Source organism: Theobroma umbraticum, unplaced genomic scaffold (genome assembly GCF_002168275.2).
Source record: "Theobroma umbraticum cultivar Fairchild unplaced genomic scaffold, ASM216827v3 scaffold_302.0, whole genome shotgun sequence".
Taxonomy (NCBI): Eukaryota; Viridiplantae; Streptophyta; class Magnoliopsida; order Malvales; family Malvaceae; genus Theobroma; species Theobroma umbraticum.
The window spans coordinates 311,080-366,102 of record NW_018397287.1 but is presented as its reverse complement, the minus strand read 5'-3'; the positions used below and the strand labels follow the sequence as shown (position 1 = coordinate 366,102).

The window sequence follows — 55,023 nt, the reverse complement described above, 5'->3', positions numbered from 1 at the left end:
ATAGCACTTAATATTTTTTACCGTATTGCTTCTCATTAAGATTTTTGTTATTATATTTGTTAATCTTTGTTTGTTGTTAAAGTTTATCTAGGAATTGAGATTATTGTCCTTATTAAATTATTTATGATTATAGTAGTTAATTATTTTAAGTAAATTATAATGATTGATTCATTTGAATAATTAAAAAACTTTTGAATTATGAAAATAGACAAATGGTTATGAGTAAGGGATAGAATATAGGTACGTGTGACGAGAGCAAGGTGGAGAGTAAGATTGAAAGTAAGGCAAAGGAAGAGCTCTGTAAGAGAGAGCTTGAGAGCAATTATCCTAGAGAGGGAATTTGTTGAGTTTCCGAGCGTTACAAATGGAGTAGACCTTGTTTTAATTTGTGTTGCATTTAAGGAGTTTTTGTACTCTGGTTCCAGGACAAACATTGCGTTGTAAACATCTTATCATGCTTAGCCATATTTGCTGGATTGCCGAAATTAGTAATGGTAGTCAGGCTTATTTGTACCTTGCATTGGTACTTAATAAAAAGCATTGATTGAGCATGGGGTAGAACCCTAAATATCCAAGCAGCTAGTACTTGTTCTTAAAGAAAAAGACGAAAAAAAAAGGAAAATCAATTGTACTTTAAAAAATTAAAAAAGAAAAATTGTTTAACTAACTTCACATCTGAACTATTAGTAATAAGTTAAACTTGTTAAAACGTTTCAAGGGTGAAACTTACTGGCAAACCTTGCCACCCATCTTGAGCTACTTTCATTATTATTATGGTCAAAGTTATTAAATCATAGATATATATCATGTATTAAAAATTTATTTTCAAGTATCTCATATCGAGTATTGTATTGTATTATAAGATATGGTATAATTTTTTTAAAATTAATTATGAATAATATATATAAATTTAAAATAAAAATTTTTAAAAAATGTTATAAAAAATATATAACATAAATTGAAAAGATCATTTCTTTTTAATTTAAATTCTCAAAATACTCTTTAAAAGTAAATATTTTAAAATAAGACATGTATTTTCCATAATAATTTACTAATTAAAAGCAAAAAATATTTAATATTTTCAATATATATTACTCTTAAAATAAAAAGTTAAAATACTCGTTTCCAAATAGCTTAGAGAGTACAAAGTTTAGAACTGACAATGGCTTTGGATTTTGATGATGAAAGAGACACACGGATAGAAAAAGAAATTAGCCCACAGGTGAATCTTTAGTTTTTACTATTGATTAATTATTTTTTGGCCTCAAGTTTTGAAGTTGTAAAAGATTTCTAGAAGCCTAAAAGCATAGAGCAGTTTATGACTTTTCATACTTTAAGGTTCGGCCCATAACGACAAGAAATAATGGTGCAGTGATATATACTTCATATCTATCATATAATATGTAAGATTCAAAAATTATCAATTAATATGTTTTCAATAATTGATGAATAGTGATACATTCGTCGATATGTATTACGTATGGTATAATGTTAAGAATTATGATCACGTTTTAATTGTTGTTTGCTTTCTTTACAATGATATACTCTTATGAAATAATTTTACGTAATATAATATATAATAAGATAGATAATATATTAATAATAAAAAATTGAGCATTCAAGTCAAAAGTTTTTCACTTTAGTTTTTTTTAATAAGAGTCTGTAGTAAAACAATCCTTAATTTAAGCAATTTAACAGAAATTGCAGGCTAAGGCGACCCTTGTTAATTTGTTTTCCTTCCTCATTCAAGCAAACGGAATTAGTATAATAACAATATCATAAATTTCCAAAAATTGCGCTTAAGGTAGAATTTATTTTGTGTCAATACAAAGCCATAACTACAGCAACTAATCAAGCCTCGATTTCTGCCAAACATATGAAAAAATAAAAAAAGAAAGAAATTCCCTTTGAAATTGTGAGGTAGGTTAATTTCAAAGGCAATGAAATTAAGGTATATAGTAAAATTAAAAGTGTGGTACAACTAAGCTATGAAATTTCAACGCGTGTTAAAGTGCCAATCATCTCAGGGACCCAATCACACAGGATGTATTTGTCGGTTCATGACACGATTTCAGGCTTTTCGATGGAAAGTCTTTGGTCCCAAATGTCAAATCTGCTTTTAGTGAAAAGACCATGTTAAGTCGGACAAAACACACGACAGACATACATAAGATCATAATCCATATGACGATGGTGCTGAAATGTTTCTTCTACGTTTTTCCTTGCTTTTTTTCATTACCGCGGCGTAAAGCTCCTGCTAAGCTTTGTTCTGGTTATCTAACTGAGTCAAATTAGTTCGCGGCCATTGCTTGCAAGCTACCCATTTTACCATGTCATAAATGTGACATTAAGTTAGTTGGCATTCCTTTTCTTCTTGGCTTCTATCTTGTTCTCTTCTTTATTTTGTTTTTCCCTCTAAAGCTGATTATTAAAATATAGATTCAATATTCTTCACCCTAATCCATTTGAGAAGCACCTCAATGATTCAAATTTGGAGTTCAATATCTAATTTGTCACTGTATTATGACTGTGACACAACATTAACTTGTGACTTTACATTTCAATGAAGTTGATTTTTCATTGTATTTTTATTTTGAGGTAAATTTTAACAAAGTTATTGGAATAGATGTGATTGTTATTTTGGATATTTTTTATAAGCCGACAATAAAGAAATTGAAGAGAAAATAACTTGGTGATAAAACAAATGATGTGGCAACAATTACTTCAACGTGTGTTAAATTCCACATTATAATTTTATTTTTTAAAAAATTTATTTAAACTATGTAATTTATTATTATTTTACAAATTATTCGATCACCGTTCATACTTAAAGCTCAACGTATTGAAATTCAATGACAAAGTTCTTTAGAATTTGATATTTATTCCTTAGATTTTGCAAAGTTAACTTCAATGTTTCAAATTAATTTGAATCTTGGAACCAAGGAGTGGACTTAATGGGATTGGACCACATTAACTCAGTTGTATAACCTAAAGCATAATGAGTTTAATGAAAAAAAAATGGGTGCACTTCATTATTTATTATACCTAAATATGCAATTTCTAAATATTTTTTCACAATACTACTCCTTTCCCCCCCCAAAAAAAGGTCAATATATAACTTTTGATGGTAATCTATTTTCATTTTAACTTAAATTATTTTAGATATTTTAATTTAGTTAAAAATTTTAAAATATATAATTAAAAATAACTTCTTCCAAAAGTTTGTAAAAAAATAAATTTTTTCATTTTAATCGATAATAGATTTAAAATAAAAGAGGTCAAATTTTGAAACAAATTTGACTTAAAAAATAGAAGTAAAAAGGTTATAATTCTTCTGAATCGAATGAGAAAGCATTTTGAATTCAAACCTTGTGTCTTTGTTTCTTGTCTCATTTTCTGTCTCAACTTTTACAAATCATCATATGTTTGATCTTAATTTTTTTTCCCCTCTTTTGCTATCATAGTTTCCCCCTCTTTTGCTATCATAGTTTCCCCCTCTTTCTCTCACCACATCTCCGTACCGACACTTTTGCTGGAAGGGAGAGTTAGAGGTGGTGAATGGTTAACGCTACCATTCGCAATTGGTTTAAATGATGAGTGAACCCTGTCCATCATGATAGGCGAGAAAGATTAATTAAAATCAAACATATATTAATTAAACAATAAAAAATAAAATGTGACAATTTGTGAAAATTAAGACAGGGAATAGGATAAGAAATAATGGGGAAGATGATTAGGGTTCACTTATTGTTATACCTAAATTTGCTTTCCAAAATAGTATAAATAAAGATTACACTAAGCCTTGAAAATTATTTGTTGTATTTTATTGCTTGCATAGCGGTTTTTGGTTAATTAATACTTTTACACTTTGGAAAATGTTAAGCATTAAATAAGGTTAATTTAATTCGTTAAATAAAAGTTAATCACACGTGTTTTTACCGAACAGTTGTTGCCTAAATTATTTTTTTGGTGACTGAAATACCTTTCAATCAATTTAGTTTGACTTTTCTTTTTCTATTTCTATATAAATTAATTTAATTTTTATAAATTATTAATTGTACACATACATACATACATATGTAAGTATACATATATAAAACTTAACGCACTATCTGTTTTGTTTATGGTTGTTATAAGAAGCTGTGATATCCAAATTACATGATGTTAACATCTAAAGAACAAAACCAGTGGACGTGCTTCAACTTGGATTTGAATATAATTATAGTGGTCAAGGATTACGTAGGTGATCACATAAACAAAACAATGAAATCAACCACTGGATTAGAAGTAACTTGAGCTGCGAAGGTAAAACACGCGAGACTGATGAGATTATGGGAAGAAATTAAAGAAAACTTGCTGCTTATTATATACTTTCGTACTAACATACGCCTCGGTAAACCATTGGAGAGGATACTTACATGCTCACGTAGGATACTTCCTTTGAATCTTTCTTAAAGTTTTATCCTCAATTAGTCAGAGAATTCATTCCGTGATTTTTAGGGAATTTGATTCTTTTTTATTAGTCTCTACTACCCATGTTATCATGTTTTCACAATTTCGTTTGAGTGGAGTTTACCATGAATATAGCTGGATCCTTCCTATAGGATAAGAGTTTTGTTATAATATATCCATCTATTGACATATTTTATATCTTATAGTGATGAATTTGAAAATGACACAAAAAGAAAGTGCAGTTTAATTAAGAAATTGAGAATGATGAATGTAAGTCAAATTATACAATTAGTTTTTACATATCGTTAAATTAGTAATAGATTTCGATATTCAAGACTTATTATGACATGAAAACTTTGAAAATTAATAAAATTTCTGTTTTTAAAAATAAAAAATAAAAAATTTAAGTTTTATATAATAATTTATAAAAATTGAATTTATATATTTTTTTAAAAATGATAATATCAATACCGGAAAGGATTTAAGCATATTATTTTGATGGCTCAGCCTTCATGCCCAAAAGTTAATGAGGAAAGCAAATGACCCATCACAATTTAGTCTTAAAAGAAAATAGAAAAGCAAGGGAAGAGCATGCAGTACAGGAGCTTGTACTTCAGTTTATGTACTGCAAGAACAAATCTTAACTATAAATTCATGTAAGCTTGCATAGCAAAAACAATAAAACATTCATCTAAGCTTCTCAGCACCTGATTTCTCACAGGTTTCCGTCTCACTGATTTGCTAATTAAATTAGCTCTTCTTTGTTTCTTTTTCCTCTGCTGTGTCTTCTTACAAATGAAGGAAGAAATTCTCTCCTGTGTTCTCTGTCTCATTAAACTCATAATGAAATCAAATCAAGTTTATTTGTTTAGTAGTTACTAAGACTTCCTTTGGTTTGGTTGATATTTTTATTTTATTTTTTAATTTTTACTATTTATCTTTTATTTTTATTCTTTTTTATATTTTATTTTTTGTTGCATTCATTTTTATGCAAAACAATAATAATAATCAAATGAAACTCAATTTATTTAAAATTTAGTTTTTAAAAGTTTTTGGATAAGCGATGGGTTTCAACTTTCAAACCTCTCATAACAAGTAGAAGATCAACAACTTAGAAAGAAAAGTAATAGCCGTCTTAAGTCAATTGCATAATCAATTTCTTCCTTTCCCTTGAGAATTTAGCTTGGGTGATAAAGTTTCTATGAACAGATAGATGAGAGCCTTTTTGTTACCTTTCTTCGTGTCAAAAAATAAATAAATAAATAAAATTTGACATAAATTTGTGGTGTATATAGTTTGGAAGAGAAGTCCATCAAATGAGCTGTATGTAATATTTTCTTTGTTGGGCCAATAATGATTATTATTATTATTATTATCATTACTGTTTAAGTTTAGGGTTTAGGGTGCTTTAACTTATTCTGTGGGTTAACTGATTTGTGCACGCTATTTATTGGATAGTATTGGATTTAAAAAGGAAAAATAGGCACAAAGATAATGAATTTCTGTTACAATCATTTTTATATCTTAACGTTTGAGAGTCATGTTTTGATTATTTATTTTTTTGATATTTTTTATTCTGTTCTGATCGTTTGTTTTTTCGTTATGCATAAAATAGAAGTGAGATTTCAATTTTCAACTTTATTGCAATATCTTAAACAATAAAATCTTTTAAAACAAAATTTAAGATCTTGTCGAGTGAGAGCTTGATCAATTTTATATTGAAAATTTTCATTAGATCAAGGATTAATTTAATTTTTCTCTTGCGTTATCAATGCTATTTTATGAGTTGTAAAGCAATTCCATCAACATATGGGAGCATTTCAAAGTTGTCAATCAAAACGAACATTACAACTCCTCTGGTTTGAGGAAAGTGGTAAAATTGTATGTGCTTATCTCTGCTGCCTGTCGTGGACCCCAAAAAATAAAGGGGAACTTTTCTTCGTAGGTTTAATTGCATTTTTGTTTAGTAGGTCTCATTATACTTTTATTACTAGCTTGTCTTCCTTAATGGGATTTGATGATATAAAGAAGTTATGGTGGTCAAATTGGAGAGATCTCGAAAATAATTTTGAGATCGGGATGTGCGACATAGTTTTTATCCATTCCCATAAATTATTAGATTATATAAGGTATAATAAGCTTTTATTTTCGTAAAATTGAAATTTATGTACATCAAGATAGGATGAGTTATACCCTATTCAATCTTTTACTTACAATTTAAAAATTAGAGACTTAATAGTCATTTTCACTATAAATTAATCTTGATTAATCAATTACTACAAAATACAATCCTTTTAAGAAAAGAAAAAGTTAACATTGAAATTTCAGATTTAATTTAATTTGAACGAGGTTTATTAAATGATTTTTAATAAAGTAATTTGATAGTTTATATTTTATATTGAGAAAGCACTAGGAGAGATGTTTATATGCATTATTGCACGTTCAAGTTAAGTCATTGTCATTGTACTAATCTCTGCTGGGGGCCAGCCAATGCGTAGGAGATATTGGTCATAGAAGAAAAAGAAGTGGAGACTAATTCTCCTCACATGGCTATGATAGCAACATTTAATCGAGATTGATTAATTAAAAAAAGTAATTTATAGAGAGGACCCAAGCTTCCGAACAAATTTATTGATTAATATTTAGGAACAAATTCGATTTAATTTTGTTAATTCGTGAACTTCATATGGAATAAAAACGCTGGCTCTAGATGAAATTTCGTGATGCAATCTTGGAAAGATTATTAAGATAGGATGGGATTGGCTGAAACGAGATTGCGAGGACATGGAAGAGATAAGCTCATATGAAACAAATTTGTTAAGTGTATGAAAAGCCCAACTCAGAATAGAAAGAACGAAGGCTACTCTTATCAGTCGCCATGACAACGCAAATAAGAGAAAGTGAACAGATTCTATCTTCTCTGTGGTTCTAGTACACTATACATATCAATGATGCGTGTACGTAGGTATAATAGACAAACGATGTCACGTGTTGGTAACAACGTGATGGGTCTCTATTTTTCCAGCTCCTCCATCGACGTTTCTTCGTGGCTAAGCCCAGGTAAGAAAGCTGCTCGAATCTGCTTAACATAGCCTAGGTTCTGAGGTTGTAACTCTCACTTTCTTTATATTATTCCTACGTCTCCTAGTAGAAAGAAGAACAAAACTAACACTATCGAGAAGGTGAAAATTTATTAAAAAGATTAAAATATCCATTTAATAACGTATGGTGGCCTATACACCACGTTACATGTCTACTTCCAATGATTTGTGCAACACGTTCACGTTTCGGAGACTTGGCAAACTGATATGCAGAATAAGTTTCCTGTCCGACTAGCAGTAGCATCGGAAACCTCATTGCTATGTTTAAAAGATAAAATAGTTTTTTCAACTTACATATATGTCTTTTGCTTTTGCCTTTTTATCTTTTGAGTTAAAAATATTGATTGTGATAAGTAGTATAAGAATTTACTTAATTATTTATTTTTTAAAAAAAATTATAAGAAATATTTCATTAATAAAAAAAAAAGAAAGACAACTGAAAGAGGGCATACTCTCTTTTTGTACAAGGCTGCAGTGGACAAAAACGATGCAGCATCAAGGAACCCAAGCTCAGAATTAGGTGATGGATCGGAGGCAGAGAATACCTCCTGCAGTAGAAGTAAATATAAAAAAGCTGGCACCATGGCCGAAGTAAATACTCAACTCTTTATTAATGGGTGACGTATGATGAGAAAAATCAAAATTGAAGTAAATTCAGATTAAACTCGTCTTGTTTTTCTATGAATGAAAGAACTAATATAATGTTGAAGTAAGTTTAGATCAAGATGGGATTTTTTTTTTTTATGAGTGAAAAAGTTAATGTAATAAGAATGTTATACAATTGATGGAGAAAAATTTTACAAATTTTAATTATAAATAAAATTATAATAACTAAAGATTAAAGTTATTTTTGTTTGACTCAGAAAAAAGTGAAAGCGGATATTCAATTTTCGAAAAGAGGGAAGTAGTGAATTTTTAATGAGAAATATATTTTGAGTGGCATTAATTTGTATTACATTTATTATGGCGGCATTGTGTCCAATAATTATTTTTTATTTACTCAAACACAATATTAGATAATAAATATTGTCTATTTTAATATTATATATATATATATTATAGTATATTTTTTTTTGAATAAAAAACGCCCTCCAATATTTGTTTTAATGATAGGATTGTACATATATCTTCTAATTAAATAACTTAAATTTGAATTTCTCATTTTTTGATTGAAAAAATTGAAAGAAAGACATTTACAAATCCATGGAGAGATAATGATGAAACCTAAGACAAAGGTTAATGACAGCTCGCTATAGACAATATGTTGTGATGGAATATACTTGATCGTCTCTTCTTCCTTAACTAAATACCAAAATATAAATACAAAAAGACATCAATTGGTAATAGTGCAGTTTCCATCACGATCCTTTTCAAAAATAAGGTTGATATTCAAACGTTGTACTAAATACTGATTCGAGTTTGCTATCATTAACGATCAACTGAAGACTCGTAGGTGCATTACAGTGACATCAGCCTATAGATTCTCTATATATTTAACTAAAAATTCTTGAAAAAACATCTTTGTCAAAAGCATGGTTTTTGATTTAAATATAAGAATTTCCATTATATTATAGTTCAATATTGAATTTTTTCATTATATATACATTCAATATTGTTGATTTTTGGACCAAAAAATAACTAAATGAAAATAGTTTATAGAATATTTTGTTAATGCAATTTGCAAAATAAAAGAAAACTTAGTCTAAGCTAACTTAATGAACAAGTAACTTAAATAATATACTCCTATATCATTCTCTCTAGATTGGAGAAAAATTACCTTTAAGATCCATGCATTCTTTGTCTTTTCCATAATAAGGAGAGAGATCAGCTACATTGAAGGTAAAAACCTTTGTAGTCTTCAGGAGTTCGATTTTGTAAGCATTCTCATTGATATATTTCAAGACTCAAAATAGTCCATTAGTTCGAGCAAATAATTTTCTACGAGACTTAGGAAAATGTTCTTTCCTTAAGTGAATCCACATTGAGTCTCCTTTTTTAAAACTAACAGGCTTTTTGTGCTTGTTGGCTTGTTTTTGGTGTCTGCTAATTTGACGAATAATCTTCTCTCAAACTTCTTCATGGAGCTTTTTCATTTGCTTAGCTCACTCTTCAGCATCAGCACTAAATTCACCAGTAGTTGGTAACGCAAGAAGGCCTAAAGGACTAAAAATGTGTTTTCCATACACTACTTCGAATAGACATCTTCCAGTGGTTTGGCTCACAAAATTATTGTAAGAGAATTCTACTTGTTCTAACACAAAATCCCATTGGGAAATATGTTTGCCTACAAAGTTTCTCAATAAGTTTCCTAAACTTTTGTTGACCATCCGTTTGAGGGTGACTTGCTGAACTAAATTGCAAATGAGTTCCTATTTTCCTCTAGAGAGTTCGTAAAAAATGGCTCATGAACTTCATATCTTGATCGAAAGTTATGGTTTTTAGGATTCCATGAAGATGTACAATTTCTTTGAAATACAAATTAGTTATGTGAGAAGCATCATCTGTTTTATGGCATGGCACAAAATGAGCCATTTTGGAAAATCTATCGACGACCACCATTATAGAGTCATTTTGCCTTTGAGTTCTTGGCAAACCCAAAATAAAATCCATACTCACATCTATCCGAGGAGCTTCAAGAATGGGTTATGGTTTATATATACCAGTGTTTTGATTTCCAAGCTTGGTAGTGTGGCAAGTTTGAGACCTTTGAATATGTTGGATGACATCTCGTTCTAGCTTGGGCCAATAAAATTTTTCTTTCACAAGAGACAATGTTTTGTCTCTCCTAAAATCTCCAACTAATCCTCCATTATGAGCTTCCCAAATAATAGATTGGCGTAGAGAACATTTAAGGATGCACAATTGGTTACCTTTGAAAAAATACCCTTTTTATTGGTAAAATTGTTGGGAAGAATGTTGAGAACTGGACTTCCATATCTCACTAAATTCTGGATTTTTCTCATACAATTTTTTCACAACTTTAAAATCAACAACCTTTAATTGTAAGGTAAAGAGAAGAGTAAGGTGATGACTTAAAGCATCAGCTACCTTGTTTTGCGCATTTGACTTTTATTGGAGAGGAATTGGAAAGCCTTGTAAAAACTTATTCCAAGCTACATGTTGGTGATGAAACTTGTGTTGAGAGTTGAGATGTTTGAGAGCTTCATGGTCAGAGTATAAAATGAATTCCTTTGATAACAAATAGTGGCTCCAATGGTCTAGGGCTCGAATAACGGCATAAAACTCTTTATCATAAGTTGAGTATTTCAACTTTGCCTTATTGAGTTTTTCATTAAATAAGACAATTGGTCACCCCTCTTGAGATAGAACAGCACCAATACCTACATTGGAGGTATTACAATCAACTTTCAATTCCTTAAAGCTATGTTATGTTTAATACTTCATATAAGACTACCTTGCTTGAGGTATTTTGTTAGTGGAGTAGCAATTAAACTAAAATTTTTGATGAAACGCAAGTAAAAAAAGGTTAATCCAAAAAATCTTTGAACGTCATGAAGTGACTTTGTAACTGACCAGTTGATAATAACATCAACGTTACTTTGGTCCTCTTCAATTCCTTGGTTTGGCACAACATGTCCCAATAAGATAACTTTGTATGTCATAAACTCGTATTTCTTTAAGTTAACAAAAAGCTTTTGCTCTCGAAGTACTTCAAGATCTGTCATAAATGTGCAAAATGCTTTTTTTGATTTTGACTATATACCAAAATATCATCAAAATAAACAGCAACAAACTTCCCAATAAAAGGACAAAATACTTGATTTATTAGGCGCATGAAGGTGTTAGGTGCATTAGACAGGCCAAGTGGCAAACTTATTCATTCATATAACCCATCATGAGTTTTAAATGTAGTTTTCCATTTATTTCTAAGTCGTATTAGAATTTGATGATAACCATATGTAGATCAATCTTGGAGAAAATAATAGCACCATGCAATTAAACTAACAAATCATCAAGCCTAGAAATGGGAAAACGATACTTGATGGTGATTTTGTTCATGGCACGACAATCAATGTACATATGCTATGTTCTATCTTTTTTTGGAACTAATAAAGTAGGAAAAGCACAGGGGTTACCACTTTCTCTTGCTAGGCTTTTCTCCAAAAGTTATTTGACTTGACGTTGTAACTCTTTATAATGTTATGGACTCATGCGATAAGCAAGCCTATTTGGAATTACATATCCAAAAATGAGATCGATGGCATGTTGGATATCTTGCTTTGGTGGTAGTCCTTGGGGTATCTCATCAGGTATAACATCATAGAACTCCTCAATTATAAGCTTGACATCCTAGGGTAAGGATGACGATACTTCATTATTTTCACAAACTAATAAGAGATACAAGAGGTTTAACTCACGATGAGCTTTGTTTGGGCCAAGCACGAAGATGAGTGCTTAAACTTCCTCTTATCTTTTTGGTTGGTTTTCAGGCTTTAGTGGAGTCAACATAATTTTTATTTGATCCTTGATGAAGTAATAAGTATTCTTGTATTTGTCATGGTGAGCTTGACAATCATATTGCCATGGGCGTCCCAACAACAGCTAGCATGCATCCATTGGGATAAAATCACACCAAACTTCATCTTGATACTTATTTTCAATAGAGAATTGAACAAAGCAACGCTTCGTTACCTTAACTTCGTTTCCTTTTCTCAGCCATTGTAGCTTGTAAGGATGAGGGTGTGTCTTAATTAGAAGCTTTAACTTTTCCACCATGTAGTTGGCAACAACATTGTCACAGTTTCCACTATCAATAATGACATTGCAAACCTTCCCTTAGGATGTGTACCTTGTATAAAAGATGTTATGGTGAAGCTAACTTTTATTTTCAACCATTATAGTAGTGTTAAGGTTTCGACGAACAACAAGAACTTCTCCATGGTCAACAAGAATTTTTTCTGTCTTATTTTCATTGAATATTTCTAGATCATTCTCTACCTTTTCCATGATAGGTTTTTCCATAACTTCTTTTTCTACTAAGGACATAATTCTTTGATTTGTACAATAAAAAGCAATATGCCTAAATCCTTGACATTTGAAGCATTTCTTATTGATATTAGAAACAAGAGTAGAAGCAGTTTCTTTATTATTATTGTTTGCAGTTTTAGAAGAGGTTACCTTTAGAGGCGGGATGGTTACCGAACTTTATCTCTCACAATTTGAGGTAAAATTTTTTTGTCTAGATGAACTCACTAAGCTTTTCTGTGATCGTTATTTCTCAACCTTTAATACTAATTTGATGACATCATTTAAGTTTAACATGGTTGTAGTTGAACAACATTTGCAAGTTCATCATTGAGACCTCCAAGATAATGAGCTATAGTTTGCTTTTCAAGTTCTTGGACATTGTACTTCATTTGAAGTTGCTCAAACTCCATTGCATATTCTTCCACCGACATTGTTCTCTGTCTCAAGTTGTGAAATTTAATAAAAATTTCTTGTCGATAGTGCTTAAGAAGCAACTTACACTTAAGTTCCCAATGCATCTTATCCTATGTTCTGATCTTGTTACGGTCTTTCCTTTTTCGTTGCTGTTTGAGATTTTTCACCTGATAGAGGCGTGCTTCTTTAATTCAATTGCAACAAACTTCACACGTTTTTCATCAGGAATATCTTTGAGCTCGAAAACTCTTTCCACTTTGTGAAGCCAATCAAGAAAATCATTAAGGTGAAGCCTTCGTTCAAACTCAGGAATGTCTACCTTGATTCCTAAATCTCTATTAGCAGTAATTCTTAGACGACGTATAAGTACTTCTTCATTAGAAGACGATTCTTAATGGAAAGGATTGGAATTATCCTCTTCATCATTGAAGCTACTATGGTTGATTTGAGTAATATCACGTCTTGCGAGTTGCTTTTATAATTCTTGAACTTGGTAACATAATTCTTCTACCTCGATCTCATGAGCATCTCTTTGAAAATTTTGGTGTCTTCGTGATATTTTATTGTATGGTGATGACGATGTGGTGATGCAGAAAAAAATATGATAAAACTATAAAATAATAAAAAAAAACAAAATTACCCGAAAAAGGGGAGTCGAAACTTGAACTATGCAACCAACAGTGATTCTCCTGCTTTTATACCAAACTGATGTTGGAGCATTGTGAAGACACTTGGACGTTGTAAAGACACTTGGATGTTGTGAAATACATTAATCGTGGTAAGGTTAGAAACTACTAAGGTGAACACCAATTTTGGCAAGGTTAGAAAATCTCACTAAGGTGAGTAATGGCCAAAATCTCACTTTGATTGGTCAAATCAAAGATACTAAAATTTCTTACTTTTCTAAAAAGAGCTAGAAAAAATAAATACTCTTGCTTACTAAAGAAAATATTCTTTATTAATTCTCAATTTCAATGTGTCTAACAATTAAGCGAAGAGGGTTTTATATAACTATTTTTATCGAAAAGAGTCTTTTAACTTTCTCAAGTACGATTATTACAATTCTTAAATAAATAAATAAATAAGAAAATAACTTAACTTAAATTTAAAGTAAAAGATAATTTAGTCTAACCTAACTTAATGCGCAAGTAACCTAAATAATATACTCCTGTACCAACAATTCATCAATCATTAATAATAATGACTTATTTGACTCAAAAGAAAAGTATAAATGTTTTATTAAATGTAATAAAAGAATATATGTTTATTTAAATTTTCATGAAATAGCTCAGAGACTTTTATAACTATTATGCATTTTTTTTAATATTGGAGAAAAGAGATTTGAATTTTACTTTTTAGACAAGGAGATTATGTATCAACCAATGAACTAAATGCTCGGATGTAAGTCTTTACCACCACAACCAAGACCTTATTGATAAAAGCAAGTATCAATGATTCATCAATCATTAGTTATTTGTTTTTGTTTTTGAATTTTTAATCAAATATATTATTTTGTTTTTTCATTTTACACTTTTGTTTTTTTATATTTTTTAAAAAATAAAAGCAAATAACGAAATTAACAATTAAATGACTGACTGTTGTCAGTGGGTGAGAAAAAAAGAGAAACAATTAATGAGGCCGATTATATTTGATGTGGAAAGTATAAGTAATGAAAGTAAAATTAGCTCAACGAATTCATTAAATATCTCAATATGCCTTAGTTGTTAAGAAAGAGAGGAGACGCGATTAATGCCATCTCCCAAGCTTGTTAGTGCTTTTTGTTGCACTTTTTTTTACATTTGCTTTTCATTCTTAAAAATATTGGTATAAAATAAAAGTAAAACATAAAAAGAAATATCATAATCAATTTGGAATAGATAAATAATTAAAATGTAATTAACATCAATTACAATATAATTAATCTATATAAAAATAGAATCATGCGGTTTGTCTTCTAAAAAAATTTCATTTCTTTCAAAAAAAAAGTATTTTACTTTTGTATCTAAGCAGGGTTTTTATTTTTTAAAAGTAAAAAATAAATAGCAAAAACTTCGATCCAATAGAATTATTTTGACGTTCAAATTTCACGAATAGAAGTAAAGTTCATATGGAAAAATAAATAATTTCTCATTCTAAAATTTAACACTCAATAAGTTTTCTTATGAAAAAGAAATAAGTATTCATATGTTAAAAAAGAAAAAAGCTAATGCAATTTTCAAGTTATCAAGTGGCAATAGGTGAAAGTTCAAATCACAATGCTATTTTTATGATGAACAAAGGATTCAGATAGGTGGGGGAATTAATTTTATAGAAGGGATTCAGCATCTTGACAGGAATCTGAGCTGAATGACTTGTCTTTCACCTCACACAAGAAGTGACTTAGAATAACAGTTATTTGCTTGGGTTGACTGGCAGGCACAACAAGTCTCCTCCAGAAGTTCACACAATGGAAGCATTAACAAAGAAATTAATTTCTTTTCAGGTATTGTCCAATGAAACTAGAGCGGTGGACTTTCTCTTAAACCTCGCAGGAAGCAAACTTCGAACAGCCGTGCTGAAGCGAACTTGTTATGCAGAGAGCTTCCTGGTTTCCTGCTTAAGTTCACACCAGAAAATGTGGCCTTCAACACGGTTTGGAATTTAAAATGATGGACAGACTAGTTAAATACTTGTTGGACCCTCTTTTTGACAATTGGTCTCATTTAATGTCAAAGTTTCGGGGTCCCAATGTCGAACTCAGTTAAAACTCAGTGCCCTACAATGAGCCATACAAAAAATTACCGATAGTTATCAAAGCATGTTCCCTTATTTCACAAATACCTTCGAGACCACGTTTTCCATGATATTTTGTTTTGTGGGGAAGATACGATTACTATGGTGTTTCGCCAGCCCCAACTAAAAAAAATATTATAATAAGCATCAAGCTTGTCAAGCTTTCTCTATAAGTAGCTCATTCGGGTAAACTGGAGAACACAAACCGTCCTTCACAGTGGAGAGTTTTTCATTTGCTCACCAAAGATGGGATTAATCTCGGGGTTTTTAGGGTTTATGATCCTTGGTTCTCTGCTTTTCAGCAAGGCTGAGGGTGCTACTCATAACTATCTATGGGTTGTAAGTATATAGCTACTCAATATGCAGAATAGTCCTAGAATCTAATAAAATGTTGGGTTTGATAATCTTTCCGGGAATAATACTTGCAGGTGAAGGAGACTAATTTTACAAAGCTGTGTCACACATCCACAATTCTTACCGTGAACGATAGCTTTCCAGGGCCAGAGATTCATGCCAACAAAGGCGATACTGTTTTTGTCACTGTTCAGAATGATGGCCCATATGGTATCACTATTCATTGGTATGTTGATATTTTCACTCAAACAATCTCTGATGTTTAAATTCAAGAAGCAAAAAAAGGAGCACCAGATTGAGAAAATTTTGATATCTGCAGGCATGGAGTTAGAATGCCGAGGAATCCATGGTCAGATGGTCCGGAGTACATTACACAATGCCCAATAGAATCTGGAGGAAATTTCACGCAGGAGATCAATTTGTCGACGGAGGAAGGAACACTCTGGTGGCATGCCCACAGTGACTGGTCTCGAGCCACGGTTCATGGTGCAATCAAAGTTTTTCCGGCCAACGGAACCAGTTATCCGTACGATGAGCCTGATGGAGACCAAACAATTGTATTCGGTAGGTGGAACACTGATGATCAGCATGATTCAGAGCCCGCTGATAAGTTTAAATGAAAAGTTTTTCCCTATCAATTCTGTTTTCGTTGACAGCGTGATGTGTGTTACTAACTGTTATTCTTGGTGGCAGCCTCATGGTACAAATCGAATGTGATGGACGTATTAAATGAATCTCTGCAAACCGGCGGTGATCCAAACGTTTCAGATGCTTACACCATCAACGGTGAACCTGGAGACTTATATGCCTGCTCTAATGGTATATATATAAATCATAGCAACCCAAACATGGAGAATCCTATCGTTTGCCTTCTTATATCCATGATTTTTCTTTCAGGATTATCTCTGCTTTTGAGTCCATACAAATAAATACTAGTATAACTTTAAACATGAAAGTACTCTTGTCAGATAATAGCGAATTAGGGAGGAACACAGAGACTCTAGGACCTAGAATTCTGTAGACTGTACCGACCACAACTGGCTGGTTATTGCTAAGCTAATGGGTGGTTGGCTCATGCACTCTTGAATTTTTCATAAAATGCATTTGACTAGAAAAAAATCAGATTACTTACAGCAGGGTCCATCTACTTTTAAAATCTCCTGTTTTGGTAGTATAGTAGTGATCGAACTATCCAATTATAATCCTTTTGGCGTGAGATTGATAACTTTTGGTCAAGATAGATTGATAATTTAATTATCTGGTTTATCCTATCAAGATTTTGATTTCTAGACGTTAATTCAAGGTCAAAAGGGCACTACCTAACATTCAACTTGATGCATAACGTAGTTCATTTTATAAAATTTGAATTTGGCTCAAATTAGTAGTGCCAATGTGGTTCGTCTCTGGTTGCAGAAACAATGTACAGTTTGTTGGTTGAGAAAGGCAAGACTTATCTCCTCCGCATTGTCAACTCTATCCTGAATGAAGAAATGTTCTTCGCGATTGCAAACCACAACATGACCGTTGTCGGATCCGATGGAGCATATGTCAAACCCTTTTCCACTGATTATTTGTTCATAACCCCAGGCCAAACAATGGACGTTCTGCTTACAGCAAACCAAACAGCAAGTTACTACTACATGGTTCTTACTCCTTTTCTTGATACTGACTCTTCGTATGACGACACCACCTCTAGGGCACTCATCAAATATAGTGGAAATTATACAACGCCAAGCACAATTCCTACTCCGACGTTTCCTAATATCAGTGACTCAATATCTGCACAACTCTTCGTTGTTCGCTTGAAGAGTTTAGCAGATGCAGCTCACCCAATCAGTGTCCCCAAAAACATCACTAGACAAATCTTCATGACAGTATCTGTGAATCTGTTTGCTTGCCCCAACTCAACAGGTTGTACCGTTGATGGCGATAATAAGCTGGCAGCAAGCTTAAACAACAATAGCTTTATGACGCCGTCAACCTCTCTACTACAAGAATATTATGACAGTAACTATAATTTGAACGATCTTGTTGCTGAATTACCGAATAAGCCGCCCACTCCTTTTAACTACACAACAGTGGTGAACATGTCTGCATATACAGAGGAAGGAAGGCGGGTGATAACATTGAATTATGGTGATGAAGTGGAAATTGTGTTCCAAGGGACGAATATAGGAGCGACGCAGAATCATCCCATGCATCTTCATGGCTACAGCTTTTACTTGGTTGGAACAGGTGCCGGAGATTTTGACAATGGCACTGACCCTGGCCGGTTTAATTTGGTTGATCCACCAGAAGTCAACACCATTGCCGTCCCTAGAAAAGGATGGTCTGCTATTAGATTTAAAGCTGAGAATCCTGGTATATATTTCTTGTCTTCTCTCTTCCTACTAATATACTTACATAACATAACATATCTGATTCATGCACTAACCCCCATGTTTATTAATTTTCCTTTTGTATCAGGGGTTTGGTTCATGCACTGCCATTTCGAGCGGCATACCATTTGGGGAATGAGCACTGCTGTTATAGTGAAGAATGGAGCCACCAACGAAACAAGCATGCGTCCACCACCTTCTTTTATGCCTCCTTGTTCTTAATTTTTCATCACTTGAGTGCGTCGTATTGTTAACTTCGAGCGTGTGGTGCATGAGAGACCCTCAAGCTCCCCTGCACTTGCTTGTGTCTCTTATTTTCATAGTGACGTGCAGCCTATGCATGCACATACAAGATGTATGCCTTCTGCAGTGTGTTAGATATAGCAGAAGAGTTAATAATGTTGTGTTTGAATCATGCATTGAAGTGTTTATTGCTTATTAAGTAGTGTACAAACTCTTTTAATTAATGAAAATTCTGAGTGTTAGTTCCCTTCCTCCAAGTTCTTCTCTCTGTTTCTCTGTTAGCTTATTGCCTTTAAACCTTCACAACAAACCAATGTTCATTCTTTGAATTTTTTCTTTTTTTTTTTTTGCTTAAGTCATTGAGAAGCTTTCGTTAATGAAATGTAAAAGTAGAGCCAGCCTATTGACTAAACTAAGGAGATGATGGTAGCCATGTGTGGTACAGGAGGCACATGACCAGGGTCAAAGTGCCCACAATATGTGATTGCGCGCATGTTTTTGAAATTACCATGTAAATGTACATGTCATTACCAAGTAATATAATAGTAAATAGAGTATTGAATCTCACAAAGAATTATATTAATTTTTGCTAAATATTAAAATTATCACAAACCATTCTAATTCAAACAACTGAAACAAAATGATTAACTAAAAGCAAATCTAACATTAAACAATAGCTAAATTGAATCTAAAAATTGATGACAAATATTAACTAGCAAAATTAATTAATAAATAAGTTTAGGATTACAGTATCTCTCGACACTCTATTTGAACTTTGTCATTCTCTTGACTTACTAAATGGATTGAGTTGCTAATCTAGAGTTTTCAAATTATTTCTAAGTCTCTTTCGATGTTCTTATAAAAGTATTTATTTTAACCAATGCATTATATTCTTATGAGAATTGAATTAAAGACACTCATTAAGCTTATGCTCTAATTTTGTCTATATAAGACATATAGGTATATTTCTATCGTATAAGTAAATCAAATTACCCAATCAACTAAGTGAATTTGAACTTATGCTATTCCATCCATGGCCTATTCTAAACTCCTTTTACCATGTTGCATTTAGATTTTTAGATTAATCTAATTGGTAATTAAGCAATTAAAAGCATTAAACACATGACTAGAATGAACTACATGTTGAGTTTAATTGTAATCCTAGATAAAGAAAATTAGTTCATGATGAATAATAAAAATACAATCCAAAGAAATTTAACCATAGTAACAATTCAATAAAATCAAAGAAACAAAGAAGAAAAGAAAACTAAAGATTGTCAAGTCTTCGATCTTCCATCTTTTAAGTTTTTCTTTGTTTTCTTGAGTGCTTGACAACTCTTTTACTTTAGAGAAAAAAAACCTTTTTTTTATAAGTCAAAGTCTATAAATTGCCTCAAAGGTGCCTTTAAATTAGCTTAAAAAAATCTAATTTTTATAAAGTTTGAAAAAACCTCGACGCCACACTTGTTGTCTCCATTATACACTCTGTTGCACTTAATCAATTTGTGATGCAGATTTCTTCTGGATCTAGGCTGAACTAAGCAATGTGGTAATACAAAAGTTGTAGTCTTATCTCTTAACTTTTCAATGATTTAAGAATCAATTCAATTGAACATCGAGAATGAGAATTATGCTCAAAATACTCAACATGTATGAGAGAAGCACTGACCATCAATGCATTCTTCTTCACCAATTGAAGCCGTTTCATTTGTACACCTACAAACGCATAAGACTAAATCAATACTAACTAAACTAAAATCAATTTAACATAAAACTAAAATAAAACAACTTAACGTGATTTAAACTAAACTAAGAAAAATAACTAAAAACACCTAATTCCAAACCTATATTTCAACAACTTAGCCAATTTAATGCCTAAAATGTAATTAAATAACTCCATGAAATAGAGTTATTACCGCATTGTCAGTGGCTATATGCATTGAATGACTTTAGATAGCTGGGCTATCATGTTCTCCTAGGGTCAGAGTACCCTCAGATTGTTATTGTGATCTTCTTGAGTAGGCTCCACAAATGAAAATGTTTGAAACGTGATTGAACTTAGAATTTGTTTTTATCTGTCTTGTGTAATGATTTGGAAAAATATAAGTTTGGGAATGTAGATTGACATGATTTGTGATTAAACTTTGACTATTTTGAATGAGAGATGTTTAATCCTCTTGCCAGAGTTAAAAATATGAAAATTTACAAGTTTGGGAGCCTCCTCGAACACAAAGATTGATCCCTTAAGCATTAAGGTTGCTACAGCACCAATCGAAAGAAGAATCTGGTCACGTCTTCGTGACACTAGTGGTTGGATAGCTATCTCTTCTCGAATTTACCACGTAAGTGCATATATAGTTAATAAGTAATATAATAAAAAATAAAGTATCATTCCTACTAGGAATTACACAAAAATTTTACTAATCACTAAAATTAACACAACTTAATCTCATTCAAACAACTAAATTTAAAATTACTAAAAACTAAAGCAACACAAACTAATAACAAGAATTATAATTTAAAATTATAAAAATTAATTAAACAAAGTTTAGAACCACAATATTCCCTTAACATTTCATTTTAATTTCTTTTACTTTCTCTTTACTTACTCTTTACTCACTAGGTAATTGTGTTGTTAACCTAGAACTCTAATGTATTTATAAGTCTTTTCTGATGTTCTTATAAAAATATCTATCTTAACCAATCTATTATATTCCTATGCAAATTGCAATTAAGAAAGACTGATTAAGCTTAGACTTTAATTATGGCTATGTATGACATGTAACTATATTCCTATCCTACATGTGTTGTCGATTTTGCACATGCAAGTTTATGTATTGAACAAGTAATATAGACAGCAAGACTAAATTATCATTCCCACAAATATTTGTTTCTAGAGTTCACTAAGTATTAAAATTATATAATAAATTAACCTTATTTAAATTAATCGAAAATTGAAAAGCTAAGCAAAGACAAAATTAAAAATACACGATAAATTAACTAACAAAAACTAAATATGTTGAGAAAAGCATAAGATTAAAGACCTAGGATCATGGGTTCATTTAGCATTTCACCTGATACTAGCTTTTCTTGTTATTTATTTTTCATGGGTGATTTTACTAACCTAGAATCCAAAGCCAAGGACAAGTCTCCGACAAGATACTTATACAAATACCTAACTTAATTAGTTCACTATATGTCTATAGGAATCAATTAAATTAAGTTCATTAGGTAAGTGTCCTAATTTTGCTATGTATGGTAATTGGCGTATATCCATTCGAATCGCTAATCAGATTACCTCAGTGACGTAAACATACACTACTCAAACCTTATTTTAATATAAAATCTATTTGTCGAGTCTCAATTAGATTCACAAATCAATTAATTATTGATCAGGTAATTAAAGGCATGAAAAACATATTTGAATAAGTAAAACGATACCCATTCATGATAAATAACCAAATAAAAAAATTCAGACTACATGTTGAAATCTACCATAATCCTAGATAAATAAATTAGTTCATAATATATATACAAAACACTATCCAAGGAACTTTAGCCATGAATTCAAAACAAGAAAAATAAAAATAGCATAAAAGGAGAGAAATAAACTAATGTCATAGCTTGGTTGATTGTTAATCTCTCTCAATTGCTCTTGAATTCTTGATTGATTTGTAGCTCCAATTTCCTAAAAATGCTACTGCTATCTCTTCTTTCTGAATGCTTTAAAAAAGGCTCTTAAATATTTGCAAGATGCCCTACTTTCCAATTTTCTATCAAAATTTTAATTTTGGAAACTAAAGTGGTGCCGTGACAAGTTTTGATAATGTCGCGGTACTCCTTTTTTGGCACTGTGGTACCATGTTCTTGCCCTCTAGTATGATGCACTCATCAAGCTCAACACTGTGACCATGATTCTCTAGCACTGCAACGGTGGTCCCATCAGCTCCACTGCCTTGAGTGACTCAACGTCGCGGCTTCAATCACCATGCTACCTTGTTTGCAGTCTGTATCTATTTATAATCTTTGGATGCAATTTTTACCTTAATCTAGTTTGAACTGGATGAAGTAGTAAACACAAAAGTTGTATTACATTCTCTTAGCTGTTAAATGAATTAAAAATCACATCACTTGGACTTTTGCGATACAAATTGTCTTTAAATTATTGCAGCATGTGTGAGTGACATTTTCACCATACTAAATCTATCATAACTCAATTTCACCTTGCCCATCACATATCCTACACAAAACCATAAGAGAAATTGACATAAACTTTTCTTAAAGTAAATTAAAATAAAATAAAATAAAACTAAAATAACTTAATTTAACTAATCAACAAGTAATCTAACTTAAATTAGACAAACACCTAAAATACTAAAATCTGAACCTAAAACTCAAAGGCCTAGCAACTAAAGTCCCAAAAATATGTTTAAAATAGCTCTATATAACATAGTTATCAACACACGAATCAAATCAATCATCTCATGAAATTGATATTGAACGTATGCTATTTCATCCAAGGCTTACACTAAGCTCTCTCTTCTAGTTCTATTTAGGTTACCCTATCTGTCTCATTAGTGATTCAGCAACCCAATGCATTAAGCATAGGATTGAAATAAATAACTTAAACACTATCTATCTAGTTCTGGAAATGCTTCCCACTTTTTGGCACCTATCACAATGCAACACAAAATTATGAGCATCTTGGAACAATGATGGCCAATACAATCCTGATTGAATCACTTTGGCCATTGTTTTGTCCCTTCTAAAATAACCTTCATATTCTGAAGAATGACACTATCTCAACATGTTTTCAACTTCTTCCTCTAGAGCGCACCTTCTTATAATTCTGTCAGCACCTTGCTTAAACAAAAATGGTTTATCCCTCATGTGATATTTAACATCACGAAAAAGTTTCTTTTTTTTGTTAAAAAGTTAAATTTGGAGGTAAAATTTTATTCACAATGAAGTTAACATAGTCAGCATATCATGCTAGTTTCTTATGACGAACATGCAACAGTTGTTCATTAGGGAAAGCTTCATTGATCAAAGTCATATCCTTACCTCAGCTGTTATGCTCTAGCCTTGACAAATGGTCAGCTACTTGGTTTTCTGAGCCATTCCTATCTCTGATTTCCAAATCAAATCCTTATTGTAGCAAAACCCATCGTATTAACCTTGGCTTGGCATCTTTTTTGCAATTAAATACTTGATTGCAAAATGATCAATATAAACAATAACTTTAGGGCCAATCAAGTATGAACAAAATTTGTCAAATGCATACACAACAACTAATAACTTTTTCTTAGTGGTAGTGTAGTGTATCTAGGGTTCAATTATAGTTTTGCTTGCATAATATATAGAATGAAAAGTTTCATTCTTTCTCTATCTTAACACTATGCCTACTGCATGATCACTAGCATCACACATAAGTTCAAATGGGAGTGACCAATTAGGAACTACAATAATGGGTGCAATTGTCAACTTCTTTTTTAATTCTATAAATGCAGCATGACATGCATCATCAAATTTACATGGGATGTCTTTTTCCTAAAGATTGCACAAGGGTTTAGCAATTTTGGAGAAATCTTTCATGAATCGCAAATAAAAACTAGCATGACCAAGGAAACTTCTAATACCTTTTACCGAAGTTGGTGGTGGAAGCTTCTCAACGATCTCAATTTTGGCTTTGTCTATATCCGATCCTTTACTTGACACCTTGTGACCCAGAACAATGGATTCTTGTACCATAAAATGGCATTTTTCTCACTTCAGTATCAGGTTTGTCTCCTCACATCATTGCAATACCTTGTCAAGATTGAGCAAACATTCATCAAAATTATTACCAAACACAGAGAAATCATCCATAAATACCTCCATGGTTTTCTCCACCATAGCTGAGAAGATAGACATCATGCACTATTGGAATGTAACTAGAGCATTACATAACCCAAATGTCATTTGTCTACATGCGAAAGCGCCATAGGGACAAGTGAAGGTCATTTTCTCTTGATCTTCTGGTGCTATAGCAAGCTGATTATAGCTTGAGTATCCATCCAAGAAACAATAGTATTTTTTTCTAGTTAATCTGTCCAACATCTAGCCAATGAAAAGTAAAGGAAAATGATCTTTCCTTGTGGCTTTGTTTAGCTTTCTGTAATCCATGTATACTCTCCATCCAGTAACTGTCCATGTGTGGGAATGAGCTCATTATTTTCATTTGCCACCACTATCGTCCCTCTTTTTTTCGGTACATATTAGACCGAGCTTACCCACTCATTGTCTGAAATAGGATAAATGATGCTCGCATCGAGCGATTTGATTATTTCCTTCTTAAGGTGTTAAAGTTGCAAATTAGCTCAAAGTATTCAAAGATCATCAAGGTTATCTTAAGCCAAGAAGTTCATTCTCAAGCTAAGAAGTTCATTCTTAACTCAACACTTGATAAAAAAAAGATGTAAGGAAGAAGTAGTTGAAGTTAAATGCCAAAATGTCAAGGAATCTTGAAGAAACAAATCTTCAATCAATCTTAGAGCAAGGCAGATTGATCCTATAGCAAACTGGGCAAGAACTGACAAGGAAACTTGAAAATTACAATGCAATAATCGACCCTATAACTCGTATAGTCAACCGTAACAAGTCAAAAGCATGAAAAACTTGACTTTACATCAACATAGTCGACTATAGAAAAGGCATAGTCGACTACACCAAGCTAGACTTCAAAAATACGAGCTTTTTGGAAGTGGATCAACTAGAGAACTTCTATACTCAACTATAGATGATCATTAGACATAAAATTCAAAAGGAAAATAGCTAGTTTCTTGTTTTAATCACCTCCAACGGCTCCAAGACTTCTTCAACTATAAAAAGAACCAATTGGAAGCATTTCAAAGTGAGGAAGAAAAAAGAAAAATGTCGAATTCTTAAATCAAAGTCTTGAAAGAAAATGAGAGAACCCAAGCCTTCTTTAATTAAAATTACTTTGTGCTTTCACTCCCATCTTTATATCCTATCTTCATATCCAATGTTCAGCATTCTTACTCGATTGTACACATTTAGCAAAATTTACCTTTTAGAGGCACTTTTGCTATTCTTGTAAAGGTTCTAACTTAGCCTTGAAAAGTTAATGTAAGGGTTATAGTTAATCTCAAAAAAAGCCATTATATAGGTTTGTGGTTGAGCCCATTAAAAACTATGGTTTATCACTTGATCTTGTGAAAAAGCCATTAGGTTATGATTGATCTTGAAAAAGGCCATTATATGGGTTTATAGTTGAGCTCATTAAAAACCAAGGGTTATCGCTTGATCCCATGAAAAAGCCATTGTGAGGGTTACCACTTCATCCCGTTAAAAAGTAAGAATCATTTTTAGTGGATTGGAAATTCCTTGGTTGCCAAGGAAGTGGATGTAGGCATTTGAGAAAGCCAAACCACTATAAAATCTTTGTGTCTTGATTTACTTTTATGCTTTATGATTTATTGTTGAAATTCCATTTTAGAAAAATCACTTACTTTGATTTTAACACAAGTAAGAAATCCATTTTGAAAAAGCTTTGATTTTTACCTAATATCTTCATTTTATCATTACCTTGTTCTGCTATTCTTCATTTCAAGAAAACCCATTTCATAAAATGCTTGTGGTTTGATTCATATTCTTAGCATCTTATTTTTTATTCTTTATTGAGTTTTTCTTTATCATCCATACACTTTTACTCTTGGAAATATTTTTCTTGTGTTATGCTTATTTGATTTGTAATTGAAAAATATTTAAAACATTTTAAAAATAATCATTTGCTTGCATTTGATTGAATAGTTTTGCAAAAGATTTACATACACGTCATAACTCTCTTTGAAACTTCTTTTGCATCTTTTGAAAATTATTTTCTTGCCAAAGGTTGACTATAAGATCAGTAAAGTCGACTACAAGTTTTTTAAATTGTCCTAAAATGAGTTCTTCATAAGCATAGTCGACTAGAAACCTTTTATAGTCAACTACAACAGTATTTTTTAATTCCTTAAATTCAAAATAAATTTTTAAAAATCTAATTCACCTCTCTTAGATATTATTGTTGGTTATTCATTGAGCTAATATTTTTAACAGGACCATCTATCAATCCGAGCAAGAATGGAACAAAGTTTGAAGGACAATGGCTCTCAATGTCCAGGGCACATCATTGGGGTTCGAAAGCCAATCTACAACATTACAATTGTCACATTCAAGAATAAATAAGTGAGAGGAGCACACTCCCTTCACTTGGCTTTGACCAACGTACACTACTTTTACTTTTCCTTGTCAAAGTTGGTAGAGTACCTTCATTAGGGAATCGTGCAAGATCAATGATAGGTGAAAAGTGGTTGGGCCATTTTGCAGCATCCACCAAGCCACCCTAACTTTTAAGAGCTCAAAGATTTGCCCACCGTCCTAAATCTTACCACTAAAAATGGCATCATTCCTAGAAGCCCCAATGACCCAAATTATAGCATACCACACCATTATCCACACCGACCCATTGTTAAGCGAGCAAGCAGACTCAACCCACCAAAGAAAGCAAATCAAAGGGCCCAATAAATTTTCCATAACCACACCACTTCTGCCATAAAATCCAAGAACTGGGACAACCAAAGAAGAGATGGCTCACCATGCCTCTATTTGCCAACGTAGCTTTAGCCGCCAATCTTCCCCTTAAAATCTGCCAGCAAAGTATCTCTATTTTGAAGTTCAAATTTTATGGTTAGAGATAAAGTTCATATGGAAAAAGAAGTAATAATAATTTCTCATTGGAAAATTAAAGACTCAATAAGTTTTCATATGAAAAAAACAGTAAATATTCATATGAAAAAAAAAAAATTGATTCTAGTTTCAAGCTATCAAGTGGCAACAGGTGAAACTTCAAATCATAATGCTATTTTTATGATAAACAAATAAAATAAAGTGGCAATATATTCTACTTGCTCCAATAGATTCTGCTTTGGAAGCATCCAAAGAAGGATAAGAAATAGTTATAACATTGATTTACTAAGTTTTTAAACTATAAAATTTAATGTTAGACATGTGACCTCTAATTTCATTTATAAAGTTTAAGAACTCTACAACGGAGATTGAAAAAATTTTCCAATACTAATGATGAAATAAAATAAAAGATTGTGGGATTTGATTAAACTGACGTCGTGGTAATCCACATTCCATGATGTTAACATCTTAATTAAGAACAAAAACGGTGGACGTGCTTCAACTTGGATTTGAATATCTCATAGTGCTCAAAGGATTAGGAAGGTGATCACATAACAAAACAACGAAATGAACCAATAGATTGGAAGTAACATGAGCTGCCAAGGTGAAACACGTGAGACTGATGAGACAGTGGAAAGGAATTAAAGAAAACTTGCTGCTTAATTTATACTTTCGTACTAACCGACGCCTTGGTAACCTCTGGGGAGGATACTTACGTAAATATTTCGTTTGAATCTTTCTTAAAGTTGATCCTTAATTAGTCAGAGATTTCATTTAGTAATTTTTAAGGGATTTGATTCCTTTTTATTATTTTCTAATACCCATGTTATCATGTTTCAAAAACTTGTTTTAGTGGAGTTTACTATCAATATAGCTGGATCCTATCCATATATTGACATATTCTATATAAAATATGAGTGACACTTATCACCAAAAGATGAAAGGGTTTACAATGACTTAAAAAGATGAAAAAAAAATTCAAATTGCGGATAAAATGAAAAATTTTAAAAATCTTATGAACTTAAGTTGCAGTTTAATTAAAAAATTGAGGATGATGAATGTAAGTTAAATTATATAAATAGTTTTTGTAAACTGTTAAACTGGTGGATTTAATTTTTATATAATAATTTAAAAAAATTTAGTTCTTGTATTTTTTAAAATTAACAATATGAGTCTATGTGGGAAAAAGTTTCAGTGAAGGATGAGTTAGCAATCAGAGGTCTTATTGCAGAAGATAAAACCATGTGTGTTTTTTTGTAATTCTTATAGAGAAACGGTATGTCACTTGTCCTTGTCATGCAATGACTTTTGGCAAATACTATGCCCATGGTGTCAACAGTAGGAAATTCAATGGGTGTACCACAACGATCCACATAGCTGTTTCATGCTTTGGAGGGCTTTGATCTTAGGGGGAGATAGAGGTAATGATGGTTATTATCCTTTTATGCCATTATTTGATCCATTTGAAAATTTTAAAATGATATAATATTTAATGGTAAAAAATAGATTTAGGGTTTAGACTTTTGGATATCATCAAGTTGAGAGTAGATGTGTGGTTCAAGTCTAAGAGTTCACATTTAAAGAACTCCATTCAAGACTTAATTCGGCGTCCTAAAAATACCTCTGGGGCTCGGCCTTCTCTAAACAGTAGGTTGAATGTTGTGTGGGAGGTTCCTCCTATGAGATGGTCGAAATTTAATATTGATGGTGCATATTTGAATAGTTCTGGATTAGTTGGGATTGGTGATGTTCTCCTCGATAATCAAGGTATAATCAAATCTGAACTTTCTAAGACGTTGGGGATGAGAGATTCTAACTCGACGAAATTGTTAGCAATACATGAAGCTTTTAGTATTATTAATAATCATCTAATGACTAGTTCTCTAAAACAATGGGTTGGAAGTGATTCAGCAAATGTAATTTTATGGTCCAATAATCATAAGGAAGCTCTATGGAAATATAAACAGTAAATTATTTGCATGGAAAATTTGCCAAGTAAAACTTGATTATTGAAAGATTACACATGTACTACGCGAAGCCAATGATTTGACTGATAAGCTTGCAAAAGATGGGATACATAGAAGTGTGGGTTTTTATTAAAATTTTATGAATAGGCTGACAGGTGTTTGGCGGACGCATAATGGGTGGATATCTCTCATACAGGAGTTGAAGTGTAGTAGGACTCAAGGTGTGTAGAGTTCTTGTGGGGGTGAAGATCCTGCTGACTAAGGAGGCGGTTGTTGTGGGGAGCTGAGTGCCTTATCTTTGGAGGAATCCTAATTCAAAATATATTTAAATTGCTTAGTTGATGGCAATTTTCTTTTTTATAGAGGAAGCAAAATAGCCAAATTACTTAGTTGATGGCAATTTAAGATATGTGGATTCTCACAAATTAAGCGCAGATTCATTACCATTCCCTAGGCGAGATTTGTGGATTTATTATTGCTGGGACAGCATTGCGTTTGGACAAGTTTATTATTTGATTGACTTGGACACTGATTCCATTAAACGTGGAATTTTGGTCCAAAGATCACAGGATTTGGTAAATTAATGAAGACTTTATATCTGGACGGGATGAGAGCAATAGATGATTTCAGATTTTATTTACGGCCGTGATTGGTTAGGCCTCATTTAAAGTTTAGATATCCCTAGATCTAAACATTATGAACTTACGGGTTATTTTCCTTTTCTTTACTATTATTTCTTATTCCATGTAAAAATAAGTTTAAAATTTTATCTTTGAAAATTAACAATAAAATTACGTAACTCTCAAAAAAAAAAAAAAACCCCATCAGTCTAATTATTAATGATGGTAAAATACGAGAATAGGGTTTAAACATATTTATTTTAATTGGATATTACTTCTGATAGCTGAGCTCTCACCAAAAAAGGGTAATAATGCCTCCCTAGATACTTATGATGAACTTTTCTGTCTTCTTATGCAAGCTGAGCCATCACAGTTTAGTCTTAGAAGAAATAGGGAAAGCAAGAGAAGGGGTTGCAGTACAAAAGCTTGTACTTCAGTTGATGTACTGCAAGAACAAATCTTAACTATAAATTCATGTAAGCTTGCCTAGCGAAAACAATTGAACATTCATCTAAGCCTTATCTCCTCCAGCACCGAAATTCTCACAGGTTTTCTTCTCACTGATTTGCGAATTAAATTAGCTCTTCTTTGTTTCTTGTTCCTCTGTTATGCCTTCTTACAAATGAATGAAGGAATTGTCTCGTGTGTTTTCTGTCTCATTAATCTCTCAAATCAAGTTTGGTTTGTTTTTTTGTTTATTACTTATTAACGCTTCATTCGGAGTGGTTTATTCTATTTTTTTAATTTTTAATTTTTTTTATTTATTATTTATTTTTCATTTATTTTTTTATTTTACTTTATTTATTTTTTATGCAAAAAGAAAAAGTAAGCAGAGCTTAATTTATTAAAATTTTACTTTTTAAAGTTTCTAAAACAGATAGATGAGAGCTTTTATTTGCAAACGGTTAAAACTTAAAAGTGTTTGTTGTCACCTTTCTTTGTGTAAAAAGGTAAATAAATAAATAAAATCTTGTATATATCCGTGGTGCATAGATTTTTATTTTTTTTTGAAAGTCTATCCGTGGTGCATAGTTTGAAAGAGGAGTCTAGTAAAAGAGCTATATATGTATTTTTTTTTCTTTTACTGAACCAAGGATTATTGTTATTATTATTATTATTATTATTATTAGGATTTAAGATCTTATAATGTTATATTTTTTAGGTTAATTGATTTTGTGCACCATCATGTGACTCCATTTTGATCATTTGTCTTTTTAATATGTACGAGAGTATAACGTAAAAGGAGGATTCAAGCTTTAAAACTTTATTTTTTTAATAAAAATAATAAAAATCATTAAATTAAATTTGAATTATTCACGTTGGTCAGCTTTGTGTATTTCTTTTGATCATATCACTTTAATTTTGATAAACAATTAAGGTAATGATGATAAAGTTCTTAAGCCAATTATTCTTTTGGTATAGTTTTTTTAATAACACTTCTTTAGGAATGGTTTAGTCAATTCAAACTAAAAGGAGCAAAAATCCAAATAAATAAAACCAAAAAAATGAACAAATTATGTACCTTGATTGATATAGTCATGTTGTTCATTTTTTTCTTAAACAATTTTTTGTATGACAAAAGAATTTTTTTTTTTTTTTACAGAATCGATGTTGCTCTCACACCAAACCAAGCAATTGGCTGAAGTGGCTGAAGCAGTAGTCTAAGGATGCCAATTTTGAGCGGCTTTCCTAGCAAACTCTGGCTTATTTCCTTTTGCTTGGTTACTATAAGAAACAGAAAAAAATACAAAATTATTGTTTTACTGTCTCAATCACAAATCTTAAACAGTAAAAATCTTTGGAAACAAACTCATCCAGTGAGAGTTTGATCAATTTTATATTGAATTTTTCAGTTATATAATCTGATAAGCAAATATAGTAATTTTTTTTTGTGAGGCATATAATTATTCACATGTCTATTCTGAATACAATTGTTGATCATGAAGAAATGCCAAAACTTTTAGCTTCTAATTAAACCAGGGATTAATTTAACTTGTCTCTTGCGTTATCAATGCTAATTAGGTACGAGTCAAGCCATGATCTCTTCCCTCTACTTTATGAGTTGTAAACCAATTCCATCAACGTAGGGGAGCATCCCGAGCTGCTGTCAATCGAAAAGAAAAGTACAATTTCTCTCTCTGGATTCTTTTAGAGGATTAGAGGAAAGTGGCAAAATTTTGAATGGGCTCATCTCTGCTGGCTCTGCAGTATTCCACTAAGTTTTCATGTGCCTGTGTTTCTCGTGGACCCCAAAATTAAATACAGGTAAACTTCTCTTTCCTGTGTTTGGTGATACATTTTCCCTTTTGTTTCCTCCATTTATTACATTCAATGGCTTGTCTATGCTAGTGGGATTTGATAGCATAGGGATGATACGGGTGTCAAATTGCACAGACTTCGGAGGATAGTTTTTTGATCTTGATGTACTACTAATTTTGTTTTTATTAATTATTAAATTATTTGAGGTAATAAATTTTTGTTTTTCATTAATTATTTCCATAGAGTGATAGTGAAATATATATATATATATATATATATATATATAACGAGATAGGATCAATTATGTCGACATTTTCACTGTAAGTCCTGTTAACCAATTAATACAGAATCCAATGCTTTTAAAAAATAAGTGACATTGAAATTTAAGATTTAATTTAACCTGAATGTGAATTTTATAAAATAAAAGTTATTTTTGTTCATAAAAAAAACCTTTTTTTTCTGGAAAAAGTTATATTCATTTTAAATTTTTTATATAACCATAAAATGATTTTTTAATAAAGTAAGTTGATAGTTTAAGAACGCAATTATGTCTTGTAATATATTTAAGAAAGCAATAAGGGAGACCTTTACATATGCATTTATTGCATGTGCAAATTAAGCGTGCGTTGTCATTGTACTAATGGCTGTTGGTGGCCAACACGTAGGAGATGATTAAAGAACAAGAAGTGAAGGGAACATGAATTAGTTTAAATAATTGACACGTGATTTGCCATTTCAATTATTATGGAGATCTAATTCATCACATGGGTGATAGCTAAATTCAGTAGGGATTGATTATTTAAAAATGTAATAGAGGGAACCCAAGCTTCCTTTTTGTTGTGCAAACCTTTGGATTCTTTCTTTAGCATTCATAAAAAAAAATTTGAAAAAATTTGAAAATTTTTTACATTATTTGGAATGCAACCATGTGGTTTTGAGATAAATAGTATGAAAGCCCGTACGAAGTTTCTGTGCCATGGAAAGTCTTATGCTAAACAAGTTTGAGACTGGAATGGCCCTTGATTATGAAAGCCAATAAATTCACTTAAAAAATACCTTTATTGGGGATGCATTTTCTAATTTGATCCCGAAATCAGCTATTCAATTCGAAAATTAATTCTAAGAACTTGTTTTACTCAATCAATTGTGATTTTATTAAGTATCAAATAGATACAGTAACTGATCAAAAGAGCATGCTCAACAAAGGATAAAAGGATTTATCCTTGTCCAAGAGATAAAAATACAAACCATCATTTTCTTTCTAACATAAAGAGTCAAAAATAAAGAGAGTTTCCCATACAATGAACAACATAGCAGACATTAGATGAGAGCTTGCTAATTCCTATGGACTTGATATATAAATACTAAATTAAGTTTTCTTTTATAAATATAAAACATGTTTACGTACACAAGTTATTAGATAGATCGTTCATGTCACATGAATTTTTGTATAAAAAACAAATTAAGGTACAGCTTATCTTACATTGTCACCTCAACCACCTATCAATTTTCATGTATACTACATCAATTCATATTTCTATTTTATTATTTGATAACTATATATGACGTATGTTTAATAGGGCAAGGCAATGATTCAAAATACATTCAGAAACTATTTCTATGTCAAAGATTTTGGGTTTTTGCACACAAATGCACAAATGGTTTAAACAACATCACATCTTAACTAGGAATGGTAATATATAGATTAATCATTTGGGAACAAATTTGATTTAATTTTCATTTGAAACATCATATGGAATAAAAATGCTGGCTTTGGATACGTTTCCGTGATGTAATCTTCGAAACAATATTAAGACAGGAAGGTTTTGGCTGAAACGAGATTGCAAGGTTCATAAGAGACAAATTTAATTAGTGGATGAAAGGCCAAAATAGAAGAGGAAGAACAGAGGCAACTTTCAGCGGTAGCCATTACCATGCAAATGAGAGAAAGTGAACAGTTTCATTCTACTTTTGGGTCTGACTACATAGCAATGATCATCTACGTATGTATAATATGACAAAAGATGTCACATGTTGCTATCATAGTGATCTGTCACTATTATCGACATCTCTTCCCGACTAGGCCCAGGTAAGAAAGCTGCTTGAATCTAGTTGCATTAACGTACTTACTGACATCTGTCTCTTTCTATATATATTTTCATATATATTTCTAAATACATATTTGTACGTATTTCAGGACGAAGCGTCTCTTCACAACCGCGATCACGAATTTTAAAATTTTTTATATATTATATATAGTTTTTAATGAGTCTTTAAAATAATTTTTTTAAATTATTCCTACAAATAAAAATTAATAAAATGACCTTATTAATTCATTTAACTTTACTTTAATTCTTAAATTTTTCATAATTTTTTTTAAGTTTCTTCATACTTCTTTCCATCTCTTTCTTTTTCTCCTTCTCTTCTCTTTTACCCCTCCATTAAGTTTTTTAATTACCAATAAAAGGATCATTACGACCACATAAAGATATCATAGGCAAGTAATTCATAACACTAAATATAGATCAAGATATTTTAATCAATTTCTAATTTTCAAAGTCTTCTTGAAAACACAATCCAATTAAAACTTGACTTTTATGAAACTATATAGTTATGTTATAATAATATGTTATAGTGAACTTTGTTACAATACTTTTTCTATAGTGATATTATGATTTGTAATCAATTTCATGAGATTTTTAATGTAAAAGATTCACCAAAGTGACAACTGCAGAACATATTATTTATCTCATTATTTAATAGGAATGAGAAGTGCCACTACGTTATAATCAGAGGTAGAGGAGAAGGCGCTAATAGGAGCCCTCGCCTCTTAAAAATTTTAAAATTTTTATAATTTTTTCTTTTTGTGAAATGTTATAACTTTTTCCTTACAATTATTTTATAACATATCCTTATTTTTTAGAATTTTTTAATTTTACCTCTACAATAATTTTATAATTTTGCTCTTTATTTTATAATTTTTATAAAATACTAGTATGTTATTTGAATTTGTATTTATCTTGAATCTTACGAAGAAGTTGTTGGACATAACAAATAACCTCTCAAAATCTTTACAACTTAAGTGTCAAGACATAGTAAATGCAATTTGTTTAGTATCACTTACTAAAAAGCATCTCCAATAATTGAGAGAAAATGGATGGGAACCTTTACTTGTGTCAATGAAGAAGTTTTGCGAGAAATATGAAATTAAGATTCATGACATGAAAGCTAGATATAAATTAGGTAAAGTTTGTCTTCAATAGGATCATGCCACAATTGAGCACTTTTTCTAAGTTGACTTGTTTCTTCCTGTTATTGACTCACTCTTACAAGAATTGACTTTTAAATTTAATAAGAATATCCTGGAGTTACTCACTCTTGGCACATCATTGAACCCTCATAATGATTTCAAATCGTTTGATGTTAAAAGTATCTACAACCTTACAAGTAAATATTACTCTGATAGCTTTATTGAGTATGATAAAATATATTTAAGCTATCAATTAGATATATTTAAGCTTGACATTTTTCATAATCATGCTTTGAAAAATGCATCTACATTTTCTAAGTTATGTCAAATATTAAAGAAGATGAAAATATAAAAAGTTTATTTCTTTATTGACAGATTGATCCAACTTGTCTTGACTATTTCAATTTTCACTATAACATCACAGCATCCATTTTCTATTATGAAACTCGTTAAAAATGAGACTTACAATAAAATATATGATGATTTTTTTAAAAATTTGTTTATCATTTTTATTGAAAACGAAATCATTCAAGGTTTTGATATTGATTCAGTGGTAGATACTCTCAACTCTATTAAAGATTAAGATGCCCAATCTTAGCTTGCAATAGTTGTTAAAAAATGTCTTCATTTTGTACTTAACACGTAGTTAGAATTATTTTTATAATTTTCAAATGAATTTTTTCCATTTAAGTAATTTTATATGTTTGAACTTCTAATATGACTATTTTATAGACATTGTCTTCATCTTTTAGACACAAAATCTTGACTCCACCACTAATTCTAATTAAGATGATATTTAAAATATATATAATATGAAATGAAAAAAATACTTTTTAAAATAATATTTTTAACGATCTATAAACAGTATTATAAACACTTGTTTATTGGACCCTTCATCACCTTAAGTTCTTTTATTTAAACTTGAGGCTTCAAATCCAAATTATTCTCCGTTATAAAATATACAATACTCCTTCCATTTCAGATTTAATATCCACTTCACAAGTTTTTAATTCAAACTTAACCAATTTGACAATAATTTTTTATATTACAGTTTGGAATTGAAAGTTCAAAAAATAATTAAGATTTGAAAATTTTGAGTTTAGAATTTTTAAAAACTTATTTCTAAAAATTTTAATTACAAATAAAATTATAATAAATAATGGTCAAAGTTATATTTGTTTGATTGGAAAAAAAAAGTGAAAGTGGATATTCAATTTTGGAAAAGAGGGAAGTAGAGAATTTTTAATAAGAAATATATTTCGAGATGTGTTAATTTGTCTTACAGTTATGATGGCAGCATTGTGTCCAAAAAGAAGCATGACATAAATTATAAATAAATCAAATATCAAGAATAATAATTATATTTTACGTGATAATAGTAATATCAAATGGGACTTTCGTCGGTGGTATGCACTGCATGTGTTTGGAAATGTAGGCTACCCTTCTTATGCTACAGAAGTCTAATGTTAAATTAGTGTGCCGTGGTGTGTTTCATTGTGAGATCGGGGATGGAGTCTATCTGTCTGGCGACTGGTTGGTTTTACTGGATGCTGAATTTTGTGGGTGTCTGCAAAGGGAATAGGGGACATGTTTTTATTATGATGATTTGATTTATAAAAGATTCAACTCCTATTATGACGATATATTCAAGTATTTTGTTCATTGATTGATATATGATCTCCAAAGAATAGGATTCAAACCCTCTTTTACCAATAAAAAGAAACTCCAATTATAGTGAAATGATTCAGTTTGTTCTTTGAATATTTATTTTTAATTGGATTGCTTTTCATTGCAATTGGATTGATTTATTATTTGTTGTATGTTGCAGGTCAAGCAAAGAAGGGAGTATTATGTCCATTCTTTAGCAGTGCACCATCACTATCGTTTTTCGAATAATTTTTATAAATTTAATTTTTAATGAAATTTCATATACTTTTTAATAAATAAATATATAAATGTTGTTTATATTAATATATATATATATTCTTTTAAATAAGAGAAAAGAAGATGTTCTTAAATATTTGTTTTAATGATAAAATTGTACAGATATCTACTAATTAAAGAACTTAAATTTGAATACTCAATGACATTTACCAATCCATGGAGAGATACTGATAAAACATAAGACAAAGGTGCAATGACAAGCGCCTAGAGATAATATCTTATGATGGAATATGTTGGATCCTCTCTTTTTCCTTTACTAACAACAAAAAATTGAAACAATTAGTAATATTGCAGTGACCATCACTATCATTTCTCAAAAATAAGATTTAATATTTGAAAAGTATAATTCGATTGATTACTGATAATAGAAACATAAGTACCAATTTGAGTTTGCTTCCATTAACGATTAGTTATAGACTTGTAACCACATTGAAATTACATCTCAATTTGCAGATTCTCTGCATATTTAACAAATAAATCTTGGAAAAAAACATTTTGTCCAAAAACATAGTTTATGAATTAAATCTAAGAATTTCCATTGTATAATAGTTTAATATTGAATTTTGTCACTATACATTCAATATCATTCATTTTTGGAAAAAAAATAATTGAATGAGAATATTTTATGAAATATTTCATTCATGCAAATTGCAAATTTCAATCGATTTGTTACTTTATATAAAAAAAATGAAATTGAAAGTATAATAATAAAATTGAACGAATTAAAATAAAATGACAATTTAACATTGGCCTGTACCAGAAAAAATTTGAAATGATAAATGATGGGAAAAAATCACTGATAATATGTCAAAAATCTGGAGCTCCAACACTCAAGACTTTAGGTCTATGAGCCAAAAAAATTAACAATTAAATGACTGACTGTTTCAGTGGGTGAGAAACAATGGGGATGCAATTGATGAGTATATGTAGTGGGTGGAAAAAACTAAGGAAATTAAAATTTCCTCAACGGATTCAACAACATTTCCCCACTACTGCACTTTGCCTCCAGCCCCAAAGTTAAATATCTAAATTCCCTTTAGGTGAGAAAGAGTAGAGATGCAATTAGTGTGTTTCATATGGCCTTTTGGCTTAAGGTTTTTTTTTTTTTTAATAATTAGAAGAAAGAAGATTTGAACTCAACTCTTTAGACAAAGAAATAATATATCAATTAATGAACTAAATGTTCTAGTACATCTTTTGGCTCAAAGTTACTCAAGTGGCAATATATAGGTGAAAGTTCAAATCAGAATGCTATTTTTTTGACAAACAAATGGCTCAGATAGGTAAGAGTTATTAATTATATAGAAGGGATTCAGCATCTTGACAAGAATCTCAAGTGAATGACTTGTCTTTCACCTCACACATGAGGTGACTTAGAATAACAGTTACTTGCTTGAGTTGACTTGTAGGCAGAGCAAGTCTCCCCTTCAAGTTCAAGATCAAGTTCACACCATAAAAGCATTACCAAAGAAATTAATTTTCTTTCAGGTATTCTCCAAGGAAACTACAGTGATGGACTTTCTCTTGAACCTCGCAGGAAGCGACTTCGAATAAACAGGAATTGCTCAAGTTTAACTTGTACGCGGAGAGCTAGCTGGTTTCCTGCTTAAGTTCACACCAGAAAAACGTAGCCTTTAACACGGTTTGGAATCTATAATATTTAATTTGCTTGTTTCAAATTGAAACTTTGAGGTAATTAAAGCTTATTTTATAAAAAGCAAGATGATTATTTCGCGTAGACTTTTCACATGTAAAAAGGAAAAATATGAAAAGAGTAATGAAACCAACATACGTAGGACCATCTTTTTGACAATTTGTCCCTGTATTCAATGTCAAAGTTATGGGGTCCCGATGTACAACTCAGTTAAATTTACTGCAGAACAATATTTCTATTTATTTAAGTTACAATATCTAATTAAGAATTATATTACAACACTGTTAATTAACTAGAATATAAACTACAAATATGATTAGCTTTATATAAACACCTCATTCACCTATGTAATACACACAACTTTAAAATATAAGAGTTTTTTAATTGTCATTCATCCGTATGAAAATTATCCATAATTATTAGAACATGGTCCCTTATTAAAAATGGAATGGGACGTTGCGTAATGTCGGTCCCGTGCTTTGGTGATATTTTTTTGTTGGAAGATTTAATTACTATTGTGTTTCCCCAACCCCAACTATAAAAAATGATAATAAGCATCAAGCTTTTTCTATAAATAGCTCATACAAGTAAGCTGGAGATTAACACAAACCGTAGGTCACAGTTCACCAAAGATGGGTTTAATCTCGGAGGTTCTGGGGTTTATGGTCCTTGCTTCTCTGCTTTTCAGCAATGCTGAGGGTGCTATTCGTTACTATCACTGGGTTGTAAGTATATAGCTACTCAATATGCTAGTATTTATTTTTGTCACGTTTGGATCACAGCAAAGCCCTAGAATCTTATACATTGTTGGGTTTGATAATCTTTGGGGGAATAATACTTGCAGGTGAAGGAGACTAATTTTACAAAGCTGTGTGAAACATCCACAATTCTTACTGTGAACGACAGATTTCCAGGGCCAGAGATTCATGCTAAGAAAGGTGATACCGTTTTCGTCACGGTTCAGAATAGCGGACCATATGGTATCACTATTCATTGGTATATTGATTTTTTCTCTCAAACAATCTCTGATGTTTAAATTCAAATAGAAAAAGGAAAAAGTCTACCAGATTGAGAAAATTTTGATATCTGCAGGCATGGAGTTAAAATGCCGAGGAATCCATGGTCAGATGGTCCAGAGTACATTACACAATGCCCAATAAAATCTGGAGGAAATTTCACACAGGAGATCAATTTGTCTACAGAGGAAGGAACACTCTGGTGGCATGCCCATAGTGACTGGTCGCGGGCCACCGTTCATGGTGCCATCAAAATTTTTCCGGCCAAGGGAACCAGTTATCCCTTCCGTACGCCTGATGAAGACCAAACAATCGTATTCTGTAGGTGAAACACTGATGATCAGCATGATTCAGAGCCTGCTGATAAGTTTAAATGAAAAGTTTTTCCCTATCAATTCCGTTTCTGTTGACAGAGTGGTGTTTGTTGCTAACTGTTAATCAACTCCTTGTTGTTGATGGCAGCCTCGTGGTACAAATCGAAAGTGATGGATGTATTAGACGAATCTTTGTCAACCGGCGGTGATCCCAACGTTTCAGATGCTTACACTATCAACGGTGAACCTGGAGACTTGTACGACTGCTCTAATGGTATGTATATATATATATGTATAAATCAAAACAACCCAAACAAGGAGAATCATATATTTTTCTTTCTTATATCCATGATTTTCCTCTCAGGATTATCTCTGCTTTAGAGTCCTCACAAGTTAATATTAGTATGACTTTAAACATGACAGTGCTATTGTCAGATAATTAATGGCGAATTAGGGAGGAATGAAGAGATTATTGAACCTAGAACACTATAGACTGTACCTACCACAACTGGCTGGTTATTTCTAAGCTAATGGGTGGCTGGCCTATATGGCACTCTTTAAACTTTTGCATAAAATGCATTTGACTATGTAAAAATCAGCTTACCGTTATCAGAGTCTATGTATAGTATTGTGGTTAAGATATACAGCTTGTGTCGACCTGGATCCATCTTACTTTTAAAATCTCCAGTTCTGGTGATATAGTTTGATCTAACTATCCAATTATAATACTTTTGGCATGAGCAGTGATTTTGGTCAAGCTAGATTCATAATTTTAATTATCAAGATTTTGATAGAAGTTGATTCAAGTTCAAAAAGGCACTACCTAACAGTCAACTTGATGCAGGGATAGCATCCTTCATTTTCTACTATTTGAATTTGGCGCAAATTAGAATTAATGCGAATTTGATTCGTCTCTGGTTGCAGAAACAATGTACACTTTGTTGGTTAAGACTGGCAAGACTTATCTCCTCCGCATTGTCAACTCTATCCTGAATGAAGAAATGTTCTTCGCGATTGCAAACCACAACATGACTGTCGTCGGATCGGATGGAGCATATGTCAAACCCTTTTCCACTGATTATTTGTTCATAACCCCAGGCCAAACAATGGACGTTTTGGTTACAGCGAACCAAGCAGCAAGTCACTACTACATGGTTCTTACTCCTTTTCTTGATACTGACTCTTCATATGACAACACCACCTCTAGGGCTCTCATCAAATATAGTGGAAATTATACAACGCCAAGCACAATTCCTACTCCGACGTTTCCTAATATCAGTGACTCAATATCTGCACAACTCTTCGTTGTTCGCTTGAAGAGTTTAGCAGATGCAGCTCACCCAATCAATGTCCCCAAAAACATCACTAGACAAATCTTCATGACAGTATCCGTGAATCTATTTGCTTGCCCCAATTCTACAGGTTGCACCGTTGATGGCAATAATAAGCTGGCAGCAAGCTTAAACAACAATAGCTTTGTGATGCCATCAACCGCTCTGCTGCAAGAATATTATAACAACAACTATAATTTGAGCCATCTTGTTGATGATTTCCCAAATAAGCCGCCCACTCCTTTTAACTACACGACAGTGGCCAACATGTCTGCATATACAGCGGAAGGAACGCAGGTGATAACACTGAATTATGGTGACGATGTTGAAATTGTGTTCCAAGGGACGAACATAGGAGCCACGCAGAATCATCCCATGCATCTTCATGGCTACAGCTTTTACTTGGTTGGAACGGGTTCCGCGGATTTTGACAATGGCACTGACCCTGGCAGGTTTAATTTGGTTGATCCACCAGAAGTCAACACCATTGCAGTCCCTAGAAAAGGATGGTCTGCTATTAGATTTAAAGCTGATAATCCTGGTATATATTTCTTCTCTTCTCTCTTCCTACTTATATACTTACACATAACATAACATATTTGATTCATGCACTAACCCCATGTTTATTAATTTTCCTTTTGTATCAGGGGTTTGGTTCATGCACTGCCATTTCGAGCGGCATACGACTTGGGGAATGAGCACTGCTGTTATAGTGAAGAATGGAGGCACCAAGAAAACAAGCATGCGTCCACCACCTTCTTATATGCCACCTTGTTCTTAATTTTCCATCAGTTTAGTACATTGGGTGGTTAACACCAAGTGCATGGCTTCAATAAAAGTCTTATTGAGTTTGAAATAAAATTTCTGAATTTAATTATTCGACTATTGTTTAACAAAACCTCTCTTAAAATGGCTTTGGCTAAGAGCCAAAGACTTATCCATTCTTTTGCAAAATGCTGAAGGAAGTGGCTTTGAATTAAATCTAATGTTTTTATTTCACAAAGAATACGAAAGTTATAAGCTAGTACTTGGGCTAGCATTTCCAAAGAATCAAAAGAAGTTAAGCTAGCAATGGCTTTTCCAGACAACAATAAATCTTACAAAGGGGAACATAGACTTGACAAGATGTTGACATAAGAGCCATGGTTTTCGGATTAGAGTTGGTATATAGGTTTTTGTTTTTATTCGGAGGAATGAAATGACGATGCTACATTTTTTGGTACATTTTTTAATATCTGTCATGTAGCTGTTTACTTTTCAGGGGTACCATTTTTGTTGTACCTAGTGCTGTTTGCACTCTGCTACATGATCACATGCATTATTCGTCTTCTTATTATTTGAAAAAAATATATATTTAAATTCAAATATTTATAAAAATACATAATACTTGAAAAAATTAAAAAATTTATTAAAAAAATTAAATAAACCTTTATTACATTCGATCAAGCTTTTATATTTTTATTTTATATCAAATAGATTTTTTTAATTAACAAAATCAATATATTATTAGCTATTTTATTCTCATACAATGTTAACATGAAAAGTGATTATATAATCATGTTATCATCTCACACTAACATGTCATATTATTATTTACTATGACATATGAACAAAGTGATATTTTAACTAATAACAAGTAATCATTCGTTAATTATAAAAGCTTATTTGACTTAAAATAAAAAAAAATTTAATTAAACATAACAAAAGAAAATTTTTTAAAAATAATCTAATAATTTTTGTAGATATTATGCAAATATATTTAGTTAGTATTTATATGAATGCTGATATGCTATTATCCATTTCTCATCCCTTTCTATTTTTTATTGAAACTTTTACTTTAAGTATTTCTAAATTTAAAAAGAAAGGATATAAATATAAATTTGAAAGGGGCTAAGAGTTGAAACCTTTTTACTCCATAATCTTAATACCAAGTGAAAAGCATTTAGCCAGCTTAAACTAGAAAAAAGACTTCAAATTTTGGGTTACAACTCATAACCCATACAGCACCTAAATAAAAATTTTCAACTAGGATACATGATTTAAATATTCTATCCTTATCCCAACTTTTTTTTTTCTATTGGTAATAGTGTGTGTATATATATATATATATATATATATATATATATATATATTTGGCTTAAAGAGTCATTGGTTTCCATTGGTTTTGATTTATGCAACGCGGTTTCTCATATGGGCAGGCCAGCAAAAGTTGTAGAGAAAGTTACAGATCATAGCAATGCAATATAGCAATTTCTTGGTGCTGTTTAATGCTGCAAAAAGTAAATAAAGTAGTCGTTAATTTTTTATTCACATGACTTCCTTGATGACCAATGGTACGTAGGGGACGGTTCTGCCTTTGACGCATGCCATATGATAGCTATGCTTAAATTACAACATGGTCCTCATGCATTGTAAAGTATCTTGTTCTAGATAAAGATTGAAATTTAACTATTTTGAGATTAAAATTTTGTCCATTTTGAAGACCAAACTCGATTTAATTTGTTGGGTTTGTGTGGATTAAGTTTCTTTTGGCTCTCTCAATTAGGATTAAGTTTGGCTTGACGCATGCTCAATTCAAGAGCCTAGGGCTATAGATGATTTGATTGTACCTTGAAGGTGTTATTAAAAACTTGATGGTAGCATGATTGTTGGAATCCATCATGTCACCAATTGTGACTATTTTTTTTATATGAATTCAACATCACAGATTTGAAAATCTCTAAAGAAAAGACTTTCACAAACAGATGATACAAGGATTTGTAATTTTCAATTTATCACTCTGTAACATTTCACGAGGGAACAGTCAATTGATGACTTTTTTACAAAATTAAATGCCTTGTGACAAGAATTGAGAAACTATATACCGTTACCCCATTATAAATGTAAAAATTGCAAGAAATGACAATAATGTCTTTTACCCCACTAATAAGTTCTATTAATATATTGATAACAACCTATAGTTTTTCAATACCACATTTACTATATAATAAGTTATATTAATATATTAATATATTATATAGAAGTTTTTATATAGTTTCCATTATGTTGAATTTTATGTAGATGTTTTATATGATTATATCAATAATATTAATATCTAAATGAAGATTTATAATACAAAGTGATCTTTTTTTATTGAAAATTTAAATATAGACATGGATTAAATATTTATATACAAAAAAAAGAAAAAAATTAAACATTAATGAGATTATGTTATATATCTATAAATATATATTTGTCCAAATCCTCAAGTGCATACATGTAAGAAAATTCTTTAAAATATATTAAATTTAAAGTCATATTGATTAATCAATTTTAAAATTTTTTAATCAAATCAATCGGATTTAATCAAATTTTTTATCAATTTAAATGAAACGAATTAACTGAATTTTATCAATTAATTTGATTAAGTTGATTTTAACAAAATTTTACTCCACTTTAGTGAAAGTGTAGAATTTTTGTTTTGGCAAAGGAAGTCGAGATCAGATACTGAAAATCTTAACCAAGAAGTCCCACGTCTCATACGGCAAAACCTCGAAAATTGTTCTCCCATTTCTTTTGCATCCTTCCACAAGTGTGTCCAAAATTAATGGCAAGCAAAAGTACACATGCACCTACATCAAGCATTCAGTTATTAATTGATATATGATTATATATTTAAAAAATAAAATTTAAATCTAACTTTCTTAAGTTAAAAAAAAAATCATATTCACTTTATATGAATATAATGGGCACAATCAAAGCATTAATTGAACCAAGCTTTTTTAATTTTTTTTGGAGTGATGAAGCAAGTTTTTGGCTGGTGAGCATGTGGAGACAAAACCTACCTGCTCCTACTGACCTTTCCCTTAGGATTAGATGTTTGACATGACCACTGCCTTGGACTGCCAAATGACATCTTGTCATTGATTGCTGCTGCTACCTCATTAAATGCCAATAATAGTGATGTTGAGTTAATTTTCTTGTCCTCATTTGATGTGCTCATCTGCGGCCCACTTTACATCTACAAATAATTTATATTTTATTTCAAATATTTATAGTGAAATTTTAAAATATAAAACGTATTTAATTTCTTATCCATTATTTTGAGTTTTGACAACAAAAATAGTATTGGTTAGATTAATTGTAGGGTATTTAGTGTACTATTATTTTTTCCATTTTTTTTTGGTAATTATCTCATGGGTGATATTTTTGTGTTATTGTAAATAAGAGAGGAGACTTAACATTTCTTTCATACGATAAATTTTTAATTTTATCCATTACGGAATTCAAGGTTTTTCCTTAAGATTGCATTTTTAAATTCATATTTAATATTGCAACCTAGTCCACTTAATTAAAATCAAATAAACTTAGCTTGTTTTTTTTTATAAAAAATAAACCAAAATAATGTAAATTCACACTTATTTTTGAGGAAATCTATCAATTCATTCAGCTTTGTGTATCTACGTAGTTTTCTTTTTACTTAAACTTATTTTCACTATATGATTTTTATCAATTTTAAGAAAAAAATAATTTTAATATATTTTATGTCAAAATTTTAATTCTTTTATAAATTTGCTTCCTTACAACTTTTAATGTTAAAAAGTAAAAAGAAATTATAAAAGATAATTTTATAATATAAAAAATAAAATATTAAGTGTTTAAAAAAATATAGATTTAGGTATCTAAAAAAATAAGCAAACAAAATGTAAAAGAGTTGAGACTTGGAGTAAATGATAATATTGGGTATGGTTGAGGAAGATTCTGATTGAATTCCAAGCCCACACCTGGTGCAGAGGGCTTGGCCCTTGAAGGGTTGTCAGGTGAAGGGTCCCTATTACTAAAGACGTGGATTGCTATTTCACCTTATATGATTTGATAAGAGCTGGGAGGATTTACTTAATTGAGAGGTAGGGCTGTGTTTTGTTGAGGAGTCCAACCGGACCCAATTATCCCCATAATTGGGCCTAATTTGTATTGGGATTTTTCTTGTAATTTTATGTTCCTTATGTACTTCATAAAGCTCATGGTCATTCGGCCTATGGCTCAAAGTAATAAAATTACAGACCCCTCAAAAAAATTTTACAAATCACTTTTCCAAAAAAAAACCATTTACAATTTTTATAAGAAAATAGACAAATCAATCAATAAAATTTCAAAACTTAATTTTATCACTTTAAAAAAATAAAAAAATTAGAAATAATTTTTAAATTTTTTAAAAAAATCCATAAATTTTTGAAAAAAATAAAAATATATATTATTTTTAGAAATTCAAAAAAATTTTAAAAAATTTAAAAATAGTTTTTAATTGTTAAAAAAGTTCTAGAATGATAAAAAAATAGAAATAATTTTTAGTTTTAAGAAATTACAAAAAATTGAAAATCCATAAAATAAAAAGTATATTTAAAATTTTTGAAAAAATAAAAGATATTCTTTTTTATGCTCATACTTTCTTAAAATTATAAAAATTATTTCCTCTCTGTAATTTTAATAAAATTTTTAAAATAAAAAATATTTCTTTGACTTTCAATATTTTTTTCAAAAAATATCTTTTGATTTTTTATTTTGTTATTTTTTTCAAAATATTTTTAATTTTATAGGAATTTTTCAAAATAATAATACATAGGCGTAATTTTTCAAAATAATAATATATGAGATTGAAAATTTATTGAAGAGATGATATCATATATCATATAAAAAATTACAATAAAAAAACATACAAGTATACAAAACTTCTATTTTAATATATAAGTGTAATTTTAAAAATTAACATTATATTCTCAATAAAGTGTTTGTAAATCAAATGTTGTAATGTTATATTCTCAGCAATCATATTTTTTACAATGTGATTATAATGTAAGACATTACACGTCACTTTAATGTAAACATAAAGAATCAAATGTGCATAACGTAAAATTGTAAAACTTCAATAGAATGCTGTTGAGAATAATTTAATCATGAAATGATATATAGGATCTTTTGTAAAGAAATTATTTAAAAATTTTACAAGGAATGGCCCAAAAAGGTCAAAAAGCTGTGGTTATAGAGTTGAATGAGAGACCAAATTTTATAAAGTAATTTTCAAGGCATAAAATAAATTATAAGCCATAGTGCAAAAACGAATATGCCACCAATGATATTTCCAAGCTTAACAATGCAAGCTAGCCCAGCACCAACACTGGCAGGATCTCAAAATCCAATTTGACTCGGTGGAGTGGGCTTGAAATCTAAGACATATCTTGTGAGCCAAAAGTGGCAGTGCATGCATTTGCTGTCCTAATATTTTCCTCACTTGGACATGGTGTTCTCGACTCATTACTGTCACCATGGGTGCACTCGCAACGAATCAGCAGCAACGCATACTCAAAAACAGCAACATAACCCAAAACAACAGAGTTCAAATTCCACCAACTACAGTTCTAGTATCCAGAGTCACTTTTTTGTGCATCCCTGCACATCAACAAAGACAGCCAAATACCAGCCGCCACATAATCCCAAGATTCAGACAACCATTTTATAGATGTGCACCTTCGCCACCATAACAAAAGAGCTTTAATGGCCTAGAAAGATGACAAAAGATACCATCAGCCACTCTCCCAACATAAATACATTCAAGGAAAGACATTAAGTAGATAAGTTTACCTTCCAACCCCTTAGCCAATTCATCAACCAAGTGATTAGCACCCATAAGTGTATGTTGTACATTCCATGCTTCAACTCTCCTATTTAAACTCTCAATGTTTAATATCAAGGTTCGGTATTGCCACGGTGCCAACTCAGGTGATGTAACCCACTGGACAACATTCATAGTCACTTTCCACCATGAGTGCATGAATCATCCCACTTTGAAGCCACAAAAATAGTACAGGCTTCATTGATGGATAGTAGCTCAGCAAAATTACCACCTTCAAGGTCAATTGATTTAGAAAAAGTGGCTTTTACCTCTAAACAGTCTTCCTCATCACCCTCCCCGATATTGGCAGCCCCTGGGCATCCTCTGGTCGTGGCGTCAAAGTTAAATTTCATCCACCTCGCAGTAGGTGGGCTTCACTCCACAATGCTCCTGGTCTTCGTAACTCTCTCTGGTGTCTTAGCCAAAGTTCTCTCATATCTGGCCACTTAGCTTTCTCCCAATTGGCTACCCATAATCTCACCAAATCCATCGCTTGACTTGCATACCACTGTTTTTCTTTAAAGATGATCTCATTACGGAGCAACCATAGCGTCTAGACCAAAGAATAAAAGGCCATGTCCCATATATTTTTGTGACCCTCATTTAAATAAGCTCCATTCCAAGCCACAAGAAAAGTTTTGTAGTCATTTAGTACACTCCAAGTTACATTCCACCCTCTAAGTCCTGCCGCCCACCTCCCTCCCCCTTCTTGCTTCCAAGACTCTTTAAAGTGGAAAAAAAAAAGATGTTCAACAATTTCATAACCCACTTTACACTTTACACAATACACAATACACAATACACACATAGCATTGCTTTTACTCAACATACCCCATTTAACAAGTTCATTTTTAGAGTACAATCTATGGATAGATTCCTTGAATCTATCGATAGATGAAGGTTAACATCCAAAATTGTTAAAGGAATATATCAAATGATGCCTCCCATCTATAGATAAATGATCCTATTAATGTTAAAAAAAAGGGAGGGTTGAAGGCGTCATTTGGCTTAAAACAAAAGAGGAAAACCCCCTTTTCTCTTTAAACCCTGAAACTCTAACATCCCAAATCGATTTTTGGAGGTATTTGTAGTAAATTTGAACTTGAGAAATGCTTTTAGAGGTAAGATTAAGAGTTTTTACTAATTAATTTTTAATTTAAGTGATTAATAACTTCGCATCAGTTTGATCGAGTTTTGGTAAGATTTTCTTCGCTGAGTTGCTAGGGATTTGGAGTTGAGATTTGGACAACCCAGCCACTAAGGTAAAGATTTGAGCTCATATATTGAATTGGGTTATTTTTGAAGTAGGATATTTTTGAAAGTTGAGAAATAAATATTATTTGGATGTTTTGATGTGTTTAAAGGGAAATTAGAGCTACTTAACTTGTTGGTGAGCTAAATAACAGTTGGAGGCTAGGAATTAGAGCTTGGCGGTGGAACGCAGCTTCGACTGTCATTGTGAATGGGTTTTGTGTAAAAAGCATGTGATGCTTATCTCATTGTTAATGTGCTGTTGTGGTACTAGAATAGTCTATATGAATATAATTGCCCAGATGAACCTGCCTAGGTTGGAGAACAAATATATATGTGAATATGTGTGCTGTGTATTGTGTGCCTTAGTGCAAGCCACATGGTGACCTATATTGTTTGAGCTTAGATTAGGAGGTCAAGTAGATGTGATGGATGTCTAGGAGTAACTCACTCTGGACTTTGAACCCCATGAAGAGTTAGAAATATTTGATGCCTTAAAAGTTAAGGACTCTTAGATGAGATATTGAGCTAGAGATGTTTGGAGTCCATAAAAGTAATCCTTGATGTGAATTATGGAATATGAGATATCTAAGGCATGATGGCTTCCTTGTGGATTTGTGTTCCATTCGAGGTTGAGAATTTCAGATGTTGATTTAATTTGAGGTTAAGTGGAGTCTTATGCCCTAAGACTGTGTGTGCTTGCAAGGATTGTGATAAGTTAAGTTTGTTAGAAAGTATTTTCTATCAAGTCAAAATGGTTTAAATTATGTCGTGGTGTATAACAAATTTTTCATCATGATGTGTAACAATTAAATTTTTCAATATGACGTGTAACAACTAAATCTTCAACATGACGTGTAATAGTTATATTTTTTAACATGGTGTGTAACAACTAAATTTTTAACATAGTGTGTAACAATTTCATTTTTTAACATGATATGTAACAACTAAAATTTCAACATGACGTGTAATAACTACATTTTTCAATATAACATGTAACAACTAAGTTTTCAACATAACATGTAACAATTATATTTTTAGCATGGCATGTAATAATTATTTTTAACATGGTACGTAACAATTAAATTTTAGAATATGGTATGTAACACTATATTTTTCAAAGCTACCATGTCATCAGCTCACGCGATTTTCTGTAACGTGCGATACACGCTCTATCCACTTGTCAACTTAATCTTTAATTGTAAAGAATTGAAAACATTTAGTTCTTAATTATTACAATTGAAATATTTGACCCTTAATTAAAAAAGTGCTCAAACATTTAGCTTCAATTTAAGCATTTAACCTATATAAAACTCAAAAACCACCTAGTTTTAAGAATAAGAAAAATAAAAGAAAAAGTAAAAAAAAAAAAAGGTGTTGGAACTGTGACCGAGCAAGCCTGAGTGGCTTTGCCTAGACCCATTACTTGGCCCAAATCAGTAACCCCAAGCTAAAACCTAAACTCGACTTCAAAAGAGATTTTTTTTTTTGGAATAGTCCATATGAAAATACTTAAGTAATTGACTAATTAATAATTTCATTGGGAAAATATAAGGAATAAATTAAAAATTATATCAATAATAATATCATTAATGTGAATAAAAATAAAAATATAATTAATGTTAAACATGAATATATAAATATTGTGAATAATTTTAAAAACTTACATTTGTTCTATGCTATGTTATAAATGAAATAAATTTATACATAATTATTTAAATACATAATAATAAAGTATGATATAAATTTTGATATGCGTTGTTAATAATTGTACTAAAATTTTCCATGAAATAATTTAATTTTTAATATTATGCCTTTGGTTGATAATTATGTTTCACGATTATGATATTATCATCAAAAGAATTGATAACATAAACATTTTTATTGTTTATTACATGAATATTAATATACATAAAGTTATACAGAAATGAAATAGAAATATGTTAAAAAAAGAAAAGATATATCAGTTGCATTTGCAAGTACGTTCAGGACATAAATTATGTAGCCTATGAATAATTACTTTTAATTTTCTTAACTTTAATTTTATTTCTTTATTATAATGATCATTTTTATCAAAATATAATTAAATTTTTATTAGAATATATTAAGATATGTATAAAAAGTTGTAAAAGCTTTTAAAAATTAAAAATCATTTAAAAATAAAAAAATTTAACACGAAACAACGTGCAGAGAACATACTAATTATAAATTGAACTAAAAAAAAGTAATACCATTCAAAACTTCTCATTCAAAATAAAATAAAACAAACACCAATTACAGCCAACCAACAATTTTTTAATGGGGAGTTTCAAATTATTTATACAGCTAGCATGAATTGTTCAGAGGGCATTGATATATAGTTTGCCCCATAGATTCTCTTATTTAAGCAACAACCTGCATTTAACATTGGAAAAGTATGTAATCCAATTATGAACCAGTGGTGGTATATTGTATAATTCCAGTGGTAACACGTCCGCCGGAGGAAGGACGAGCAGTCATGTAATAATGGCCAAGGTTTTGGTTTGCACAGAACAAGACGTCAAGTGTTTGGCCTGGGGCTATTCTTAGAGAATTGGCGAAAGACCTCCTGGTGTAAGCCCCATTCTGTCCGATAATAGTGAAGCTGTGGTAGGAGATGCTGAGCATCATTGTTTCATTCACCGCAGCATTTACTATACGAAGAAGGTATACGCTCTGGTAATCTACTTGTTGATGATATATTGTGTCTGCAACATGAAAGTATGAATTGTTATTACATAGGCGGATTAACAACAAAAAATTAGAATGACAAGTTGCTGCATGTAGATTATATACCCACACAAACACGAGCACACACGAGGTTTCTCTCGTAATTATTATTTGATCGTTACTTTTACTAGTATTTTATTATATATTTCTTCGTTAATTGTTACTAATTAATCTACACCTTTTTCAGATTTCATTATTAAATAAAAACAGGGTACTTAATTAAGAACTTCGTGGCTATTATCTCAAACTCAAGGAAGAAAATTCTTGAAATTCATTACTAACAAATGAAAAGAAGGCTTAAATTACCCAATCACGTCCTAACATAAAAAGTATGCGAAAACAGTGCATACGTACCGTTGCGGCATCCGTATGTGTCTCCAGGATGGCCGTTGATTGTGTAAGCATCTGCTGCGCCAGGGGCAATGGTTTCATTAGCTTCCGTCAACTCTTGTCTAAACCATGATCCTGGCAGAAGAATATACCAAAGAGGTTAAAGATTTATAATATTTAGAAAGTATAAAGCAAAAATAACAAAGAATTACCAAATTATTAACAATACCGAGTATAATTGTTTGATCTGAAGTAGGGGCAGGAAAAGGATAATCTTCATTGGCTGCAGGCAAAATGACAAAGGAGCCGTGGACGGTGGCGCTGGCCCAGGCACTCTTGGCGTGCCACCATAGAGTTCCTATTTCATCAGATAGTTTGATCTCATAAGTGAAGTTTGTTCTGGGCTGAATCAAATCATCTGAACCTGCAATCGATTCCTTAACGCCCTCCCTACCGAAGTTCCAAGAAACAAAATCCAGAAATAAAAAGAATTGATATCTCATCATAAACTTGATAGCTCAAAAATTGATCATGAGAGGGAGAGCTAGTGGAAGTACCACTCCATGGAAACAGCATGGCTTCCTTGATTGTGGACATTGACGAAAACTGTGTCCCCTCTGCGAGCCCGAATCTCTGGCCCTGGAAAACTACCGTTTACGGTCAAGATGTTCTTTGTGCGACAGAGCTTTGTAAACTCGGATTCTTGTAGCTGCAACCAGATATCAGAAACAAACCCAAAATGAAAATTCAACACTCTGATTGACAGAAATTAACAGAAAAGGGTAAAAAGAAGCAATAACTTACAAAAAATTCATAGGAATGAACATCAGCCCTGGAAAAGAGGAAGATGTTCAGTAACAAAAGCCCTGATAACCATAAGATAATTCCCTGCTTCTGTGAACCCATTTTTTCTGAATCTGTGTTCTGCAGTTCACCCCTTGTCCTTGTACCCTTTTGGTTTTATCCATTTTTCTTATTTATAAAAGCAATCTTTGTGCATGCTGAAGTCATTTCCTTTGGAGGTGAAATTTGACTAATAGAAAAGAAGGTTCTCAAAATACTGTACTCCACCCAACGTTCTTCGGTCTCAGCCGAGAGGCTACTTTTCTAAACACGCGCAATATCCGAAAGCCAAGTCATAGTCAAACACGATGAAATATTATATTACAATATCTTTGTCTGACCTAATTGATCACCGAAAATGAAGTCTGATTATGAAGGTAAGACAAGTTAGGTTCAGAAAGCTTTTCTTTCGTCAGATGGAGGATAACAAAACGTCGACGACTATAGATTTGGATGATTACAGTTTTCTTCTAATACAAGCAACGACCAGGGAAACAGACAGGAGAGAGACTCTAGCCGCCTCTTTCTGGATTTCGTGGATGACTCCAAGTTTATCAATTTGGATATAAATTACATTACACATTGTTACACATGCTAATTTTTTCTTTGGCTCAAATTCTAACGTGTCAACTTGTTAAGCGAATATAACTCTAACTGTCTATGCTGTTAAGAGAGATAAGGATAAAGAGCCAGCAATGCCAGTCTTTGTCTAGTGTCTGGATGCCTTATCTTGAAAATGTCCAGAGTCAGAAATGGTTTGCTGTTCTCCTCCTTCACGTGACCGTTTTCTGCAATTTTCTTCTTTACCGTAATTCCAAAAACTCGATTGTCAAGTGTCAACGTTCGGGAAAGCTACTGGGAAAGTCTTTAACATCATGATGTTCACATCCAACTCGGTACAGAAGATATAGTCGGTGATGTATACATTATCAAAGAGTAATAAAGAAATTGAAAATATAAAAGAAGGGTGGGTTCTTTTTTTCTTCTCTCCTAATCAAGGAGTTAATTAAAGCTACAATTATGGAGATTGTCACGGCATAATTCACAAAGAATGATTAGAATTATTGTACATAATTTACTTGAGTTAAACTAGCTTAATCTTTGGGCATAATCTTCTTGTCCTTCCTTTGACATGAATCCAATTCTACAACATTAATTCATCTTCAATTTGAGACATTTTAGACTTTCTTGTTCCCCAAGAAAGAGAAGTAAGAGTCTTCTCCTTCATTCCTTGCACCATTTGAGGCAAGCCTGAATGCCAGTGTATCAAAGGATTTTACTTGTTTTCCAAGTGGTCAACTTCGGATTGGTTTATATTTGTTTTCAATTATCAGCACCAATGGAGTCAAGGTCGGTGGTCATCACCTTTCAATTTTTAATTTTTTTATTATTATATATATAAAACTTGATATAT

At 31.3% G+C, this 55,023-nt stretch overlaps 3 protein-coding genes and 1 long non-coding RNA gene across 4 annotated transcripts; 3 read left to right on the top strand and 1 right to left on the bottom strand.

The window, feature by feature from the left end:
• Positions 1-15,899: 15,899 nt before the first annotated feature.
• On the top strand, positions 15,900-18,955 carry LOC110428551 (laccase-14-like). Its single transcript, XM_021444407.2, has 6 exons — positions 15,900-16,067; positions 16,157-16,308; positions 16,402-16,646; positions 16,776-16,901; positions 17,496-18,443; positions 18,549-18,955. Exons 1-6 carry the CDS (start codon positions 15,975-15,977, stop codon positions 18,680-18,682), a joined length of 1,698 nt encoding a protein of 565 aa, XP_021300082.1. The 5' UTR covers positions 15,900-15,974; the 3' UTR covers positions 18,683-18,955.
• Positions 18,956-30,394: 11,439 nt separating this feature from the next.
• LOC110428589 (uncharacterized) lies at positions 30,395-32,510 on the top strand. The gene is made up of 2 exons (XR_002446481.2): positions 30,395-30,568; positions 31,624-32,510. It is a non-coding gene; the product is annotated as an uncharacterized LOC110428589 (long non-coding RNA).
• A 7,185-nt stretch (positions 32,511-39,695) lies between these two features.
• Positions 39,696-42,686, top strand: LOC110428540 (laccase-14-like). Its single transcript, XM_021444389.1, has 6 exons — positions 39,696-39,852; positions 39,972-40,123; positions 40,220-40,464; positions 40,606-40,731; positions 41,382-42,329; positions 42,436-42,686. The coding sequence occupies exons 1-6, from the start codon at positions 39,760-39,762 to the stop codon at positions 42,567-42,569; spliced, it is 1,698 nt and encodes a 565-aa protein (XP_021300064.1). The 5' UTR covers positions 39,696-39,759; the 3' UTR covers positions 42,570-42,686.
• A 9,211-nt stretch (positions 42,687-51,897) lies between these two features.
• On the bottom strand, positions 51,898-53,853 carry LOC110428559 (laccase-2-like). The gene is made up of 5 exons (XM_021444417.2): positions 53,571-53,853; positions 53,324-53,475; positions 52,996-53,216; positions 52,791-52,901; positions 51,898-52,414 (listed from the first exon to the last, which is right to left on the bottom strand). Exons 1-5 carry the CDS (start codon positions 53,670-53,672, stop codon positions 52,116-52,118), a joined length of 885 nt encoding a protein of 294 aa, XP_021300092.1. The 5' UTR covers positions 53,673-53,853; the 3' UTR covers positions 51,898-52,115.
• Positions 53,854-55,023: the final 1,170 nt, after the last annotated feature.

Excerpts from the sequence above, each read along its gene's own strand:
- LOC110428551 (XM_021444407.2), top strand. The coding sequence starts at position 15,975 with ATGGGATTAATCTCGGGGTTTTTAGGGTTTATGATCCTTGGTTCTCTG. Across the intron at positions 16,309-16,401 it reads TATGGTATCACTATTCATTG|GCATGGAGTTAGAATGCCGA; the intron begins GTATGTTGATAT and ends TGATATCTGCAG. Across the intron at positions 16,647-16,775 it reads AGACCAAACAATTGTATTCG|CCTCATGGTACAAATCGAAT; the intron begins GTAGGTGGAACA and ends TCTTGGTGGCAG.
- LOC110428540 (XM_021444389.1), top strand. The coding sequence starts at position 39,760 with ATGGGTTTAATCTCGGAGGTTCTGGGGTTTATGGTCCTTGCTTCTCTG. Across the intron at positions 39,853-39,971 it reads TTCGTTACTATCACTGGGTT|GTGAAGGAGACTAATTTTAC; the intron begins GTAAGTATATAG and ends TAATACTTGCAG. Across the intron at positions 42,330-42,435 it reads ATTTAAAGCTGATAATCCTG|GGGTTTGGTTCATGCACTGC; the intron begins GTATATATTTCT and ends CTTTTGTATCAG.
- LOC110428559 (XM_021444417.2), bottom strand. The coding sequence starts at position 53,672 with ATGGGTTCACAGAAGCAGGGAATTATCTTATGGTTATCAGGGCTTTTG. Across the intron at positions 52,902-52,995 it reads AGATCAAACAATTATACTCG|GATCATGGTTTAGACAAGAG; the intron begins GTATTGTTAATA and ends TTCTTCTGCCAG. Across the intron at positions 52,415-52,790 it reads CACATACGGATGCCGCAACG|ACACAATATATCATCAACAA; the intron begins GTACGTATGCAC and ends TTCATGTTGCAG.